Source organism: Dromiciops gliroides, chromosome 2 (assembly GCF_019393635.1).
Source record: "Dromiciops gliroides isolate mDroGli1 chromosome 2, mDroGli1.pri, whole genome shotgun sequence".
Lineage (NCBI taxonomy): Eukaryota > Metazoa > Chordata > Mammalia > Microbiotheria > Microbiotheriidae > Dromiciops > Dromiciops gliroides.
This window is the reverse complement of record NC_057862.1, coordinates 48,987,949-49,058,102: the sequence shown is the minus strand read 5'-3', so window position 1 is coordinate 49,058,102 and position 70,154 is coordinate 48,987,949. Positions and strand designations below refer to the sequence as shown.

At 44.9% G+C, this 70,154-nt stretch overlaps 3 protein-coding genes across 5 annotated transcripts; 2 read left to right on the top strand and 1 right to left on the bottom strand.

Moving 5' to 3' along the window:
* The first annotated feature begins 13,539 nt into the window (after window positions 1–13,539).
* Window positions 13,540–28,997, top strand: LOC122739894 (cytochrome c oxidase subunit 5A, mitochondrial). Its single transcript, XM_043981613.1, has 5 exons — window positions 13,540–13,769; window positions 23,859–23,975; window positions 25,664–25,785; window positions 26,596–26,719; window positions 28,838–28,997. The coding sequence occupies exons 1-4, from the start codon at window positions 13,661–13,663 to the stop codon at window positions 26,707–26,709; spliced, it is 462 nt and encodes a 153-aa protein (XP_043837548.1). The 5' UTR covers window positions 13,540–13,660; the 3' UTR covers window positions 26,710–26,719; window positions 28,838–28,997.
* Window positions 28,998–38,609: 9,612 nt separating this feature from the next.
* FAM219B (family with sequence similarity 219 member B) lies at window positions 38,610–51,582 on the top strand. 2 transcript variants are annotated; one of them, XR_006354688.1, is made up of 7 exons: window positions 38,610–38,786; window positions 39,341–39,440; window positions 40,134–40,221; window positions 44,071–44,148; window positions 44,552–44,600; window positions 47,034–47,321; window positions 51,451–51,582. XR_006354688.1 is itself a non-coding variant. In XM_043981609.1 (6 exons), exons 1-6 carry the CDS (start codon window positions 38,688–38,690, stop codon window positions 47,199–47,201), a joined length of 582 nt encoding a protein of 193 aa, XP_043837544.1. In that variant the 5' UTR covers window positions 38,610–38,687; the 3' UTR covers window positions 47,202–49,829. The 2 variants fall into 2 exon arrangements, 1 of the variants encoding a protein (XP_043837544.1); XM_043981609.1 differs by lacking the exon at window positions 51,451–51,582 and having other exon boundaries at window positions 47,034–49,829.
* MPI (mannose phosphate isomerase) lies at window positions 50,835–68,592 on the bottom strand. 2 transcript variants are annotated; one of them, XM_043981601.1, is made up of 9 exons: window positions 68,469–68,592; window positions 61,688–61,831; window positions 57,120–57,247; window positions 55,738–55,935; window positions 54,836–54,977; window positions 54,302–54,484; window positions 53,177–53,350; window positions 52,038–52,246; window positions 50,835–51,749 (listed from the first exon to the last, which is right to left on the bottom strand). In XM_043981601.1, the coding sequence occupies exons 2-9, from the start codon at window positions 61,785–61,787 to the stop codon at window positions 51,531–51,533; spliced, it is 1,353 nt and encodes a 450-aa protein (XP_043837536.1). In that variant the 5' UTR covers window positions 61,788–61,831; window positions 68,469–68,592; the 3' UTR covers window positions 50,835–51,530. The 2 variants fall into 2 exon arrangements, with proteins under 2 accessions (XP_043837536.1, XP_043837538.1); XM_043981603.1 differs by lacking the exons at window positions 57,120–57,247; window positions 68,469–68,592 and having other exon boundaries at window positions 61,688–61,753.
* Between the last annotated feature and the right edge of the window lie 1,562 nt (window positions 68,593–70,154).

Genomic DNA, 70,154 nt, shown 5'->3' with positions numbered 1-70,154 from the left:
GGGCATTCCCTCAATTCTTAATTCTTTGCCACCACAAAGAGAGCTGCTATAAATGTTTTTGTACATGTGGGTCCTTTCCCCTTTTTATTATCTCCTTGGGATGTAGACCTAGTAGTGGTATTACTGGATCAAAGGGCATACACAGTTTGATTGCCCATTGGACATAGTTCCAATTGCTTTCCAGAATAGTTAGATCAGTTCACAACTCTGCCAACAATATATTATTGTCCCAATTTCCCCATATCTTGTCCAACATTTATCAAAACTTTTTTTAAAAGCTAGTTTAGTAAGTGGAAGAAAATTCTATATTCTGTGTTTTAGGCTCAAGCCTGCCAGAAATAATTTTTATTAAGCTATTTTATACTAATCTAAGTAGTCAGTCAAGCAGCACTTAATAAGTGCCAATTACATACCAGGCAATTTGCTAAAGACTAGAATTATTAAAAAGGCAAAAAAAAAAAAAAAACCCAAACCAACCCATAGTCCTTTCCCTCAATGAGCTTACATTTCAGTGTGGAGGCAACATGTATCTAGTTACACACAAGATATATGCAGAGTATCTGAAAGTAATCCAAAAGAGGAAGGCATTAGTCATTGGGAAGATCAGGAAAGGTCTCCTGCAGAAGGTAGGGTTTGGGCTGAGTCTTGAAGGATATCAGGAAATCCAAGAAGTGAAGGTAAGAAGGAAAAGCATTCCAGGGAAGGGGGAGAGCCAGGATAAAGGCAGAGAGATGGGAGATGGAGTATTGTCTTTAAGAAATTGTAAGTAAGCCAGTAAAGCTAGAAGACAGAGGAGGGATAAGAGGGCTAAAAAGGTAGACAAGGGCCAGGTTGTGAAGAGTTTTAATTGCCCAATAGAAGAGTTTATATTTCATTCTAGAGGGAATAGGAAACCACTAGAACTTTCTGAACAGGGGAATGCCATGACTGGTTATACACTTTATAAAGTTTATTTATTCATTCATTCACTCATTTATTTATTTTGGTGAGGCAATTGGGGTTAAGTGACTTTCCCAGGGTCACACAGCTAGTAAGTGTCAAGCATCTGAGGCCGGATTTGAACTCACGTACTCCTGAATCAAAGGCTGGTGCTCTATCCACAGCGCCACCTAGCTGCCCCTGGTCATACACCTTAGAAGAATCTCTTTGGCAGCTGAGTGTAGGATGGATTGGAGTGGGAAGAGACTTGAGGGAGGGAGACCAGTCAGAATGGTTGCATTAGTCCATGTGAGAAGTAATGAGGGTCTGAACTAGGGTTGCAGTTATATGGGGAGAGAGGGGGATGCATAAAAGAGATATTGTGAAAATGGAAAAGATAAGATTTGTCAATGAATTCAATAAGAGAGGTGAGTGAGAGTAAGGAGTTGAGGATGGCACTGAGGTGAAAGGGAGGATGGCGGCAACCTCAGTGGTAATAGCGAAGTTCAGCAGTGGGGAGGACTTTGTGGAAAGGATAAAGAGTTCTGTTTTGTTGTTAGGTTTTTTTGTTTGTTTGTTTTTGCAGGGCAGTGAAGGTTAAGTGACTTGCCCAGGGTCACACAGCTAGTAAGTGTCAAGTGTCTGAGGTCAGATTTGAACTCAGGTCCTCCTGAATCCAGGGCTGGTGCTTTATCCACTGCACCACCTAGCTGCCCCCAAGAGTTCTGTTTTGGACACGTTGAATTTGAGATAGCTACGGGACATATAGATCTGGGAATTACTGGCATGAAAATGATTATTGAATTTATGGCAGCTAATAGGATCATCTATTGAGATAGTAGAGAATGAAGTGAGAGGGGGACTTAGGACAGAGTCTTGGGGATCATAGGTAGAAAGTATGATATGGATGAAGAACCAACCAGCAGGGGCAGCTAGGTGGTGCAGTGGATAAAGCACTGGCCCTGGATTCAGGAGGACCTAAGTTCAAATCTAGACTCAGACACTTGACACTTCTAGCTGTGTGACCCTGGGCAAGTCACTTAACCCTCATTGTCCTGGAAAAAAAAAGGGGGGGGGGGATAAGAAATGGTTGGAAATACTTTGAAAAAATAGGAAAACGAATGCAATGTTGGTAGAACTATGAATTGGTCCAGCCATTCTAGAAAGCAATTTGAAATTATACTCAAAAAACTACTAAATTGGTGGAACTATGCCCAAAGGGCAATAGAACCCTGCATATCCTTTGATCCTGTAATGCCGCTACTATGTTTATATGCCAAAGACATTCCCAAAAAGAGAAAAAGACCTCTTTATATGAAAATATTTATAGCAGCTCTTTTTGTGGTGTCTAAGAATTAGAAATCAAAGGAATGCCCATTGATTGGGGAATGACTAAATAAACTGTGGTATATGATGGTGATATAATATTATTGTGCTATAAGAAATGACAAGTAGGATGACTTCAGAAAGGCCTGGAAAGACATGTGTGAAATGATGTATTGTGAAGTGAGCAGAACCAAGAGAACATTGTACACAGAGACAGCAATATTATTTGATGAAGAACTGTGAATGACTTGATTATTCTCAATAAGACAATGATCTAAAACAATCCCAAAGGATTATTGATGAAACATACTATCCACCTCCAAAGAAAGAATTGATATTGATGGCATAAACTGAAGCATGCTATTTTTCACTTTCTTTCATTTCTTTTCTTTTTTCTTTCTTTAATTTTTATTATTTTTTTTTGTGGGGCAATGGGGGTTAAATGACTTGTCTAGGGTCACACAGCTAGTAAGTGTCAAGTGTCTGAGGCCAGATTTGAAGTCAGGTCCTCCTGAATCCAGAGGCAGTGCTTTATCTACTACACCACATAGTCCCCCCCCCCCATTTCTTTTCTTTTAATCAAGTTTTCTTGTACAAAATGACAAATATGGTAATGTTTTACATAATCATACATGTATAATCCATATCTGATTATTTTCTACCTCAGGGAGGGGGGAAGGGAGGGAAGGAAAGAGGGATAAAAATTGGAACCCAAAACTACAAATACAAATGTTTATTATATTTTTTAAAAACTACTAAATTGGGCATACCCTTTATTTCAGTGATACCTCTACTAGGTCTATTCCCCAAAGAAATCAAAGAAAGAAGAAAAGGACCTATGTGTATAAAAATATTTATAGCAGCTCTTTTTGTGGTGGCAAAAAACTAGAAACTAAGGAGTGCCCATCAGTCTGGGAACATCTACATAAAGTATGGCATATAAATGGAATGGAATACTGTCTTGGTATAAGAAATGATGAAACAGATGCTTTTATAGAAACTTGTACTTGTTTGAACTATATGCAGATGGAAATTAGAAGAACCAAGAAAAGAATTTATATAATAATAACATTGTACAAGAAAACAATTTTGAAAGACTTAAAAATTCTGATCAATATATTGACCAGCCATGATTCCAGAAGAATCCTATCTCACTTCTAACAGAGATGTAATAGAATGAAACACAGATTTTTAATGTGATTTTTTTGTGTGTGAGAGGCAATTGGGGTTAAGTCACTTGCCTAGGGTCACACAGCTAGTAAGTATTAAGTGTCTGAATCTGGATTTGAACTCAGGTCCTCCTGAATCCAGGGCCAGTGCTCTATCCACTGCGCCACCTAGATGCCCTGAAACACAGATTTTTAATATAGACAATGCATGTTTGCTCTGCTTAACTATGCAAATTTGTTACTAGGGTTTTGTTTTTCAGTGTTGTCGTGGAGATGTGGGAGGGAGATCAAATAAATGTTGTTTGATTTTTTAAAAATTAATATACTTGGAGCAGCTAGGTGGTGCATTGGATAGAGCACCAGCCCTGAAATCAGGAGTACCTGAGTTCAAATCCAGCCTCAGACACTTAACACTAACTAGCTGTGTGATCCTGGGCAAGTCACTTAACCCCAATTGCCTCACTAAAAAACAAAAAAAAATTAATACACTCAAAAAAATTAATTCTTCTTTGATCACTCTGACTACTTGGAGCATATGGGGTATTCAGGGAAGACTAGCACCTCTGGTGTTAGGGCTTGCTAAGCCTTTTTCAGGGCTATTCATCCACCTTTGGTGTCTACCTCTTAGCCAGCTCTCACCTGTGGCTCCAAGAAGCTGTACCATATACATTGGTCACACCCCAATAAAACCATCTTGGCAGACAGGCTGAACCAGGTTGGGGGTAACCAATAGGGTTCAAACCTGTTGGTGAATTAGGGGAATGTGTGCCTCAAGCATGTAAAGACTGTTTCAGTGGTATGGGCAGATGAGAACAATTTATTCTAATGGCCATGAAGGAGTCTGAAGCAGGTGGTGTGGGGTGCCTAGAGCTTTGTCATACAGCAAAAATGCCAAGGTTATTCCCTGCATCTCAGGCCATCACCAGTCATCTTGACTTTTGTCTTGCCACTGGACTTCAATGACGATGGAAGAGAGTTAGGCTGATGACTTTGTACAATTCTGCCTCACTTAAATCCAGTTTATATGCAAGTGAAGGCATCACTCACGGTGTCATTGGTCCCCTTTGAAAATTAAAGGCAATGAAAAAATGCTCTAAATCACTATTGATTGGAGAAATGCAAATTAAAACAACTCTGAGGTACCACCTCACACCTATCAGATTGGCTAATATGACAAAAAAGAAAAATAATAAATGTTGGAGAAGCTGTGAAAAAATTGGAACACTAATGCATTGTTGGTGGATCTGTGAACTGATCCAACCATTCTGGAGAACAATTTGGAACTATGCCTGAAGGGCTATAAAACTGCATACCCTTTGACTTAGAAGTATCACTATTAAGACTTTATTCCAAAGAGATCATAAAAAAGGGAAAAGGATCCAAATGTACAAACATATTTATAGCTACTCTTTTTGTGGTAGCAAGGAATTGGAAATTGAGGGGATGCCCATCAGTTGGGTAACAGCTGAACAAGTTGTGGTATATGAATGTAATGGAATACTATTGTGCTGTAAGAAATGAGGAGCAGGAGGATTTCAGAGAAACCTGAAAGGACTTAAATGAACTGATGCTGAGTGAAATGAGCAGAACCAGGAGAACATTGTATACAGTATCAGCATTGTGTGTTAATCAACTGTGATAGACTTAACTCTTCTCAGCAATACAATGGTCCAAGATAATTCCAAAGGATTCAAGATGGAAAATGGTCTCCAAATCCAGAAAAAAGAACTGTGGAATCTATATGTATATTGAACCATACTGTTTCTATTTTTTTTTGTTTTGTTTTGTTTTTTGAGGTTTTTCCCTTTTGTTCTGATTCTTCTTTCACAACATGACTAATGCAGAAATATTCTTAATGTGATTATACATATGTGACCCATATCAGATTGCTTGCTGTCTTGGGGAGGGAAGAAGAAAAATTTGGAACTAGAAATCTTATAAAAACAAATGTTGGGGCAGCTAGGTGGTGCAGTGGATGGAGCACCAGCCCTGGATTCAGGAGGACCTGAGTTCAAATCTGGTCTCAGACACTTGACACTTATTAGCTGTGTGACCCTGGGCAAGTCACTTAACCCCAATTGCCTCACCAAAAAAAAAAAAAGTTGAAAACTATCTCTACATGTAACTAGAAAATAATAAAATAGTTTTCTGATTAAAAAGAAAGAAAGAAAGAAAAGAAAATGAAGGACAAAGAATAAGCAACATCCGATTACTTAGTCCTGCATACAAATATCCCAGGATCCTGAAGTTGGAGGCCAGACTCCCTTATATGGGCATGGAAGGAGCATGATGAGTGAATGTACTCCCAACATGAGAACATCCAAACCTAGATCCACAATCACAGGTAGAAGGAATTCTGAATTCTTTCCCTATATTATCAGGCCAGTCTTGCTGAGTAAGAGCAACATTTATGGCCCACACTAGGTCATTCAAGAAATTCAGATCCTCATTAAATGCTCTGGCCCATCAAAGGATCTCACTTCATCCCTTCTCAGAATAAGTTTTAAAATGTATAAAATAAAATGCATAAGTTACAAAGGAAACAAATTATACTGAAATGTACTTATCAAAATATTCAAAAAGCAAATCCACTGGGCCCAGGTTAAGAATCCTTGTCAATGAGGTTACTGGGAAGCAACAAGAAAGGATTGTTTTAAAAATTCCTAACCTAAGGGGCAGCTAGATGGCGCAGTGGATAAAGCACCGGCCCTGGATTCAGGAGGACCTGAGTTCAAATCTGGCTTCAGACACTTAACATTTACTAGCTGTGTGACTCTGGGCAAGTCACTTAACCCCAATTGCCTCACCAAAAAAAAAAAAAAATCCTAACCTAGCAATTCCATTCATCTATCTTTTGGGGGGGGGGTGGAGGACAGGGCAATGAGGGGTTAAGTGATTTGCTCAGGGTCACATAGCTAGTAAGTGTCAAGTGTCTGAGGCCATACTTGAACTCAGGTCTTCCTAAATCCAGGGCCAGGGCTTTATCCACTGTACCACCTAGCTGCCCCCTTCTATATTCTTTTTTCCCCCAATTTTAAATTTTGTAATAAGCCAGAAATATGGTCCCATTCTCACTCAGATCACCAGCACCAAAACAGTATGGTAATGAATGGACATTTGTACATCAATCACTACAAATGTTTCACATATCAGTACACACACTTAACAAATACCTTATTTATTATTATTTTTTTTTTTATGGGGCAATGAGGGTTAAGTGATTTGCCCAGGGTCACACAGCTAGTAAGTGTCAAGTGTCTGAGGCCGGATCTGAACTCAGGTCCTCCTGAACCCAGGGCCGGTGCTTTATCCACTATGCCACCTAGCTGTCCGTAAATACCTTCTTACAGAGAACATTTGCTACCACTGAAGTACAGAATAGTGAGTGCTGTTTACAAAGTCTAGGTCATAACAGACCTTGCATCCTCAGCTAAGCTTTTCACAGTTTCTTCTAGAAAGGCACTCATTAAGAATTAATGTAGGGGCAGCTAGGTGGCGCAGTGGATAGAGCACCGGCCCTGGAATCAAGAGTACCTGAGTTCAAATCCGGCCTCAGACACTTAACACTTACTAGCTGTGTGACCTTGGGCAAGTCACTTAACCCCAATTGCCTCACAAAAAAAAAAAAGAATTAATGTAGGGGCAGCTAGAAGGTCCAGTGGATAAAGCACCGGCCCTGGGTTCAGGAGGACCTGAGTTCAAATCTGACCTCAGACACTTGACACTTACTAGCTGTGTGACCCTGGGCAAGTCACTTAACCTTCATTGCCCTGCAAAAAAAAAAAAAAAAACAAAATTAAAAAAAAAAAGAATTAATGTAGTCTTTTATCCTGGAGATTGCAGACATTATCATCTGGACATTTGGAAAGAAATCTTCAGAGTAAGACTAGTACAAAGTTTCAAAAAAGGATGTTGCCAACTGAGATCGATCAGTTCCCCTAAATACAGTCCTCCGAAAGGAACAATATTCCCACCTAGAGCATTTTAGTAAGTCATCTTTATTATATATCACATAATGGAGTAAGTTACATTATATTATGTTATACAGCATCATATTTAAGGGCCTACTGGAGCCAGCTTGAACAGGCTCTCTGAGAGCTGATTGCTACATTTCCAATGTGAGTATTTACATGTCTGAATTTGGCCAAAGCTACAAACGAGGACATGATTTATTGTTTTGTTGATTATCAAGACTTAAGGAAATGGTGGAGAAATAATACAGATTAATTAATTCGTTTATTTTTGTTTGTTTGTTTTTGCCTTTTTTGGGGCAGGGAAATGAGGGTTAAGTGACTTGCCCAGGATCACACAGCTAATAAGTGTCAAGTGTCTGAGGCTGGATTTGAACTCAGGTCCTCCTGAATCCAGGGCTGGTGTTTTATCCACTTCACCACCTAGCTGCCCCTCATTCATTTATTAATTCAATTAATCATGGAGATTAAATCAGAGTCTGTCCCTTGCATACATTTCCCACCCTTTCAGAAAGTTCATTGGTAAACATTTACCAGCCCACTTCTGCTTATCTTACATGTAAATAAATTCATTTCCAAAATTATATACTATACAGCTTTGGAATATTTTACCTAGGGTATTTTGTTTATAAGTTTTAGGTTTAGAAACACAGCTTGAATTCTAAGTTGCCGGTAAAAAAAAGATATTCAAATTGCTGTAATGCTTTTTTTTTTTTAAATAGACATTTCAATTACAGCAGACTAGAAACATTTCATGGAACAACTAATTCCTCTCTCTTCATGGAAACTGCAAAAAACAAATGTTATAGAAAGGTTTCTCTAAGTCTGTAGGAATATTTAAATAGAGCCTGTCAAATGTTTTATTTTTTTAAAGTCCATTTGCTACCAGTGATTGCAGCAAAACAGGGTCAATTGGGGTCAAATTTTTAAAATGTCTTCTAAGAAGCATGCTCTCTTTCCTCTGGAGTGGTGCAACCTCATCTTTGGCAATACAGAAAGAGGTCATAGACACAATGACCAAGTGCTTTGGCTCAGATTCCAGAGAACTAAAATACAGTAGGGTACAGGGACTTGGTATTGAAGAATAGGACTTTCAGTAGGAGTCTGGGGTATTAACATTAATCTTCTTACAAAGGGCTTTTAGCCCTTGCCTTGATGAGTGCTTTGGAGACTATTTTAGTAGGAAACTTGAACTAATCTTAAATCCCTATATACTATAACAAAAACATACCAACCATTATTTAGTTATTTGAATAAAATCATCTTCTATGGCAATAAAAGCAAAGACCCATCATTTGTGCTGCTTTCTTTTTTTTAATTTTTACCTTACATTACATTCCCATGCCATGAGGCAGATACAATATTATTGTTGAGCTATTAAAGAAAAATTTAGCCAATTTTGGAGGGGGATGGCAACAATAACAATGCTCCCCTTTGCACATGTGCATTTTGCTAAGCATGGGAGCTAAATAAGAAAGGATTATATTAGGCACAGATGGGCTGGGCTTATCAACTATCGAGCTCTTTTAGGCTGGCTAATAGAACCTGAAAAATAAATAAGGTAAAGTAATAACTGTTCTGCCTGAGGGGTAAAAAAAAAAAAGAGAGAGAGAAAAGCCTACAGCTCTTGGTTATGGAATTAGCTTAGGACATCTTCTCTTCCAATTATGGGAGGATGGCTTCTGTTGTACTCAAAATAAGATGTTCATGCATGGACTTTCTGCAGTCTACATAGGTGCCAAATTTGCTCATGTTCTGAACTTCTTATTTATTTTTTTTTCTCTCTCCAAAACCAGTTTTCTGTAAACAAGGTCACAGTCAGGGCTTTCTCAGTACTTCATATAAGGAATCAATTCATCTGTTGAGAGAAATTATTATTGATAACTGTTATGGGGTCGGGAATTTGGGACTATTAAAGTTTAAACTGGCCAGCTAAACTCAAGGGCAGACACACCTTGAAAAGTAAGGGAGATAAGCCTATTAGGCATGGCTACTGCCTGATTGGTGCCAAGGGTACAGAGATAGCTCCAGAAATCAGAACAATTACCCTTCTGCCAACTTCTCCCGACCCACCCCCAATAAGGGACATTCCACCCTCAGGTGATTAACTCCATCTACCATGTATAAAAGCTTTTGCCTTTCTCCTGTTCAGGGAGAAAGTTATCTCAGAGAATCACTGTCTCTGTGCTATCTCTCCTTGAGAGAAGTTTGATTTCTCTCTTGGTTCCTTTCTCTAGCAACCAAATAAAAGATTATTTTATTCTAATTGGATTTGTGTGCATGAAGGTGTAATTCTTTTTTTGCAGGGCAATGGGGGTTAAGTGACTTGCCCAGGGTCACATAGCTAGTAAGTGTCAAGTGTCTGAGGCCACATTTGAATTCAGGTCCTCCTGAATCCAGGGCCAGTGTTTTATCCACTGCCACCTAGTTGCCCCCCAAGGATGTGATTCTTTTTTTTTTTTTTTTTTGGTTTTGGTGAGGCAATTGGGGTTAAGTGACTTGCCCAGGGTCACACAGCTATTAAGTGTTAAGGGTCTAAGGCCAGATTTGAACTCAGGTCCTCCTGAATCCAGGGCCAGTGCTCTATTCACTGTGCCACCTAGCTGGAGGGTGTGATTCTTTAAAGAGGAATACCTAAGGGCCTCCACACCACCAATTTCCCCCATGACATAGTCAATTATTAATATTGGGATCCAAAGTTTTTTCTCTTTTTGCTTCCTCATTCAAAGCCCAGACCTGGTAGGTCAAGTCAATCTCTGAAGGACAAGGCTGGTGATGAGACTGGCCTAACCCTCTGGGAATATTCTCCTTAATCTTGGGTGAGACCCCACTCAACTGGGAGAATTTATTTCTGATAAAAGTATAAAGAGAATCTAATCTAGGTGAATTCTAGGCCTAAAGCATTAGGCTCATGCCCTTGAAACCCTCATTGTGTAAGTTAAAGTAGTCTGGGTGGAGATGGATTCTTCTGTGGGAGTTGGCTGGCTGGCTGGCTGGCTGGCTGAGTTAATCAAGTCAAGTGCTCAGCCCGAGGAGCTGAAGACTTTTGGCCCACCTCTTCATTAACTTGTCCATTGCCTCAATGATTATTCCCCAATCAGGGTTAATCTCCTCCAGTCTGGGGCACCCATTTTTCCAAAGGTATTTAAGCATCCCATGGTCTCCATGATCTTTTGTCTGTGGTTACCTAGAGAGAGACCACTGACCATTAATTTATTATTTGCTAGCCTAATTAATAAATTGATTATTAATTACCCCAAAACTCTGTCTCTTGGGCTTTTCATTCATCTCATCATCAATTAAACATAATAAACATTTATGTTTATTGATGTACTATGCACAGGCACTGTGCTAAGCTCTAGGGATACAAAAAGAGGCACAATCTAATGGGGGAGAGACTATGCAAACAAATATATAAAAAGGAAGCTAGATATAGGGTAAATAGGAGATAATTAATGGAGGAAAGGCACCAGAATTAAGAGGGATAAAAGCTTCCTGTAAGCAAACAGGATTTTAGTTGGGACTTAAGGGAAGTCAGTAGGTCCAGTTGAGGAAGAAGAGCATTTCAAGCTTAGAGGAATAACTTGAGCTGAGAGATGGAGTGTATTGCTCATGGAGGCCAGTATCCCTGGATTGAAAAGGAGAATAAGATGTAAGAAGAAAGGGAAGGTAGGAGGGGTTAGGTTATGAATGGCTTTGAATGCCAGAGTATTTTGTATTTGATACTGGAGACAATAGGAAGTCATTGGAGTTATTGAATTGGGGGTGGAGGGGAGAGTCATGTTGGGCAAATGCGAGAGGAGCTTCCACAGGAAGCTAAAAACCCCACAAAACAGAACTAGAACTTGATGTAGACATTGGTCTGGGAGCTGGAGATTTGCTAGTCAGTGGCATAGATAATAATGGCCAACATTTTTATAACAGCTCTCTAACGGCTGCAAAATCCTTTACCTACCATCTCATTTAATTCTCACAATAATTCTGTGAGGTAGGTATTCCTGGAGGCTGTTATTCCTGGAAAACTGAGGGTCAAAGAGGTAACACATATAGAAGAGTCAATATTTGAACCTAAGTTCTCTTATTTCTGATCCAGTCCCCTATGGCTACTTCACACGTCAGCTGAAACCATAGAAGTAGAAAAATTGACAAAGGAAGGGTAAGGAGAGAAGAGTAGAGAAGGGTTCAGGATAGAACCCAAGGATACTCACATGTACATTTATGAGTCAGAAAGAAGTGAGGCTGGGGCGGCTAGGTGGCGAAGTGGATTAAGCACCGGCCCTGGATTCAGGAGTACCTGAGTTCAAATCCGGCCTCAGACACTTGACACTTACTAGCTGTGTGACCCCGGGCAAGTCACTTAACCCCCATTGCCCCGCAAAAAAAAAAAAAAAAGAAAGAAAGAAGTGAGGCCAGACAGAGGAGAGCAGGAGACTGTGGTATATTGAAAAAAAAAAAAGGCACGAGGGACTCTCTCATTGCTGGCAGAAGAAGGTGGTTAGTAGAGTCAAATAATGCAGAGAGGTCAAGGAGTATGACTAACAAAGCCCCTGGATTTGGTGATTAAGAAGTCACTTGTAGGGGGCAGCTAGATGGCCCAGTGGATAGAGCACGGGCCCTGGATTCAGGAGTACCTGAGTTCAAATCCGGCTTCAGACACTTAACACTTACTAGCTGTGTGACCCTGGGCAAGTCACTTAACCCCCATTGCCTCACTAAAAAAAAAAGAAGTCACTGTAGACGCTGGGGGTGCAATTCCCCTGGAATTCAGAGGACAGAAGCCAAGATACCTGGGTTAAGGAGAGTGTTGAGGAGGAGGAGATCATGCCATTGATTAAATAATGAAGAAAGTGCTTTCAGAGGTATATAAATCCAATTTAAATGTCTTAAGCACTTACTCTGTGAAAGCCACCAGGTAGGGCTGAGGTTACAAAGACAAAACAAAGAAACGGCAACAACAACAATAATAACAACACCCCTGACCTCAAAGACTTTACATTCTACCACAATTTATTAAATATTACTATTGCAATTCTTCAGAGGATCTGAAATGTCCTCTCTGTAGGGGAGGCCTCCACGGACATTGTCTTCCTGAATGGCTGTGGCCAACCTGGTCTTTCACAGGGATGTCCTCAGAGCCTTTTCAGCTTAGCAGAACCTGCCTCTGAGAACCCCAGAGTCAGATCAGAATCGCAGGAGGCCAGGACAAGCACCCGAATCTTGGTGGTCTTCACTTAGAGGCTCGAGCTACCTGCAAAGTGCAGGTCAAAGCCCTCTCCCGGTGACCCCTCCCTCCACCCCCGTGACATTGCACTTTGTGCACTTTGTACTTGGATCTGTGTGCCAGTTTCACCTTCCTCATAGATCAGCTCCCCGAGGGCAGGGAGTTTTGTGTTGACTTTTTATCCCCAGCCCCCAAAATGATGCTCTGCACACAGTAGTCTTTTATTTGGTCCTTGGCCTTCCTTATTTTACAGATGAGAAAACTGAAATTCAGAAAAAGGAGGTGAGTCGATCCAGGTCACACAACGGTCTCTAGTGGAGGATCTCGATGGAGCCTCAATGGCTTCAGGGAATAACTGGCGTTGCAGGGTGTAACACACTCAACCACGTGAGGGCGCTGCTAGGCTGGTTGGACGCAGTCGGGGGCGGGGCCTCATACCCCACACTCGGCTGCTGGGAGGCTCTAAACACAGACGGAACGAGTCAAGGAACTGCCATAGAGTATGCGATGCTAGAGAGAACCTGGAGAGAGCTCCAGGTGGCCTGGATACAGGCCTTCGCTCCTGCGGTCGGAGCGAGGGCGCCTCCTGGTGGCCTCGCGGCCTCTTTTCCTCTCCCTTTGTGGGAAAGGCCTTTCTCCTCCTGTTTCCGCCCCCTCCTCCCTCTCGCCCTCTGGCCGCCCTCGTTCCAAGATGGCCGCGGCCAGTCACGAGGCCGAGCTAAGCGGGATGCGTTTTGTCCTCCCGGTGCCGCCGTAGCCCCACCCCTTTCCTTTCGCTCTTCCCTCCCTTCCTACTCCCTCCCCACCTCACCCCACCCCCGCGGCCTCGTGGCGTCCGCAGCCACCTGCTTCCAGAGCGCGCGCGCGCACGCGCGCGCGACGCTGGCGCTAACTCGCGCCCGCATCCGCCCGTCCCGTCGGTTCCCCCTGGGCGCGCTCGGTGCCAGCCTCCTCTGTGCGCATGCGCCGCGCGCCCTCTCGTTCTCCTCAGCCTCTGTTCTGAACAGTCGGCAGTCCGTGGCTCGGGCCGTCAGTCGCTTTTGTCCGCTGTCACCATGCTGGCCGCCGCTCTCCGCCGCTGCTCTGCCTCGGTGCGCGTCCTGCTGCCGAAGCCGGGGGCTACCGTCCCCTCCTCCCTGTCGTCCTCCTCTCCTGCCGCCGCCGGTAAGGACCCGGCCCGCGCGACCCCGCGTCCTTGCGGTGACCGGAGCCGCGGCCTAGCGGCCGCCCCGGCATAACCAACATCGGCCAGGCCCGCCCGGGAGCGGCTCCGGGCCATGCTCCCTGCGCCCGCCCGCCTGCCCTTCTCCGAAGCGGGAGCTCCCGGAGGAGGGTCGCGGGTCTGGCAGCCCGGCCCGGCCCCGAGGCGCTCCCGGGAGAAGAAGGTGACATTGAGCGTCCCGGCGCGGGCGGGGCGGAGCGGAGCGCGAGGGCCGGGAGCCCCCCGCCCGAGGGGGCGTGAGAGCCGCCCGACCTTAGGGGACACCTTGAGCTGACTCGGGGACCGGCCCCCAGTGGGGGTGGGGGTGGGGTCCGCGGAGTGGCGGCTCGGAGCCGGGCTGGCCCCAAGGCGGAACCCCGCGGCGCTCAAGCCTCAGGCTGGGCCAAAACTTGGGGGGCCCCTTGGCTATCGCGGAGGTTTCCGAGCTCGCCCTCAGCCGAAACAGGAAGTTCCTGACCTGGGGTCCGAGAACTGGGGGGAAGAGGTCTTTATTTTTATCAACCTTTAGCCGAGAAGGGTGGCATCTCTTTGAGTTGTGGGGTTTTGTTTTTAAAACATTTGAGGAGGGGGCGTAGGATTTCCCAGAAAGGCCAAGAGGTGCGGGTCTAACCTAGGGAACGACCCCGGTGCCGATATTGGCGAGAGCGATTGTGCAGGAGACTGACGGAGGTGTTGGGAAAGTGACCAAAGAGGGAGACCTTGGTGCTTTCGGGCTTCGCAGACGCCCCTAAGGTTTTAAAAAGACCTCGAGCATCCACGGTTCTTTTGCTCATAAAAACTGAGGGAGGAGGCAGCAATGAAGAAGTGGCGGAACTCCAAGTGGACTTGGGTCCGCAGAACCTGGATTCTGGTCCCTGAGACTCACCCTGCTGGGTGACCTCGGACGAGGAAGCTGCTTCGTCTCCTTTGGGCATCTCCTTGTTGACATGTAAGGTCTCTTCTAGCTCCAAGGCGTTGATTAATCATTCCGTATTTATTAAGCCCCCCCCCCCCATTCTGTGATGGGGACTGGGTTTACAAATGCCGTATGTACCACAATCTTGCGAGGAGCTGACCTAACGGAGAGAGACAGCTACACAGAATACACACACGCAATAGAGAATAACGTGTCCATTAAGTACATGTTTGTTGAGTCACTTCTGACTTCTTGAACCCGTGGATCATATTGTCCATCGTGTTTTCTTGGCAAAGATACTGGAGGGGTTTGCCCATTCTTTTTTCAGTAGATGAAGGCAAACGGATTAAGTGGTTTGCCCTGGTCACGGAACTAGTAAGGGTCTGAGGTGCCTTGAACTCCAGGCCTGGTGCTCTGTTCCCTCAGCCACATAGCTGCCTACAGCTATGCAACCTACAGAATATGCAGAGCAAATACAATAGGAAGTGGTTAAATTTAAGGTCTCCTCACTGGGAATGCCCTAGCTTTGGGATCCCGAAAGAATTCATGCAGATGATGCTTGAGCTGCATCTAAAAGAAAGAGAGGCACTCTGAGATAAATAAGGAATGAGTGCATACCTAGCCTGTGGGGGACAGCAGGTGCACAAGCCCTGGAAAAGGAGATGGATTGTCTGAGGAACCTCGAAAATGTCACTTGATGTGAAATTTATCAGTTTAGAGAACTGTGCTCTGCAATGACTGGGACGTTTTCAGTTTGTGTTAAGAAACCTGACTAGGGTGTAATATGCTTTGCTAATTCCAATTTATTATCTTCAATAATGTTACTCTTGTAACTTATCTGGGAAGGTTTTATGGTAATGGCACTTTAATCCTGGAATCCCTGATGGTAATCTGTTACATTATGAAATTAGGCACTTAAGGCTGTGCATTTAAACACTGAAATCTGTAACAACTTTCTTTGAGACATCTAAGATTTGGATTGTCCGTCTCTAGAAACTTTAATTCCTCCTGTGTTTCCTGTTGTGTGTAAATTGGTATATATCAGTGATTCTCAGTCATTTTAGATAGTTTTGTATCATATTTGTCCAACTTTGTGATCATCTACCCAAAGTGTCACGTTGATATATCTAGAGAGCACTTCTATTTTGAGAAGAAATTTAAATTTTGAGGAAAGATACCCATTGGAAAGGATTTTCCTAGACTAATGTCAGGAAAGAAGGTTTGGAAATCCTTGTAGTTATCTTAATTTTTATTATGGAAATTAATTCTGTTTTTATACAATTACATCATTCATCAGGCCAGAAGCATTAAGTAAGTGCTTATTGTGTTCTGGGCTTTAGGGAATCTCCTTCCTTCTGCCCCCCACTATGAAAGCATTTACATTGCTTACTCATTAGTGAAAAGAGAACACTACAAAAAGAGGACTTTCCTATCCGGAATTTACCTCTAAAATAGGAAGGGGCAATTTAAATAATTCAAAATCCTAAACCAGGGGAGAGGGCACTGAAAATTAAGAATATTAAAATAATTTCTAAATTTTGCAAGAGACTTGAGCCAGCTAAATTTTAAGACCCTTTTTATCTTAATGTTCTCTGATTCTGTCTTCTTTCGGAAGATCTGGTTTATAAGTTTTAAAAGCATTTTATAACATTAACGATCCTAATAAGAATTTATTTACAACTTTGTGTAATTAAGGGTTTTGCAGATCTTCATTTTGACATATTGTTACTTTTCACAGTTTATGCTATCTACCTAAATAGATAAGCTTATCTAAAAAAGATTCCAGGCAAAAATGTGGCCTGAAAATCACAAGATAGTTCAGCAAGGATGCCAGAAACATAGGGGGAGGGAAGTCTCAAAGTCGATTACTTAATTTACTTTGAAGATATGAAGATGGAGGAAATGATAACTTTGACCGTAGAATCTAAAGCTGGAATGGTAGGGTAAAATTTTCATATATCCATAGTAGAACTCAGGAAAGAATTTAAGGGACCTGTGTGGTGTGTTCTACTTTTTGTTGGGGATGAGGGGAAGGATTGGCATCAAAGTTTTTCGTGGATGTTAGGAGGGATTTAGAATAACAATTTTTGTTTATATCTTAAGAGAAATGATTCTGGTCAAAGGTATTAACAAACTACATAGCCTATCCTATGAGATTTGAAGGTGCTTTACTAATGAATGTTCTTTATATCTAACAGAGCTGTGAGTGCTCCTTGCCAAGATTGGGGACAAGGAAGGGTCACACCTGGGTGTGCCATGTCTACTTATAAAATCTGTTAATCTTGAACTTTATCCCTTTTGTAAGATGGAGACTTCCTAGAAGTCTTATTAAAATGGAGGTGTTGGCTGAGGTGGGGAGGACCCTGAATTTTGGTCCTGGTTTGTGACCTGGAATAGGTCACTTTACTTCTAAACCTGTAACATGGGAATAATAATGCTTAACACTGCCTACCCCATAGGCTTCATGACACTGCCAGGAGGAAAGAGTTTTGTAAACTCTAAAGCATTATGTGAATTTTGGGCGATTTTTCATAGTTAGCATTGAGCTAGAGGGAAATAAGTTGTGTACATTTATTTTTCTAGTTAGAATCATACAGTAAAAGAAAGGAAGTCAGTGTGGTGACCTGATGGTATTATGACATTGAAAATCCTGGACGGGCTTCTGAGAATGGATTAAAGTGCTGAACAGCACTGTCTCTGCCACTTAGTGACTATAACCGTGGACAGTTCACTTTATACCCTGGGTTGAGCCCAAGTTTTCTCATTTGTGAAATGGGTCCTCCTCCCCCTTAATGATTTCTCTAATTTGAAGAACTATAAAAGAAGTTCAAGGAAGGGCAGTTAAAATATCTGCAAGCCACCTGTCAGAATATTATAGAGGAAATTTAAGAACTTGAAGTAACTTCCAGCTCAGAAATTCTGTGTAGTTGACTTTTAGATTCTCTGAGACATATTCCGGGCAATATATTAAAATGAACTTCATAGAGCTTCCTTAGGAAAGGTGAAGTGTGAGTAGTTGGATCAGAGTATCCAGGGATGGTCTTAAACACTTTAAAAATTGTGATTATAAAGAAGACTCTTGAATGTTTGTTGGATTCATTGTCAGTTCACCCCAAAGTCAAGTGGAATAAATAGAGTACGGAGAGGAAGTTGTAAAGTTGAAATTCAAACCCGGGTCCTTTGATTCCAAATACAAAGCTCACTCCATGGTGGGCCGTAGTGATAGGAACCAGACCTGTGACTGCTTGGTCTAGGAAAGTTCCTGGGAGAAAAGCGAGTATCTACTTGTATTGCTTCCATTTCCTTAGAAAAGAGTGTGGGAAGCCTCATGTGGACCTGCTACGTGTGTTATTTACTTAGCTGTGTGCTACTTCTCCTCTGTGTGGTGTTTTTGTAGCTCCTTGCTTCTGCATTTTCCTTTTCTTCTCCCTGAGCCACCTTTGGTTCCTTTAGCAGAATGACTCCTCTCACATCTGGGGCCTGGGGTAGTGGCTTTAATTTGAGCAAAGTGGGAAGTTTTCTTCCAGGGAGTTCCCTAGACCATAGTGTATCATGGAAAGAGATTTGGATCCTAAGGCATCTAGGATTGAATTTCAACTTTGCATCTTAACAACTGTATGAACTTAGGCAAAAAACTTTCTTTCTCTGGACCTCAGTTTGCATGAGGCATTGGAATTCGCTAACTAAAGCATCTTCCAGACCTAAATCCTATGTATTCCTAAAACAAATCAATAAATATTAAGTACCTACTGTGCGCCAGGCACCATGTTTACAAAAAGAGGCAAAAGACAGTCCCTGCCCTTGAGGAGCAGCTCACAATCAAATGTAGGAAGCCAGAAAGATTGTGGTATTCTGAGTTTTTTAAAATATGTAATGATATAAAGAGAAGCTTCAAGATGAAATAGATAAAACTTCAAAGTCAGGAAAGTCTAGGTTCAAATCTTAACTCTGTGACATAGTGACTGTGTGAAATTGGACAAGTCACAAGCCTCCCAGGGCCCCCAAACTTCTCTTTAAGGTTGCTCTACAACATTTGTCCACCTGCATTGGTAGGAGGAATTTCCTTATTGGAAATTCCCTATGTCAATTAAATTAAAGGCCATAAAAGGTCCTTTACAATACATACATTCCCTCTTCTGAGCTTCACCCAAACCCTCTGTGGTAGGTAGGACTAATAGTAATGCATCTATTTATAGATGAGGAAAGCGAGACTCAAGGAGATTTGTTTGCCCAATATCACAGAACTAATACGTGACAGAGCTGAGACTCAAACTCAAGTCTTGTATGATCAGTGCTTTTTCTAATACATCACGCTGCCTAGATTTTCACTTGATGAATTTAGATTAGTAAAAGAAAAAGATTTTGGTTCCTGTTTTGGTCAGACAGATTTTCTGGAATTACCAGTTATAGACCTTAATTGGGAATATTTATTTATTTATTTATTTTTTTTAGTGAGGCAGTTGGGGTTAAGTGACTTGCCCAGGGTCACACAGCTAGTAATTAATTGGGAATTTTTAAGGTAATATGCCTTTATAGGATATAGTGTAGAACTGTTTTGTGAACAAAAGTGTATTTCTGTCAGGATTTATCTCAGGCAGGTTGACTTATTTGCCCTGATTTAACTGTCTAGTTGAAACAATGAAGTTTTTTTTAATGCTTTTAGTAAGATAGAGCCACAAAGGAAATGCAACAGAACTATCTTACCAATGATGGTGGACATGCCAGTTAACACCTTCATAAACTACAACTTTAAAAGCATTTTAGAATCCAGTTTTACACCATTTCAAAGAAAGGGGGTTACCAAATAATTAGGAAAAAACCACATACAATGTCACCAACAAAAAAGGCTGTTGAAGAGACTAACCACACATAGGCCTATTTTCTTATCTCTAAAATCTTTTAGAAAGATGTATACACATATTGAGAATCTTTGAAAATACAAGAAGACTGTAGTTGGGTTTTTATACTATTTTCTGTTGTAGAACACTTCTTTATAATCACACAGTTGACTGAACAGTATAGAGATGATCATTCTATGTTTTTTCACTTTAAGAAAGTGTTTAGTCATAGCAAATTCATCTTTGGAAGCTCTCCAACAACTTATTTCCAATATAGCTGTAGCAGCAAGGCACCTTGAAGATGACACAGGAGATGGAATGTGCCAAGCAAGTCAAACCACAGCTACCATTTCCCCGAAGATTCTGATGGGAGTAGCCCAAGACCTTGAACCCAAGGTCCTTGGGAATATCAGTTCCTCCTTCCAATTCTCCACACCCGTCAGTAAGGGGAACAGTCATTCTGGAGAAAGGGGCCAACTTTCCTTGCCAACACCAACTGCCGACCAGCTGTCACTCTCAGGAAAGTAAGCCCAAGAAACCCAGTCCTGCTTTCAAAGCAATCATCATCTCTGTGGATGAAACCCTAGAGATAACTTTTGTTTGTTGAGCTTCTGTTTATCAGTCTCAAGCAAGTCTTAAAGCAGGCAGGAGTAGGTTTGCAAAAGATGTTCATCATGTGTCAAGGATGTTCTGCATAGACTCCAGGTAGAAGACATGAAGTCTTCCTGATGTTTCTGTTTGCAGGTGACATGCTGGTTGCATCAAGACCCAGAATACTGTAGGGACTTCCCAATGAGGCCTACAGATATTCAAAAAAAGATTGGCCTGATAACCCACTTTTTAAAAAATAATTAATTAATTTTTAAGTGAGGCAATTGGGGCTAAGTGACTTGCCCAGGGTCACACAGCTAGTAAATGTTAAGTGTCTGAGGCCAGATTTGAACTCAGGTACTCCTGACTCCAGGGCTGGTGCTCTATCCACTGTGCCACCTAGCTGCCCCTAAATGAATTTTTAAAATGCTTATTGCCAGGATTGGGACATGCAATTGATTGGACAGCCCCCTGATTTAGTTCATCAGTACATAGTTCTTAGCTATGTACTGTGGATGGACAATGAACTGGACCTAAGATTGAATCAGAAAAAAGGCTGCAATTACGTTTGGGAAATGAGGCAGCATGTTCAATGAGTCCAGATTGCTCTCTAATAGAAAAAAATGTTTTAATTATGGACATTCTCCCAGTGATGTTTATATGACTGAGTCTTTGAACTCCATAGTATCTGGAGAAATAAAATGGCAGGTAACACAAAGGACAATGGAGAAGATGGTTAGGAGGAGGGAGTGGTCTAAAAGTACATCTTCAATGATACCTCCTGAACAAGCAGTAGTCTGGGGAATATTGTCAAGGAAATAGGAGAAAAGGAGGGTGAACCATTAGTGTCACAAAAGCCAAGTAATAAACACGTATTCAGAAAGGGTGTGCTGGTGGCCACGAAATGTTAAGAAGGCCTCTGACAGATCTTCTGGGAAGTACTTTGGAAAGCACATGAACAAGAATTTCAGGGGATGACAAGGTGAAGGCTGAGTACAAACTGTACCAGAAGAAAGACCCATATAGTTGACATAGTTTAAAGTGTTGAAGCCAGTTTTTATAATAGATTATTTATAAATAATATTGTCTTGAGATTAGATTTCATTATATTATTTGAAGTCATGTTTTATGCCACCTATCTCACTGCTCCTTTATCTCCATTGCTAGATCCTGCTCCTGAGCACGTCCTCCAACCTTTGTCCTGACTTTCTTCTCACTTTATACGATTTCATTCGGCGATCTCATCAGCTCCCAAGGATGTAATTACCATTAATATGCTGATGATTCTCAAATCTATCTTTCCTGACCTCCAATCTTTCATCTCCAGCTAGATGTCCAGTAGACATCTTTTGGGGGGGGGGCAGGGCAATGAGGGTTAAGTGACTTGCCCAAGGTCACACAGCTAGTAAGTGTCAAGTGTCTGAGGCCATATTTGAACTCGGGTCCTCCTGAATCCAGGGCTGGTGCTTTATCCACTGCACCACCTAGCTGCCCCCCCCCCAGTAGACATCTTAAACTTAATATATCCCAAACAGAATACATTCACTTACAGTAAACCCTCCTCTATTACTGTAGAGGGTAACAGTTCCCCAGGCTCACAATCTTGAAGACATCCTGGGCTGCTCACTATCTCTCACCCCCCACCCCCACCCCTATCCAGTCTGTTGCCAAGGCCTGTCAATTTCACCTTTGTAAGATCTCAAATAAATATCCTTTCCTCTGACACTGCTATGATTCTAGTACAGACCTGCATCCCCTCATGCCTGAACTATTGCAGTAGCCTGCTGGTGGGTTGGCCTGCCTCAAGTCTCCATTCCAGTCCATTCTCCATTCAGACACTGAAATGATTTTCTTAAGTGCAGGCCCAATCATGTCACTCCTCCACTCAATAAACTCCAGTGATTCCCTCTTGCCTCCAAGTTCAAATACAAAATACACTGTTTGCCATTCAGAGCCCTTCATAACCATATCTCCCTCCTATCTTTCCAGTCTTCTTACCTGTATTTCCTTTCATATACTCTTTGGTCCAGTGACACTGGCCTCCTGGTTGTTCTATAAACAAAACATTCTATCTCTTTAAATTCTAACTAAAATACTACCTTCTAAAGGAAGCCTTCCCCAGTCTCTCTTAATTCTGGTGTCTTTTATAAATACATTTTTTTCCTACATATAGCTTGCTTTGTATTTGTTTGTTGTCTCCCCTGTTAGATTGTAAGCTCCTTGAGGGTAGAAACTGTCTTTTTGTATCCCCAGACTTTAGCACTGTGCCTGTCACACAGTAGGCACTTAATAAATGTTTATTGATTGATTGATCTCCCTCATTTTACAGATAATGAAACTTAGGTCCAGAAATACTGTGATTTATCTTCCCAGAGTCACAACTACTGGGCCTCTTATATGTTTCTCAAAACTTCAACTGCATTGCAAGTGCTTAGTTTTTAAGTAACAGAATTCTTTGCAGTTGGTGTAGTGGAATGATCACTTAGTTGGGAAACTTATGTTTAAAACTCTGATCCTCAAAGAATGGGATGATACTTAAAAGTATTTCCCTCTAGAAATGCAACAAAAGTACATTTCCATTATTAGGTCAAATGAAACTCATTGCAGATAGCACTGAATGGTATGGTCAGTTATCAAGTAGAGATCTTGTTCAATAATCGAATTGCTTACCTAAAAGCAGTGTTCTTAAAAATAAAATTAAAATAAAAGCAATGTTCTTTTATCTAGCCACATAAACAGGCATTTTGTTTTTTATGTCACAAATCATTTCTGGGAATATCCCTATTCCTCCAAACCTCCTTGATGGAATTATTTTGTGTTGTGTAACTAAGAAAAAAACCAGCTAATCAAAAACGCCTGGTACAGTAATTGCATCTCACAATGTGGAACATATTGTACATCGATACAGTTCCCCACCTTACTTTTGAGAGGGGAAGGTGTGTTTCATTATTTATTCTCCCAAGCTTATTACTGGTTTTTCAGTTGCTCAATTTGGCTTGCTTTCTTAGTAGCTCATTAACTCCTATTTTGTGAAATATTTTCAGAACTAGATTTGAAGGGGCAGCTAGGTGGTGCAGTGGATAGAGCACCTGGAGTCAGGAGCCCTGGAGTCAGGAGTACCTGAGTTCAAATTCGGCCTCAGACACTTAATACTTACTAGCTGTGTGACCCTGGGCAAGTCACTTAACCCCAATTGCCTCACCAAAAAAAAAAAACTAGATTTGAATAATTTTATGACTATTGGGTCTGTTTCAAAATACTTAAAATACTCATATAGCACATCAGGCTGTACTTCGTAAGTCAAAGGAACGAAAATTTACCGTTGAATCTGGGCTTCTTAAAAATAGGAAATGCAATTTATTGGAGACTTCCTGGCCTTCAGCTTAGCCTTCTTTCCATTAAATCATATTTCCTCTCCATGTCTATTTAGTTCATTGGTTTCATATTCAGGTGCTATTGAGTAATCGAAAGGGGAAAATTATTTTTTTTATTTGAATTGTTAGGGGATTGTTTATTAGGACCAAATGTTAAAGAATGGGGGGGAAATGATGATGTGTTCTTGTTTTCCTAACTGATGTGTTTACTGTTTAAATCCTAGTCCTTAGAAACTTTATAATATTGAAATACATTTTGAAATTTTCTTTTTTTCAGATGATATGGATATTTTAGGTGTTTTAGCATTTTAAAAATATCCTTTCTCTTTGCAGCTATCCAGTCAGCTCGCTGCTATTCCCATGGGTCTCATGAGACAGATGAGGAATTTGATGCTCGCTGGGTGACATACTTCAGCAAACCAGATCTTGATGCCTGGGAATTACGAAAAGGTATGAATTATGATGTGACCATAAGCTGATTTTGGTGAGAGAGATTAAACTACTTCATATTTGTAGGCTGCTAGGATAGAATACATCTAGTCTTTGTGACATCAACACTGGTAAAAAGTAAGTGATTAGGAGCCAAGCAAAACTTTTATACTTTTATATCTTACAAAACAGAGATGGCAACCATGACCAGATTAAAATGCATTTGGGAAACATTTAACAAAATAAATAAAAATTGAATACAACATATTGTTAATATTTGGTTTTCTAAGTCGTCATGCATCTGCAGGTATTCATAAATGGTTTAGTGTCTCCCATTCCTTTTTGAGTTTGCTATTCTATAAAATATCACACAAGGCTACTCCCTTTGGAGAGATTTGTACCTTGAAACAACTCAGAAAAGCTCTTGGAAGTTTTTTTTATTGCCTTCTAGAAGATTTTTTTGGGGGGGGGTCACATGTTTTGAGTTGCCCATGCAATATAAATATTAAAAGTTGGTCAGTACTTATATTTTCTTAATTTAAAGAAATTCAACACTAGTTAAATGGAAGTAGTAGTTTACTGCTTCATGTGTAATCAGTGGGTATGATTTCCTTCAAAAGCTATTTTTTTTAAGTGCCTAATGTTTTAGTGTGTTTTTTCCCCTCTTAATGGTATTTTTTTTTTCAATTACATGTAAAGACAATTTTCAACATGCATTTTTGTAAGATCTCTCCCTCCTCCCTTCCGAAGCCAGCAAGCAATCTGATATAGGTTATACAGGACAATCATGTTAAGCATATTTTCACATTAGTCATGTTATGAGAGAAGAATCAGAACAAAAGGAAAAAACCACAAGAAAGAAGAAACAAACAAAAAACAACAAAAGTGAAAACAGCATGCTTTAATCTGCATTCAGCTCCACAGTTCTTTTTCTGAATGTGGAGAGCATTTTCCATCATGAATCTTTTGCCATTGTCTTGGATTATTGTATTGCTGTTGTTACTATGTGCAATATTCTCCTGGTTCTGTTCATTTCTAAAATCCCTAGTGTTTTATCTTTTTTTTTCTTTTTTTTCTTTTTTTGCGAGGCAGTGGGGCTTATGTGACTTGCCCAGGATCACATAGCTAGTAAATGTCAAGTGTCTGAGGCCAGACCTGAACAAAGGTCCTCCTGAATCCAGGGTGGGCACTCTATCTACTGAGCCACCTAGCTGCCCCAGTCACTAATGTTTTAAGAAAGAAGTATAATGACTTAATCCTTTTTCTTTCAGGAATATTAACCATTGAGTGATCTTAGAATAGGTATGATGAAAAGGGAAAAAAAAGTTTTCCATTGAAAGACTATTAAGTTATCTTTGTGATGTATGTTGTATAAAGTGAAAATAGTATAACTGTACATTTTTAGGGTTTGTTACCTGTGAAATGGCACTTGGGCTTTACATTTACATTATGTTCCAGCTGTAAATCATATCCCATAAACCAAACTAACAATAATCCATTAATGTAGTTCAAAGAACACTAAAACAGTAATTTGGAAACTGGAATCTTAGTCCTAACTCTGACCTTGGCTAAGTCTGTTCCAGGGCTCCAGTTTTCATCAGTATAAGACAGGTGAACTGGGTAGTCTCTGAGGTTCCTTTTAGTTCCATGATTTTTATCAGATGGACATGTTTAATGTTATTGTCCCCCCTTTATGTTTAATCTAATAGGAATGAATACATTGGTTGGCTACGACCTGGTTCCAGAACCCAAAATCATTGATGCTGCTTTGAGGGCATGCAGGCGACTAGATGATTTTGCTAGTGCAGTTCGCATTCTAGAAGTTGTAAAGGTCAGTGAAATAGTAGTTGGCCTGAGAATTCTTTTGTTGGGTTATGGGTTTGTACTGTGTTTCAGTGTTGTGTTTGTATTGTGTTGTGTTTAAGTATTTGTTAAAATAACTGCGTAAAGCTATCTCAGAATTTGTAAATGAGAAAAGAATAGCCAAGTTAAATTTTTCTATGTTTATTTAACTTGAGAAAGGGTTGCTATATGAGGAAAATAGGTTTCTTTACAAAGTAGAACTTTGCCAAAACTCTAATCCCAGAAATGAATGGCCTCAGGACACAATTTTCCAAGAAAAGACGCCATTGTGTTATTATAACAACAACCCAAAAAAAAAACCCAGAGTCTACACAAGGAAAGAATGAAATTGCTTTATCTTAAATGAAAGGGATAATTATGGGTTCTGGTGGCTATCAGTCCATTCAACACTAGAGCTAATTGAATTATGGACTCAAATTAGAGGGAAATTAAAATATTTTTTCTCTGTTGATTCAATTATAAATGTTGCCTGCTGGGTACATTTGACTGCCTTCACAAAGTTTTCTGTCATCACTACCTTCCTGGCATGTGTTCTTAAACATCTAATTAGCATATTCCAATTGGTAAAATTATTCCTAGGATATCATAAATTTTACCTTGCACGTTTAAATTCTGCAGTAGTTTGTCTTTAGTGAAACTAACTACTCACTGACCAAACTGATCCTAAGTGGGATTGGAAGCTCTACTCTAGATGTATTAGTTGTATGTAATATCAGGCTACTTTTGTTACCTGTACTGTGCCCATTAAATTAAACAGATTTTTTATTCTTGTTATTAGGACAAAGCAGGACCTCATAAGGAAATCTACCCCTATATTATCCAGGAACTTAGACCAACTTTAGATGAATTGGGAATCTCTACTCCAGAAGAATTGGGCCTGGACAAAGCATAAACTCTCATCGGTAAGGAACAGCAGTAAAAATAAGTAGTTTTCTACCACCTTTATGTATTCTAAAAATGACCTGGTCAATTCTATACCCCATGAAGCAAGAGGAGATGAACATTGAGTAGGAGGACCCCTGGAGGGCAGAATGTTCAGTATGCTTTGACAACTGAGTAAAGAGGTTCCTTCAACTCCTCATCCCACCCCCCAAAGAAACCCAACACTATACTACCTTTAAAAAAGGTTCAAGAAAAAAAAATTTTTTTAAAAAAAGGTTCAAGAGACAATTTCTGGGTTTTAATCATTTTATTAATAATGCCAGCATTATAATAAAAGAAGGGTCATTTAGACCAAAGACTATCATGGTAGGATGAGGCATACATGTCCTTTTGGAAGAGGTGTGTTACAATCAACTCTGACTGACTACCAGTTAGTGAGAGAATGAATATTATAATGAGGGGCTGGACCTGAATTTAGATTACATCATTTACTTGGATTCAGCCTGGGCTACCTATTCAAAAAATTTATCCCCACCCAAAGCTGAGTATAACACAAAAGTCGCCCCACCTGGGTGGGGTTTGGATAGAGGAGGTTATCAACCTTCAGAAACAGGTCTTGAAAGTAAAGAAGAAAGGGGGGATCTGAATCTCCCCAAATCATTGGTTATTAATAATACTTTATTTTATTGGCTAAAAGACAATTGAAGAGTGCACTGTACAGGTTCGTGGAGTAAATTGTTATCACAAATGCCCTTTCACTAATGTTTCTGTAAAGAACTAACTTTAAGTTTGATACTGCCCAAGTTAGAATTGAACAGCTGCATATTTGAGGGAATTTAGACTTGGGGGTCTTCTGTAGAAAGAGAAATAAAAAGAAAGATCTATAACCAATAGACATTGAGATGTCAAGGCATTCACCCAGACAACTCCTATTTCCAAGATTAAAATAGCAAGACTTTAAGTGTTTAGTTTTTCTTAAGTGTTTATTTTCTAATAGTAACAGCAGGAATTGGAGGAGGGGAGGGGAACAAGCACTTATTATGCATCTACCTACTATGCATTATGCCAAGAATTCTTAATATTTCATTTGATCCTCACAACAACCCTGGGAGGTACTATTATTATCCCCATTTTGCAGTTGAGAAAATTGAGGCAAACAAAGGTTAAGTAACTTGCCAGAGTCATAACAGCTAGTTGTCTTAAGGCCAGATTTGAACTCCAGTCTTACTTATTCCAGGCCCAGCACCATACACTGGGCTTAGGGATAGAAACTACACCGGTGTACAGGTATTTTTGTTTTTGTTTTTGTTTTTCGCTTTGGGGCAGTGAGGGTTAAGTGACTTGCCCAGGGTCACACAACTAGTAATTGTCAAGTGTCTGAGGTTGGATTTGAACTCAGGTCCTCCTGAATCCAGGGCTGGTGCTTTATCCACTTTGCCACCCAGCTGCCCCACCCTGCCCTGCTGTACAGGTTTTAATAAAAATGGAATCAGTTAAAATTACTTAGTAGATATGCACTATTCAAGCAGGTAAGTGAGCAATAACCAGTGAATCTCATTATGTTGTCATTAATTATTAATAATTCATATTTATATGGTGATTTGCAGCTTATAAACACAAGCAAGTGAAATGCAGGTATGAATGAACTACAACTAGCTTCGTTCCAAGTCATACATGTACATTGAGTTGCCTTAATGTTTGAGCATTTAAGAAAGCTAGTTTAGTTCAGCAGACATTAAGCACCTATAGTATGCAAAGCATAATTCTTCTGGAATCACTTTGCCCTATAAATGCTTTGCATATAGTCTCCTTACCAATATTGTCAGACGTGTATTTGTAGATAGTTCTATATTGCCCATAGGGAGCTCAAGAAACTGTCAAAAGTAATTTGTTTTGGGGCAGCTAGGTAGCACAGTGGATAAAGCACTGGCCCTGGATTCAGGAGGACCTGAGTTCAAATCCGACCTCAGACACTTGACACTTGCTAGCTGTGTGACCCTGGGCAAGTCACTTAACCCTCATTGCCCCACAAAAACAAAAAAACAAAATGAGAATAAATGATTAAGGCAGATAAGCCAGGAGCTCAAGAAGAGGCATACATGCTACTTGTTAATTCTTTTCCTTTTTTTCTCTTTCAGATGGGCTTCCTAAGGATTTATTGGTAATGCTACTTGATTATACACATTTACCTGGAGATGCTGATGATAAAATATTATTTGAACATGTTTTTCTTTATTGAGTCCCAGTCTGTATAATATTTACTTGGACCTTAATGAAAGAGAAACAGTTTGAACTTAAGCAGTTGTTACCTGTGTTTACATTTTTTTTAAATTGTCATTAGTCGGGGCAGCTAGGTGGCACAGTGGATAGAGCACTGGCCCTGGAGTCAGGAGTACCTGAGTTCAAATCCGGACTCAGACACTTAACACTTACTAGCTGTGTGACCCTGGGCAAGTCACTTTACCCCAGTTGCCTCACTAAAAAAAAAAATTGTCATTAGTCAGTCATGTTCAACTCTTCATGACCCCATGGGTGTTTTCTTAGCAAAGATACTAGAGTGATTTGCCTCTTCCTTCTCTGGCTCCTTTTACAAATGAGGTAACAAAGAGGATTAAATGACTTGCCCAGGGTCACAGAACTAGGAAGTTTCTGAGGCTGGATGTGAATTCATGAAGATGAGTCTTCCTGAGTCCAAGCTCAGTTCTCCATGCACTGTGCCACCTAGAAGTCCCCATTAAAAAATTGGAGGATTGGGCAGCTAGGTGGCACAGTAGATAAAGCACCGGCCCTGGTGGACCTAAATTCAAATCCGGCCTCAGACACTTGACACTTACTAGCTGTATGACCCTGGGCAAGTCACTTAACCCTCATTGCCCCACCCAAAAAAAAAAAACCTGGAGGATCAAATAATTGGCCTAAGCCTGTCGGGGTAGAGGTCCAATGCCCTAACGACAGGGGTTAGGATTGGAGACAATTAATCATTGACACATCAGCACCACATTATGTGTGATAAACTATGTGTGCTTTATTATCCAGGATAGCTCAGTATTTATAGCAGAAAGCCATAAAGAAATCAAATAAGGTCTCTGCTAGAATAATTCTAAGAGAATAAGAGTAATTTTTCAACTTTTCAGCCTTGACCTGGCAGAACCTGTTCTAGGCTTAGGCAGAGCAAGGTTTGTACAGCTGAGTCTTCAGACCGCTGGCGGGCCAGCCAAGCATTGTCTCAGGAATTCAGGCCTTGACCACAAAGTTTCCTAGGAGACTTGCTGCTTCAGTGACCACGGCCCAAGCCTGAGGAGGGGGAACTCAATCAGAGGGACGACAGAGAGCTTTCTGGGTTTGCCACATAGGCCTAATAGGTTAAAAGTTGTGCAAAATCTTGACATTTCCTTGTACACTGGGCTGCTGGGGATGATTTCAGGAAAGAGGACTGTGTAGTTCTCATGTAGAATTGGTTGAGATTGTATGGAGCAAACTGCCTCAGTTTACCCAAATAACTCGAGGAGACCACCAAATCAAGCAGAGACAGATTTATTACATCCTCATGAGGACAGGCAAAACCCAATTACACATTGAAGTCTTGCAAAGATATGCCCAATCCTCTAGGTTTTTATAGTAATCTTGAAAAGGACTGTCCCCACATACACCTAGGGTGGATGAGCTCACAATCTAACAACCAATCCTGTCTCACCCAGGGTGCGTGTTCAGCTCGTGATCAATGTATGGAGACAGGCATACGTGTTCCAGGAACAAGGGGGAAAAGGGGAGGGGGAACAAGGTCAAACCAAAGGAAGAGGAAACAGGGGAGTGACAGTCAGATGTTTCAGATCTCACAGTTCCCACTGACTCCCCTCTCCAGGCCCCTGTCTCTAAAGATATTCAACCTGAATAACAGGAAGAGTCACTCAGGTGCTTCAGCATTGTTAAGGATGACAGGGTTAAAATTTATCTTCGGTTATGTTGGGAAGTCAAAGAAATAGAATAAAGAATAAAAGAATAACACATTGTTGGGACCCTAGGGTCAAGGGGATTCTGCTCTGAGAAAAAGAGACAATGTCACTTAACATCTGGTCTCCTTCTTGAGTCCCGAGTATTGAATTGGTGGACTAACTCCCTGACCCACTGACTGGGGTTCTGACACATGATGGATTGCAGACAAAACTAATATGTAGCTGACAAGTGGGGAGACTGAGCAGAAGTAAAAATACTGTTAATTGGCAATAAAACTTAAAGGAGACAGTGAGAATTTGACAAGCAATAAACTTCTAAACTAACTATACTGGGGCAGGGCTGGGTACCTTCCAGACCCCATCCTCAGAGTTTAATCTGACTCAAATCCATAATCACATCATACAAGATGGTGAGGCCTCCTGTAGTCACAAAGAAAACCTCCAAATTGGAGCTATAGTAGGCCAGTGTCGTTAGAAAAACCTTGGTGGAGTGATTGGTTAGGAGGAAGGAGATTGGGTTAATGAGTGGTGCCCAAAGATTGACCACCTGCATTGAGGACTTGTTCGGACATTGATGTCTCATTAAAAAAGTGACAGCATGGAGCTACTTGATTATACACATTTTGTCCCAGCATTGAAGATGTCTCCCTATGCAGAGTGGAAACATTAGGTATTTTAGCATCCTCCACAAACCATTCCTATCCCAGGGTTATGCTAGCATGTAAATAAATTATAAAAGACATTCTAAACTTAACATGATTTTAAAAGCTGATTTGGAAAGATCATTGGACTGGCAATCAAGAGATAGGCTGCAACTAGTTCTATTACCTTGGGTGAAATATACCTTCTTTGCTCTTCAGTTTCCTTGTCTGTACTAGGTTTTTGACCAAGTGGTCTATAAGGTCCCTTCTCAGATTTTAGGATGCTCTGCTTTCCTATGGTCCAGAGGAATAATTCTTTAAATTGATAGAATTTGACTTCACAACTCTAGGGACAAAATGTAAAAGTTAGCAGTTTAATGGAAGAAAAAGAAGCTCCTATTACCCCCACCCTGCTGAGACGGTCTGACCTCATTCAGTTCCCTGGCATCAAGGGCTGTTGACTACTACTGATGCCTAGGAGAGGGAGAATGGCAGATAATGCATTTTACCCCAGGCATGATCTTGACCCACCCAGTGTAATTTGCCCTTTTTCAGGGGAATTAGCTTAAATGTTTACCATGCACCACTCATTCTACTAAGTTTGGGGGACTCAAAGAAAGGCAAAAACATGGTCCCTGCCCTTCAGAAGCTCACCTTCTAAAGGAGGAGATGTAAATAATCAGCTACATTGGAGATAACTGAGAAACTGATGGAAGGTGACTTTAGAGGGGAAGTCCCTTGTAACATTTTCATTGAGTCTTGACTAAGTTTTCCCCTCCAGTGGCAAAAAGATGGCGCAGCATGCCAGAAGGATAGCTGTTTGTGGTTATTGCCAAACTATTTTGTACGAACACTAACACCCAGGGTGTGCAGTTCACTAAGGTGCTGAGGATATAGTAGTCCCTGCCCTTAATGAATTTGTAATGTAGTAAAGGTATGAGATAAGTACCCATAAATTATATTTCTATATAGGAAAAATTCAGAGTGTACCTATATATTGGGGGAACAGAAGGCTTTGGATGAGAGGAGAGGTGGGCGGCGGTGCTTGAGCTGGAGCAAAGAGTGAAAGGGGATAGGATAGAGTGATGGAAGTGAAGGGGTTTTGTGCTGTAACAGAAGATATGCCCAAATGATAAGACCATCTTTCAAAGTATTGAGTGGGTAAATCTGGTACTATCTCCCAAGTATCATGATATAGCATAGTGCAGTAGGAATAATATTAGAGGATTTGGTATTATCAGCCCTTGGTCTCCAAAACTTATTAACCATGTGACAATCAATAACCAGCAGGTGTTGGGGATACAAAGAGAGGAGAACAGTCTCTGCCCTCAAGGGGCTCACATGCTAAGGAGAGAGAAAGTGCAAACAACTTTGTACATACAAGCTATATACAGTAATTTGGGAGGTCATCTCCAAGGGAACGGGGGAAGGGCAATCAGGAAAGGCATCTTGCAGAACCTAGGATTTGTTCTGAGTCTAGAAGCCAGGACGTGACACTATACAGTGTGCCCTAACAGTCTTAGTGCCATTTTAAACTTTAATAACTTTAAACAGCACTAAGACTTTGGGAACACCCTGGATGATGTGTTACTATCTTGGCTTTATTAAGTCACCTTGTCAGTCTATGTTATAGTACCCATGCTGGTTCTTTCAGAAAGTTAGAATACAATCAGTGCTCACTTCTTTAATCCCTTCAGCTTTGGAAGGAAGTACTGCCAAGGAAAGTTTTGTTATTTAAATTCTGTGTGAGCTTGATGACCCTGATGACTTCTACAGAATGAAAGTGTTGAGGCAGTGTGGTGCAATAGAAAATGGAGTGGTTCTGAAGTCAGAGGGCCCAGGTTCAAATTCTGCCTTGGGTACTTCCATACCTGTGTGGTTTTCACCAAGTCATTTAACCTCCTGGGTTTGTTTCTTCAGTAAGATGAGGAGTTTGAGCTAGATGGCTTCTGTGGTACCTCCCAGATCTATGAGCCTGTGAACCTACTGGTTTCTAAACCTATCATCCATCAGTTTTGTTCTTGCATGTAGCAGGTGTGCAGTTGTGTTGCTTAAGTTGGAAATACTGAGCTGGATTTGCAATCAAAATATTGTGACAAAAATAGAGTATTATTAGAAAAAAAAAGAAAATATAGTGACACATGGTACTGTGTTTACAGCAGAAGAGGGAGAAAAATCATAACTTGAAAAAACAATATTAGAGGAAAATAGAAACCTAACTCATAAATGTAAAAGTGTGACTGGATTAAACAATCCAGTAAAATTGGGGGGGGGTGCTGTGGGGAAGTGACAGATTGAATAAGAAAAACACCTACAATTTATTGCTTATAAGGAACACATTTGAAAAACAAATACATGAAATGAAACTGAGGGGAAGGAAAAAGTTTACTATGCAAGTGAATCTAAGAACAAAGTGAAAACATTAAAAAATAAAAAGGGATAAACAAGGATACTATTTTATGCTAAAAGGAACCATATATGACAAACCAATACTAGTAGTAAACCAAAATGCTCCAAAAACCTTAGCATCCAAATTCATAAAGGAAACATCTGAGCCACAAAAAGACATAGTAACACAATAGCAACAGGAGACTTCAATATCCCTTTCTTGTTTTTAGATAAGTCTAACAGAAAGATAAAAGGGAAAATATGGAACTGAACAAATTGCTGGAAAAACTAGAGTTAACAAACCGGGGGCAGCTAGGTGGCACAGTGGATAAAGCACCAGCCCTAGATTCAGGAGGACCTGAGTTCAAATCCAGCCTCAGCCACTTGACACTTACTAGCTGTGTGACCCTGGGCAAGTCACTTAACCCTCATTGCCCCACCAAAAAACAAAAAAAAACAAAACAAATTGAGCCTCAGACACTTGACACTTACTAGCTGTGTGACCCTGGGCAAGTCACTTGACCCTCATTGCCCCACCAAAAAAAAAAAAAAAGACTTTTAAGAGGGACAGCAAAACAATATAGATATTTCTCAGCACCACATGGAACTTTTATAAAAATCACCCATATCCTAGGGCATAGAGATGTTACAATGTTTTAAAAAAAGCAGACTTGGTTAATAAATCCTTTACAGACCACAAAGCAATAAAAATAGTCATTATTTCAGGGACCACAAACAAAAGATATAGACCTAAATGCAAACTTAACAATAAAATCCTAAATAATGAGAGAGTCAAGGAACAAATCATAGAAACTATAACTATGTAAAAGGAAATGCTAATGATGAAATAACATACAAAACAATACAAAATAGAAACAAAAAAGAAAATAATGACCTGAATATGCATTTTTAAAAATATGAACGCAGCAAACCAAAAATAAGCACAAAAGAGTAGATATTAAAAACTGGAGCAGAAATGGATAAATTAGAAACAAAAAAACCCACAGAAATTATAAATAAGACCAAAAGCTGGTAGTTTGAAAAGACCAATAAAAGTAATAAAAAACCTTAGCTAATCTGATTGAAAAATAAAAGAGAAGAAAATCAAATCCACAAAATAAATGAGGAAAGTGAAATCACAGCAAATCCAGGAGAAATAAAAAAAATCAGAACATATTATGTACAGTCATATGCTAACAAACCTAAGAACACAAAAGATATTGATACCCAAACTTTCTGACATCCAATTAGTGCTCTTAACCTAATCTCAGAAAAAGAAATACTATAAATCTAGCTGTAAAGGAACTACTAAACAGAGTGAGGAAGGGGGGGTGGGGAGAGATTTCTAATCTCTATGGATTCACAGGAGAATTTTATCAATTTTTTTGTGTGTGGGGGGGCAATGGGGGTTAAGTGACTTGCTCAGGGTCACACAGCTAATAAGTGTCAAGTGTTTGAGGCCAGATTTGAACTCGGGTCCTCCTGAATCCAGGGCCCGTGCTTTATCCACTGTACCACCTAGCTGCCCCTATCAAACTTTTAAAGGACAGTTAGTAACCCGTACTTCACAAATTAATCTCAAAAATTGAGAAAGCACCTTCTTAGAATCCATTTAATGAGACAAATATAGTCCTGATACCTAAACCAGGGAAAGATAAAACACAAGAAAAACTATGGGCCAATACCATCAGCGAATAAATATTAAATAAATCCTGACGAACCACAGTAATTTATCCAAGAAATCATTCATTACGACCAAGTAGGATTTATACCAGAGATACAAAAATGGTTCAACACTAGGAAAACATAATAATCATATCAAAACCCAAAACATCCAAAACCATATGATCATCTCAAGAGATGAAGAAAGTCTTCGACAAAGTACAACACTCTTTTAGACTAAAAATACCATGAAGTATAGGCATAAAAAGACCTTTAGTATCATAAAAAGCATCCATCTAGAACCAAAAGCAATGTAAACAGACTAGAAATTTTTACAATAAGTACTGAAGTGAATGCCTACCCTCCCCACTATTATTTGATGTAGTTCTGGAACTATTAGCAACAGCAGTAAGATGACAAAGAAATTAAAAGCATAAAGATAGGTAAAGAGGAGGTAAAACTATCCTTATTTGCTGATGATATATTGGTTTACTTGAAAAATCCTAGGGATCCATCAAAGATGCTAATTGAGATGATAGCTTTAGCAAAATTTCGAGCTACAACATAAATCCTCAAAAATAATCATTTCTACAAAATAATAACAAAACAAGATGCAATAAAAGGAAAATCCCACTCCAAAGTACTACAAAATTAATAAAATATCTGGGGATCAACCTACCAAAGCACACAAAAGACATAGATTCAGTTACAAAAGAAATCGAGCAACTTAAGTAGCTGTTAGAATATTTAGTGCTCATGATTAGGTCTTGCCAATATAATAAAAATGATAATACTACCAAATTTAATTTACACTTTTAATGATATACCAATCAAATTACCAAGAAGATACCTTATAGAATTTCATAAAATAATAACAAAATTCATTTGGAAAAACAAAAGATCTAGAATATTAAGGAAAATGAATAAGTAAGGACTAAGAGGAAACAGTACTTCCAGACCTCAAACTATATTATAAAGCAGTGGTCACCAAAGGCATCTGGTATTGGTTAAAAAATAAGAGAGATCAATGGAAAAGACTCGAAAAGGGAGAAGCAGAGACAATAGAACTCAATAACCTAGTGGTTGATAAGTGTAAAACAAATTGCCAAGGAAAACGCTCCTTATTTGATCAAAACTGCTGGGAAAACTGGAAATCATTCTGGCAGAAATTAGGCTTAGACCAACATCTGACACCATTTTCCACAATAAATTCTAAATGGATGCTTAACCTTACTATTAACAAACATACTATTAAATTAAATTAGAAGAGAAGAGAAACAGATTATGGACATCTACAACTACGGGGGAGAAATGTATTCTTTTTTCTTTTTAGTTTCCCAAGTTTTATTGAGAGACTGATGACCACCGGGAAAGCACCAGGGAGGTGTTTTGATTTGGGAGACTGAAGTAGCTTATCTCCTCATTATCTTAATCTTATCCTGAAGGTGGTACGTGGGAGGTCTTATCCTCCTGGAATGTATTCTTAAGAAAACGAGAGAGGAAGGCAATCACAAAAGATAAAAAAGGTAAACTGAAAAGCTTCCACACAAACAAAAGTAATGTACCTGGGGCAACTAGGTGGCTAAGTGGATAAAGTACCCACCCAGGATTCAGGAGAACCTGAGTTCAAACATGACTTCAGACACTTGACACTTACTAGCTGTGTGACCCTGGACAAGTCACTTAACCCTCACTGTCCTGAAAAAAAAAAAGAGTAATGCACCTAAGATAAAAGGAAATGGCTGATTGGGAAAATAATATTTGTATCAAATTTCTCTGATAAGGGTTTGCTATTCAGGATATATAAACAATTAATAAACATATATAATATTAATAGTCATTCCCCAATAAATAAGTCGGGCAGCTAGGTGGCACTAGAATAGAGTGCCAGGCCTAGAGTCAGAATGACTCCTCTTCCTGAGTTCAAATCTGGCCTCTGGCACTTACTAGCTCTATGACCTTGGGGAAATCACTTAACCCTGTTTGCCTCGGTTTCCTTATCTGCAAAGTCAACTGAAAAATGAAATGGCAAGTAAGCAGAGCCAAGAAATCAACATACCCAATAGGCAACAATGTAAATAAAAGGAACTCCTCACCAAAAAGTCGAAACAGCGCTCAAACGACTAGATAGAATACATCTCCAACTCGACCCTTCGTGGAGGTAGGAGGTCCACACATGTCACATATGAGTTGTGAAATTTTTTCCCTCTAAAAAAGTAGTTTGTTATATAGGATGGCTCTCTGGGAGGGGGAAGGGAGGAAATACTTGGGATACCTATGATGATGTAAGAAATAAGATATCCAAAAACCGCTTATTTTAAAAAATTTATTTAAACCACATATTTTTTTTAATTGGGGGGGGGGGCGGGCAATGGGGGTTAAGTGACCTGCCCAGGGTCACACAGCCAGTACGTGTCAAGTGGCTGAGGCTGGATTTGAACTCAGGTCCTCCTGAATCCAGGGTTGGTGCTTTATCCACTGTGCCACCTAGCTGCCCCTAAACCACATATTTTTAAGAAAAAAAATTATAGTGGCTTCTTGTCTCATTTTTTTTTGTCTTGACTACACTAATACTCTAGTATATAATGCATAATTCCATCACGCCATCCATCCCCCACACCCACCCCTCCACACACTGTGGGGACTTCTAGTACCGGCCCTGAACGTAGTAGGTCCTTTACAAGTGTTGAACAAGGTCGAGCATCACCTCTGGTACGTTTGTCACAAGTCACTCCCCTTTCTCGGGCTTCGAGTTGGACCAGATAATCTGCCGGCTCTAACCTTCCATGGCTATAAACTCTTAAGTCTTATCACCATTTGACAGATGTGGAAACTGAGGGACAGGGAGGTCAATTTAAAGTCATTTCTGACAGAGCCGGACTAGCCCAGGGCCTTATCTAAGGAGACCGACGCTGACTTCTTGGTCGATTTATATCCTTCAATAGGATTTTCATCTCCGAGAGAGAAAATTGGTCCTCCAACCATAGAGAGAAGGCTGGTGATCATAAGGGCCTGCTTTCAGCCATCTTGCTAAAGGACAGCCCCGGGGCAGCGAGGTGGCACAGTGGATAGAGCACTGGCCCTGGAGTCAGGAGTACCTGAGTTCAAATCCGGCCTCAGACACTTAATACGTACTAGCTGTGTGACCCTGGGCAAGTCACTTAGCCCCAATTGCCTCACTAAAAAAAAAAAAAAAAGTAAAGGACAGCCCCGGCCAGCGGGGGGCGGGGCGCCTTGACATCGGCGCAGGCGCGGTCACGTGGGAGGGGGCGGCCCCGCTGCGGCTGCGGCGGCCTCGTTGGTCGCTCGACGAGCGGCTGTCCCGTGGGGAGCCCGTCCAAGCCATGGCGACCCACGGGCCGCGCGAGACCCGCGACGCGCCAACGGCCGGGACCCCCGCCCCACCCTCACGACCCCGGCCAGGCCGGGCCCCCGGCGGCGTGGTGAGGAAGCTCGGGCCCGGCCCGACCGCGCCCGGGGCTGCGGGGAGGGAGAGGGGCTGAGGGGGAAACCGAGGCCCGAGACACCGCGGGACCCGGCGGGGGCTGCGGCCGGTGAGGGAGGCAGCAGGGCAGGTGCTGTCCCGGGCCGGGTCCAGGCCCGCGTAACGCGATCTTTGAGCCCCGCCCTCTAGTGTGCCCCCCCCCCCCCCGGGCCTTGCCCTGCCCAGGCCACCCACCCCTCATCTGCCCACCCGCCTCCCTCCCATTATATTCCTCCCCATCATCGCCCCTCCCCCCTTTTCCATACGCCTACTCCCTCCTCTCCGCTCCGCCTTCTCAGCCCCCCCACTGCACCTTCCTCTCCCTCCTCCCCGCCTTCCACTCCTCCTCTCCCCGCCCTCACCCCTTGAGTCTCCACCTGCCCTCCAGGTGCCCCAAGCGCTCCCGGGGGTGTCGTCGCTTTAGGGACACCCCAGATGAGCCTGTCGTGGGAAGCTCCCCGCAGCAGGAGGCCGCTTTCGGCCGGTCAACAACAAACTGCGCTCGCCCCGCAGGTGGCCGGTGCCTACAAGAGGGTGGACTGGGCGCCGGAGGCAGTGGAGAAGAGAGGACCGTACATCATGACGAGGATGCCTTCCATCCAGGCCAAGCTGCGTGAGTGCTCTAGGCTTCATTCTCATTGGCTCCCATGTAAGCATCAATGTGGGCTCCTAGATTTAGGGCCGTGAGGGACCTGGGGGGTCTCCTAGGGCAGCCCCCTCATTTGACAGATGACGCCGGGTGGCGCTGGTAGTCAGAGGCACAGCTGAGACAGGAACCAGAGGTCCGGGTCTCCATGGACTTTGCCAGGAAGAGAGAAGCTAGTGCAGCCTCAGCATCCCTCATCGCAGGCAGTCCAGCCCCGTTGCCAAATGAGTGTAAGGCCAAATTGGGGGTTTTTACCTTTTTGACCTCTGTGTAAACAAGGGCAACTTTGAAAAGGAAAAGAAAGGAAGCCACAAGAGACCGAAATGAATAGCAAGAGTCCTCTGGAAGGGAAGAAAGATGGGGGCATTCTCACCAAGTCTTGAATGAGCCTGGCTGTTGGTTGGGGAGAAGATGGCAAAGTAGTAAGGGCGGGTACTTGGCCCCTCAGAGTGACATCTCCTCACTGCTGTGATATCAGTACTTTCTCCTTCCCCAGTACTTGAATTGCACTATCTTGGTTCTGTTTTATTCAATTCCGAGATTGCCTTAGTGTTTCAAAATTAGATAACATTCAGTTTACCTTGGAGTCACTCCCTTGGCTTTAGGAGTAGGAACCTCATGAAAAGTGAGCCTATTGACTTAGGCTCCTTAATTTTCCAGAGAAACACCGGGATCTGGCAAAGGCTGTCCTTCGGAGGAAAGGCGTGATGGGAGCCTCTTCACACCATCCCAACTCTTCAGGGAAAAGGTTCCTTCCGACTTCCTGTTTGTTCTACTTTTTCTGGGCCAGGGTATTTTCACGGATGGCCATTAGGACTCCCTAGGCAGTAGAGCCTCGGGGTACTGGGATGGGAGTTGAGGATACTTAGGTGCAAGTAATGGCCACCTTTCTGCATTGGGGGATTGATATAATATAGGTTACCAAAAAATAAAAAAGCTTTAGAGTCAAGAAGTTATAGAAATCCAGGGTGATATTGTAAGAGAGAAGCCAGCAAGGGGAGAAGGAATTGTATTCTGGGGCCTCCCCTTCTTCTTAGTTACTGGGGAGGTGTTGTTGGGGAGGAATCTAGGAAGAGCAGAAAGCATTTCCAGTAAGAGGCACTTAATAAGTGTTTGCTGTTTTGTGAATCCTTGAAAAGAGGCCCTGAGTTATGTGCTAGTGCAGATTGGAAGGTAAAGAGCAATATATGCTGTTAAAGAATCTAAATAAGATGTGCACAATAAAAGACTGTATTGTTGTGGTGAGGGTTAAATGAGCTGCTTCACTAAATCAGTGTCAGTAATACTTACAAAATAAGTGTAATTAGGACTTCAGAGAAGTATGAACAAGGTGTCATAATTCATAGCAGGGACAGACCTTGAACCTGGGACATGAGTGGGCAGTTAGAGTGGTTGCACTCTCAGCTTCTTTTTAGATCTAAAATATGATTCCATGTCTTCTTCCTGGGAGGATAAGGGAAGACTCCATAGAAAAGATGGTTGTAAACTGACAGGAAGAGGAAGAGGAAGAGGAAGAAAGTGTTCTGAACATAGGAAATAGTGTCTGCAGGGGCCCATAGTGAGGCATAGAGAATGTTCCAAAGACTTGACTAGTCCTGGGCTGAAGTGTAGATGGAGTATATGAGGGGAGTAGAATATCTCATCCCTTGGCATCCAGGCTACCAGGGGAGAGTGGAACCAGGATTCAGGGGAGAGGTAAGGGTTTTTTTCCCCCAATTTTAAAAGATTTTTATTTAAAGTTTTGAGTTCCTCATTCTCTCTCTCTCTCTCTCTCTCTCTCTCTCTCTCTCTCTCTCTCTCTCTCTCTCTCTCTTCCCTCCTCTGCCCTCCCCCCTCCTTCTTTCTCTCCCTCTCTCTCTCCCTCTTCCCTACCCCTCCCAGATGGTAAGCAGTCAGATACAGGTTATATATGTGCAATTATGTAAATCATTTCCATATTGGTCCTTTTGTATAAGAACTCTCAAATAAAAGAAAAAAAAGAAAAGATAAAATAGCTTGCTTCAGTCTCTGTTCAATCAATATCAGTTCTTTATCTGGAGGTGGATAGTATGCATCATCATTAGTCCTTTGGGATTGTCTTGGATCATTGTATTGCTGAGAATAGTTAAGTTACTTACAGTTCTTCATGGAACAATATTGCTGTCACTGTGCATAGTGTTCTTCTGGTTCTGCTCACTTCGCTATACACCAGTTCATACAAGTCTTTCCAGGCTTTTCGGAAATTATCTTGCTTGTCATTTCTTATGGCACAATAATATTCCATTAGGAGTGTAGTGATCAGAGTTCTGCATTAGTAAAGTTGATGTACACTGTTGATCTGGTCAGGTTGGGGGATGATGGAGGGGAGAATGGCATGGGGAGAGGCTGCTTGAAAGGCTGTTTTAGGAGCTCTCCCTGGTAAAAGAAATGAGGACAGCCATCGAAGAAATCCCGCTAAAATAGCGTGGATGACAGTGACAGGATGCAGGAAGCAGGGAAAGAGAATGGTCAGAGTGGAGACTGGCACTATCACCAACCAAACCGGGGGAACAGCAAGAAGAGAGCGAGTGGCTTGTTGGGAATAGAACGGATGCATCGAGCTTTACACCTAGTAGCTCCCTGACATTCCCAGATCCTTGGAGCGAAGCACACATCACCCAGGCCAACCCCGTCAGTGTGTACGTGAGCAGACTGTGGCCTAGAGAGAAGATCAATGACTTGCCTAGTGCCGCACAGGTTGTATTTAAAGCATGGACTCAATCTCAAGGTTTCTGACAGCAAAGAATGAGCTTGAGGTGTCATTGCAGATGTGGAGCCTAGGAGAGAGGTCAGCACTAAATTATAGATTTGGAATTGGGAGGCAGAGTGACAGAGAACACTTGAAACTAGGAGAGATTATTCGGGAGAGAGCCTAGAAGGAGAGGACCAAAGGGATAGCCTTGGGGAATAGAAGATGAACAGAAATGGAAGAGGTACCTCAGAGGAGGAATTCAAGAGGCCAGAGGAGACCCAGGAGAGGATTGTCCACAGTGTCAGATTCTGAAAGAGGGGCCAAAAGGATGAAGATTGAGAACAGGCCATTGGATTTGGCTCTTGGGAGGTCATTGTCGATTTTCAAGAGAGTTGATTTAGTGGAGTGGTGGTGATAGAAGGAGGTTGGTTTGCAAAAGGTTGAGGAGGAGTCATGAGTAGTGGAGAAATGGAGTCAGTGAGGGTTGACGTCCCTTCATTTTACAAAGAAGGAAACCAAGACTTAGAAAAGTGAATCAGCTTGCCCAGAGTAATCCAGTGAGACTCATGGCCGGGACTCTAGTCTTCATTGCTCTTTATGTTGTCACATACTATGTCACTGCTCTGTTCACTGGCTAAATAAATGGTTAATCTTTGACGTTTTAGCCATTAGAGCTGTCCCAACGTCGGGTGGACTGCACCAGGGGTTAGTAAGTTTCGTGTCACTAGAGGTCTTTAAGCAGAGGTTGGACGGCCACTTTGTTGGCATTCACACCAGATGAGGTCCCTTTGACTTGAAGGTTCTCTGAATCGGGGAGCTTATGCTTTGAAAATGAGGGTACGCAAAGGGCAATAAAGCTGTACATGCCCTTTGACCCAGCAGTACCACTGTTAGGGCTTTTGCCCAAAGAAATCATGGAAGAGGGAAAGGGACCCACATGTACAAAAATATTGATAGCTACTCTTTACGTGGTAGCAAGGAATTGGAAGTTGAGGGGGTGCCCATCAATTGGGGAATGGCTGGACAAGTTGTGGTATATAAATACAATGGAATACTATTGTGCTGTAAGAAATGATGAGCAGGAAGAGTTCAGAGAAACCTGGAGGGTCTTACGTGAGCTGATGATGAGTGAGATGAGCAGAACCAGAAGAACATTGTACACAGTATCATCAACATTGAGTGTTGATCTACTGTGATGGACTATATTCTTCTCACCAATGCAATGGTACAGAAGAGTTCCAGGGAACTCATGATAGAAGAGGATCTCCAAATCCAAGGAAAAAAAAAAAAAGAACTGTGGAGTATAGATGCTGATTGAACCATACTATTTCTTTTGTTTTGGGTGCTGTTGGTTTTTTTTTCTATTTTGAGGTTTTGCATCACTGCCCTGAGTTTTTCTCTTATAACAGGATTAATGCAGAAATAGGATTAATGTTATTATGGATATATATATATATATGTGTGTGTGTGTGTATAGATATAGAGATATAACCTATATCAGATTACCTGCTGTCTAGGGGAGGGGGGAGGGAGGGGAGGGAGGGAGAAAAATCTGAAATTGTAAAGGTTGTATAAACAAAAGTTGAGAACTATCTTTACATGTAACGGAAAAAATAAAATACCTTATATGTAAAAAAAAAAAAAAGAAAGAAAAAAGAAAATGAGGGTAAATCCAGCAGCCAGAGCAATGAGGCAGTTAGGACTCTGCTCTTTTGGATAGTTCACAGTATATCCATGCGCAGGACGTCCATGTACTATACATTTGCTACGAGAGGGAGATCAGGGGTGTTGGGTGAATTCTGTACTTTCACAGTTACATAAGATGATATTACTTCATTCCATGCTGTTATCTTTGTCCTTTATCCCCGTGTCCCTGTGTCCCCTCAGGTCAGTGAAGTTTAATAAGGGTTATGCTGCCCTGAACCAAAGTGCAGATGAAAACCTGGTGTCTCTCGATTCAGACAGGTGAGTCTTTCCTTTTTCTAAGGGCAGGAGGGACTTGGGGAGAGAGACAATGGAGACTTAGTCTAGATTCCTCCCAGTTGTTTTCTGGGAATAGGAACTCCCAAGGAGGGCTTGACTTCTGAATTAATAGGTCCTGCCATTCTGTGGAGTTCAGCCATCCTTCTGTTTAAACGATGGGGCTTGTCCCAGAATGTGACACAGCTGTTCTTTAGTTAACGTGGTGTGGAAGGATGATGCCATCAGGAGCACCTCTTACCTGGCCTGGGAGTGCCTTCAGTGCCAACCAGAAGCCATTGGATGCTGAGTTGGCCTGTGTCCAGGGCCCTCTTTCTCCTTCCTCTCCATCTAGTTGACTGGGCTCCAGATTTCTCCCTTGTATTTTATTCTCTTTCTCTTTTCTTAGTGATGGAGAACTGGAATCCAGATACTCTTCAGGGTACTCCTCTTCAGAGGCAAGTCCACAACCCCTGTCTGTGTGGAATCCCCTCGCCCCCACCCCACGCTCTAGAGAGAGCATGTCTTTTCAGAACATGGCCTGGGGTCCCTTTTTGGTGTGTCGCCTGAGTGTCTGGGGTGCCTTTGGAGGTCAGTAAAAGAGGGGTGCCCACTTGGACCTGAGTCATTCCCTCGTAGTTGTTGGTCATTAGCATGTGGCTTCTAGAAAGGCAGTCTTTCTGAATGTCTTCTGAAGTTATATTGGAAGATCGTGTACCCAGGTCTCTGCCTTTTGACAGCTGCCAAGAGATTCTCAGGGAGGGGTCCAGATGTTCTCTGGTATGCTTTTCTGTCCCTGTGGAGTGCTGCTCCCAACTTCTGGGGAAACCCTGGGGCCCCTTGGTATTCTGCTGCAGTGAACAGGCCAAGTAAGAGGGGATTCAAGGAGAAGGAAGAGGCCTTCCACTCTTGGGTGGTTTGTTGGCAGGCCTCGGTGAGTCCGAGCGGGAAGAACACTGATTTTGGACCCAGGAGATCTGTGCAGATCCCAGCTCCACCTCTCACTTGCTCTATGACCTTGGGTCACTTAGCCTCACCAAGCTCCTAGTTTTCTCCCCTCTAAAATGGGGATCATAATCTCTCTCTATAATACTCCCCCAGCAGAGCTGCTGGGAGAAATAACCGAGGTCATTATACTCAGCAGGCATTTACTAAGGACCTCCTCTGGGTTGCACGCCAGGATCCCAGAGATGCAGCACACTCAGCACATGCCCTAGGGGAGCTGTGACTGGTAGAGAGCTCTGGCTGCCCTGGTGCAGGCAGCCAGGCTGCTGGTTGTCTTTTGCCACTCCTTGGGTAGTGAGGAACGTGGCCTGGCTCATTGCCAGACCCGGAGCAGCAAGGTTTCCATCAGGAACTCAAGTCCCCAGAGTTTCTCCTTCCACTGCTTCACTTCTAACACCCATTCCAGGGTTGGAAGGTGACCTAGTTTTGAAGTAGAGCATGTTGCTCCTAGAATGAAGAGGAGCTGACTTCTTGTAACATAAAGAGTATTCCATTTGCTCCTCCCAGCAACCCCTCCTCCCCCAGGTGCTTGTTATCCCTGAGGCCAATTGAGGTTCATGCAGCTACAAAGTGTCTGAAGCTGGATTTGAATGCAGGTCTTTCTAACTGTAACTGCAAGTTCAGCACTCGGCACTATGCCACTTGGCTGGTTACTAATAGAATTACTGTGGATGACACTGATTTGTTAAGGCAGCCCCACCTAGGTTAACATCCTCCAGTCTTTCGATTTTCCCACCAGATCCAGTTAGTTGCCAAGTCTTGTCTCTTTAGCTTCTCCAGATACCTGTGTCTGTCATTCTTTTCTCTCTAGTCACACCAAAGGGCCCTTGTTGGGGCCTATGTTAACTTGGACTTAGATTGGGGTTTGACTGGTTTAATTTCATTGGTAGGACTCACTCTCACTCTGCCGACTGGCATCTTTTCCATAGCCGGTGGTCTCTGAAGGTAGTATTGACATGCCTGGGCTTGGGATATTTCAGAAGCAAGCCTTGACTGTGGGTCTTCCTGACTGCAAGGGGGCAGCTCTCCAGCCTCCTTCCCGCTGTCCCTCTTGCGGTCGTTCTCTCCTTGATCTCCCTGCCTCCAGCCTCTACACACCCTCGAAAATGGCTTTCATGAAGCCCAAGGCCAGCCAAGTCCCTCACCCACTCATGAAGTTTCTGTGGGACACAACATGAGCCCCTCCCACTTTGGCCCAGGCCCATATTTCCAGGCCGAGGCCCTAACACTTCCCCTGCCAAAGTCTACATTCTAGTCACACTGGCCTTCTTCCTGTTCCCCCTGGGGAGCATTACCCCCTTCTCCCCTCCTTTGCACAATCTGTGTCTCTTCTGTCTGGAAGGCTCCCTATTCTCACCTGTCTTGGAACCTCCCAGCTTCCTACTCATTAGGAAAGTGGGCCTCTCCCTCCATTGTTTTACACTATTCTCTATGTACTTATTTGCACATTCAGTAGACAGCTCCAGTAGTGGATAAAAACCTGGTCTGGGAGGCAGGAAGACTTGGATTCAAGTGCTGACATCTACTGGCAGTGTGACTCTGGCTAAGTCACCAGCCATACCAGTGAAATCACAGGAACAGGCTTTGGCCCCCTACTTCTTGGTATCCGTGTGACCATTCTGGTTTGTCTCTTCAGTTTCTAGGACAGTGCCTGACACATGGAATAGAATGGACTCTGGGTAGAGAAGCCATAAGGGGGGGGTGACCCGGTACTTCCTAATATGAGTTGACATTGAATCGATGTCCCTAAGTGAGTGCTCTGGGTCTTGTCATTTCCCTTTTACTGCACCCCAGGGATCATTGAGTGCATAGGACATATTTACTTTTGCACAACAAAATTACTCCTTTCCAGCCTGGCGTCTAACCCTCCTGACCTCTTCCCTCAGCAGGTGAATCAGGATCTGAACCGGCAGCTGCTGCAAGATGGGTATCACCTGGATGAAATGCCAGATGACGAAGCTCTGGACCTCATTCCTCCCAAGCCCACGGCCTCCTCCTCCTGCACCTGCTGCTGCTGCTGCCTCGGGGAAGCATTCTCCTGTACCGTGCAGTAGGCAGTGCCCGCACAAGGGGAAGCCACTTCCCTGCGGCCTTTAAAGCATTGACTTCTACTTGTCTGGTGAGCAGAGCTGCCAGCACCAGACTCGTCATGAGCCGAACATCCACTTAGGAAGGTCAGTGACTTGCAGGACGCTCGGCCACCAGGCCGAAGGCTTCTAGACAGCAGAGTCTGTAGGGGATGCGGCGGCCGTGTGGGGAGAGGACTCCTCTGTACAGGGAGGGAAGTTCAGGACTTTTGTCTTCTTCAGGAGGAGGGTGACCAAAAACGTGTCTTGTTTTAGAGAAGGTCATTGGCTCTTGAAATTAGCCCACTTATCATGGGAGTGAAATGGGGGTTGGGTGGGCGTTCTCCGAGGAGCAAGCTGCTCCCTTGCACAGTGTGTTCAGAAGGAAATTATTATATGGCAGGGTGGGAAAAGCAGTCAGAGGCAGCTGTCCTTTAAGGAGGATTCTGACAGAAGGAAGTGTCACAGGCCTTGGCAAGGACCCAGGTCTCCCCTGCAGGCTTGCCCTTCCAGGGTGAAACGAGCCCTTTCTCTGTAGGTGCTGCTGACTGGGCCTTCCCCTGAGCCCGCCCCTGGTGTGGGTGCCTCACTGCTTTGGGAATGTTGGCTGTGGTGCACCCGAATGACCAATTTCCAATTCAAGGGAGTTGTGAAGTTGCTGCGACCAGCCAAGACCCTGCAGTCTGGCACTGTGGCTGCTCTGCACAGCTGGCTCCTCTCCCTGCTCCCCCCCAAACCCGCACTTATTTATTTATTCAGCCATGCATTTGGAGTTTCTGGTCTTTTTTTTTTTGGCCTTGGTCATGCCGGGCTCCCCCAGTTCACTTCCTGGGTTGATGGCATTCAGCTACTGTGGGAGGGGGCAGGCCTCCAGCTTTGATTTCACTGGTAGGACTTCTCTGAAGGCTGACTGGTCTCTTCTCTGTATTTTCTCTGAGGCAATAGTGGCTTGCCCAAGATTGGGATGTTTCAGAAACTGAACCTATCAGTAGTTTTCATCATCTTTGTTAAGAACTCTTGAAGGGACTGAAGTGTGGCTTAGCCCAAGGAATAGAAAGTTGGAATCAGACAAACCAGGGAAGCACATGACCAAAGGGGCCAACACCCTCCCCCCCCCCCCAATCCTCTCATCTCTTGGTGGACCTCGACAAGCCCCCTTCCCCCCACAGACATATTTGGTTTCCTTATTTCCTCTTAGTTCCTTTTATTTAGATTCGGGGACTTTTTGCAGATGGGCTCAGCTTCCCCCGGGATTTTCAAATGTTCATTTAGTTAGTTTGTCTTACCTAAGGCACAGAGAACCCTGTATTGGGGGACTGTGGGCCATGGAGGGAGCGTGGCACGACATCCCCTTGGCTCTAGCACCCTGAGGCCACCTTCCCCTTCCTTGACTGCAGGCTGTTCTCTAGACCTTCTGACCCCTCCTCCCACGTGTATTTAGTATTTAGGGGCATGTACCAAGTCAGTGCCTGGTCTCATGGCTCTGCGTGAAGAGGAATGTTGTTAAGGGAGCTGGGCCACCCCAAAGGTGCTTCTGAGTCTGTTGTCCCACTGGCCTCCTCAGCGCACAGGAGGGTCTGTGGGGCCTGCTGGAGCCAGACCAGACCAGAGAAGGCCAGAGGATTTCAGAGACAACCCAAACGCTAGCAGGAACTTTGTCCTCATTTTCCCCCTCCTTCTGGCCTCAACCCCGGCCTCCTTTGGGGCAGCTGTTCCGCTGCAGCTGCCTGGCTACTTTTAGGACCTGTGTGCACCCGTACTCCCAGTTTGTGTTGCAGCTTGTTTTGTAAAGAATGACAAGTGAAAAAAGACAAATGAGTGGGGATGTAGGACAGGCTTGGCAGGGAGTCCGTGAAAAGCATAGGGACTTTCTCACCTCTGTGGATCTTCTGGTGAGGTACAAAGGAAGGGCTTGAGGGAGGTTCAGACATTGCCCCAGCAGGATGAAAGAAGACCCCACACTCTGAACCTGTCTATGGGTCCAGAATCGGGGTTCTTCCTTAGACTTAAGGGGCTATTCTTTTTTTGGGGGGGAGGGTGAGGTAATTAGGGTTAAGTGACTTGCCCAGGATCACACAGCTAGTAAGTCAGTGTCTGAGGTCAGATTTGAACTCAGGTCCTCCTGACTCCAGGGCCAGTGCTCTATCCACTGCGCCACCTAGCTGCCCCTTAAGGGGCTGTTCTGAGCCCCTGCTCTAGCCCTTGGCTTTCCACCCCACTTGTTTCTTTGGCTGTCTCATTGCCATGAAATGGGCCACTGGAGTTGCTGGTGCTGATGTCCATCCTGCCCCACAGGTCAGCAGGGATTCCATTGGAACAGGAAGCTGTCAGAGCTCTGGTCAATGAGACAGATCTGTCTGCAGTCGGCCCGGGCTGCTTGTTTAAGCACTGTGGGCGGCCCGCCTGCCGCCAGGGCTGCTTCGGGTCACTCGCCTTCTGGTGCTCTGCAAGTGACAATCAGCACACTTGGGGAAAGGGACCGTTTGTTGTGGCTGCCCAATCTAGGGCAGCTTTGTTTATGTAGTGTACATAGTATGTCTATCTAGAGATGTCTTCGGCTAAGAGTTTTCTATCAGGATCAGAGTTTATAATATCAATAAATTTCTTCATGCTACAGGACATGTGTGTGTCAGTGTTGTGGGAGCAACTAGCATGCCCCCCCCCCCAGGTGAGATGAACTATCTGGCCCTTGGCCTCCTAGGAGGATCTAGGATGGGCACCGGCATGCTGTGGCTATGTTGTCAGCAGGTGCTGGCCCAGGGCAATGCCACCTCACTTGTAGCCCTGAGCCTTCTGTAAGCTGGCATAGGGACCAAACCTCTGCTCGCACTGGTACAAGAAATCTTGTCATGGTCTAGAGCACTGAGAGGGTTGGGGTCTTGCCTGGGGTCATCCAGAAAGGCAGAGGAGAAAACAGGTCTCGTGGGCTCTGAGGCCAGCCGTCTCCTATGCCACCAGGCCACGACATCACAAAGGCCACAGAGCTAGCGATCCCTTTGCGCTTCTTTTTTGTACACACTCCCAATTCCCCTGTCATCACCAGCTAGCAAGGGCCCAGCTCCCATGTCGGGCCTTGGGCATTGTCACCTCGGATGTCTGGGTTCAGCTCAGGCCTTGTGAATGACACACAGCAGCTGCTGGGTCACCCACAAACCACTTCTCCTGACACTCCCCTGAGCTGCCTGGGGCCAGAGAACATGGGTCCAGTGCTCCTGATTACCCGTTCTTGAATGTCACTAAGCTGGGCAATGAGAGCTTCTATGGCAGAAAAGAAGCAGTTCCCCAGTGTCCAGCAAGCGCTGGATCTCACAAGGGTCACATCAGTTTTGGTGTCTTGGAAAGTAACACCCCCATTCTTCTGTCCCCGGCTCAGATTTTTTTTTTTATCAGCACGGGGCTCCACACCTCCCTGTCCCTGAGAGAGTTCAGATGACCTTCTGGGAAGCCCACTACAGGAGACCCAGGCTCAAGCTCTCCCACCAGATGCTGACTGGCCTTGCTTGGCTCCTCAGTGCTAGGCTGCTCTGTGAGGTGCTGACCTGCACTGCCAGTTTCCTCCTGTGCACACTTAAGGTCAAACTCGAGAGAACACAATCAGGAACACCAAAGGGAACTAGTGTGTCAACTCAACAGATGCTTGTTGGAAGCCGGCTAGAAGCAGAGCACTGGAGTGTTGGAGGGAGGAAGACAAGTGTTAGAGCATGCCAGTCTCAGCTGCCTTGGACCACCACCCTTCCCTGTGCCATCATGTCCAGTGCTGGAGACACCGCTTCTGTGGAAACTACATCCCCACCTCACTGGGCTGCTTGAGAGAGGCTCATGCCCCCAGCTCACCGCTCACCTCACTACAGAATAAGGAACTGAGGCAGGTGTGGGGAGGAAAGGCCTTGCTCAAGTTTCCCTGAACATTAGGCCGGTGTCTCCAATAGGGGTGCCTGTGCCACATTATGTCACGGACTCCTGGTAGGGATGTTAACAGGAAGGCTGGTGTTAGGTCCTAGAACCTTAGAGTGGGGAAGGGCCTTAAGTCCAAAGTGCCACCCAGTCCAGCATCTTTGAGGGACAGTCACCATTTAAGCATGTGCTTAAATACCTTCAGAAAGAGCATAGGGCTCCCTCTTCTGCTGTTGGACAGACTGCTGCCCCACCCCATAGACACAGGTTCCTTCCCTAGCTCTTGCAGATGAGCCGGGGAAGGAACAGCGCCGGCAGGATACATGGGCCTACTTTCTTGCAGCTTCTCAGAGACAACACAGGGGCTGACGGGAGACCACAGGGCTACATGTGGCGAGGCCGAGGCGGGCTCGGAAAGGACAACTAGAGCGCACAGCAGGCTCGGAACATGAGCAGGTCCTCCGCCGGACTGAGCTCCAGTGACAGAGACTCGTTGGCCGAGATGAAGACCACGCTGCCACGATGCAAGAAGATGTCAGACTTGGAGGCTAGTGAGTTACCCTGGGCTTTCCCCTTCACCACCAGTAGGATGCTGGCTGAGTCTATGTTGGTAACCATGTAGAAATGGACAGTGGAAGGAATCTATGGGAAGAGAAGCATATGGAACCAGATGGGAAGTGGGTCCTGTTGCTGCACCAACTTACTGTTCTAGTGCAGACCCAGAGGAAAGTAGAAACGGGACAGGCTGGTTGTGGAGGAAACGTGCTGCACACAGTCAGGGTGCTGAGTAACAAGCTTTAAGAAGGCGGTTCATAAACCCCCATGCAGCAAAGGAGCCGCCCTCTGGCCCCTCTGTCTCACACCTAGTGTCTGACCCAGGGCTGCCACAGGGCCTGGGGGCGGGGGGGGGGGCAATGTCCCCCAGCTCACCTTGATCTGTAAAACCTTGAATTCAGGTACAGGTGGATTGTAGATGGAGACATAAGGGTCCTCTTCATCAGCCATGGGAGGAAAGAGTTTTGAACTGCTTGGGGCCGGAGTGTAGTTGAGCATGTCACAGAGGGTGGTCACGTCGATGAACTTGGGCGTCAGGCCAGCCCGCACTGTGTTGTCTGAGCATGCCATACACTCCACACAGTCTGGAAGGGGTGGACACACTGCTCAGTGTACATGCTCTCTCCATCTCCTAGCATCCCCTCTACAAGAGCAGGAAGACCCAAGACTCCCTGACCACTGTGCCAACCCACTCTCCCCCTAAGCCATCCAAGCCCCTTCCCCTATTTCCCATCAAGAATGACTCAGGGGAAGGATTCACTACCATAGGCCCTTTACCATCTACTCAGGCCCATGCTTATCCCTCCCATTACCCAGCCGGATTTAGGGCAGAACACCACACTTGGGGCCCACAGGCCACTGGCCAGAACCCAATTGAAATGTAATCAGGAAAAACTTAACAAAATGAAATACAACAGGGGCAGCTAGGTGGCACAGTGGATAGAGCACTGGCCCTGGATTCAGGAGGACCTGAGTTAAAATCTGGCTTCAGACACTTAACACTTATTAGCTGTGTGACCCTGGGCAAGTCACTTAACCCCCATTGCCTCACCAAAAAAAAAAAAAAAAGTGAAATACAACAGCCCAGAGTTAATGTTAACTTGTAGTTTTTAAAGCGGTCTGTGGCACAGAGGGATCCATATCTTTGTCCAAATTTTTTTTTTTTCCCTCGGGGTAATGGGGGTTAAGTGACTTGCCCAGGGTCACACAGTTAGTAAGTGTCAAGCGTCTGAGGCCAGATTTGAGCTCAGGTCCTCCCGACTCCAGGGCCGGTGCTTTACCACTGTGCCCCCTCACTGCCCCTGGGATCCATATCTTTGCGAGGCTGAGACCACTATTTTAGGGGATCTCAGTCCAAGTGTTAGTGAGGAGGGCCTGTGAGAAGCAAGGCCCAGGCAGTGGATGGAGATCCTGCGCGTGCCTCTGTGGCCCTCTCGCCGAGACCCCAAGCCTGTGGACCAGGAAGCTGGCCTGTGGGCCCATCCACATAGGCCTTGTTGCCTTCTCCCACTCACCTCCATTCAGGTAAGCATGGGGTTCATTGGCCCCCAGGAAGATGGCGTCTCCTGGCTCTAGCCTCACCATGTTCAGGAAGTAGATGACGAAGCAGCCAATGTCACCAGGGTACTGTCCATGAAGCTTCAGGAGGAGCTCCCCGTTACTCTCTGTCACGTCTTTCCCTTCTGCCACTAGATGGGAAGAGGTGCGAGAGTAAGCCAGATGCCATCGACCCTCCTGTTCTGGGCAGGGGAGCCCCAAGCAACGGGGCACAGGCCTGATGCAGACACAAGATAAGGCGTTAGACAGTGAGCACAAGGGAAGAGAGGACGGGGCTTCCTGGGCTCTCTTGGTTTAGAATCATGAAGGGCCTGGGTTCTGGGTCAGGCAGTACCACTTTTACAGACTTGTTAAAGGTCTTGGACAAGTCATTTAACCTGAGCCCTGATTTCCTCATCTGTCAAATGGAAGCACTGGCAGCATTCCAACTTCACAGAGTTGTGAGGGTCAAATGAGGTACTACGTTCCATGAACTATCAAACGCGAACGAAAGATCGGCCATTCCTGTGGGTGCGGGGAGAGACTTGGCCTGAGGCCTTGAAGCACAGGTAGGATTGCCCTAGGCCCTCGACAGCAAAGATGCATCCTGCCTGTGAAGGACGCCAGCTTGGCTGCCACGAGACGTCTACTGCACCACCCCAGCTAAGCATCAGATTGTTCTCTCCTGTCTTGTTCAGTGTGCCTGAGCTCCCTGCAGAAAGGACTGTCACATCGGTCCTCTGAGGGACGGTCGAGCACCAGAGGCTTCCCCTGGAGTGCCAGACTCTTCTCTCCCTTCCTCTACAGAGATGCCAGGAAGGACCACAGTCATGACTGAATCAGTGAGTACCTTAGGAGGCCCCTGGTCCATGCAGAAAGCTCCAGTTAAACATTACCTTGGGAGTTCTGTCCTGTTCAGTGAAGCTGCGGCTCTTGTGGAGAATGAAAAGCCAAAGAGCTGGGGTGCTGCCCAAAGCTGGTTTCACTCAGTGCCCCCCACGGGAGAAGGGAGGAAGAGCCCATTGGAGCAGGACGGTGGAGATGTGGGGCTGACTGGCCTGAGATGCCCACTGAGCCCACCACAGCACCCAAGCCATGCCAACCTTCCTGAGAGATGCGCTTCACCAAAACACGGAGCTGTTCTTCAAAGGCAGCCTTTTCACTCTTCATCATCTTGGTGAAGCCAACTCGAAGGGCAGAAGAGACGGCCTGGGGGTCCTGGCCTACACTCTGCTCCAGCTGTGCTGCTGCCTCGTTGCCAATCAGAGACCGGAGCTCTGGTACCTCTGCAGGAAGACAAGTCTGTGGGCCTGGCACCAGAACCAGGCCCCTCCAACCCACCCTGGGAGTGGCAAGGACACTGATCTTAACTTCCCAGACCTCCCTGCTCCCCAGGACCACCCATCCTAGCCCTCACAGCCTCCCCAGCCATTCCCATGAAGAGCTTAGCCGAGAGTCACTTCTCTGCACTGCAGAAATCCTAAGTATATCCCAGGACCGATGTTGAGTAACATCTTATCTGGAAAGGTCTTCGAAGTATTTGAGGCCCTTAGGATGCTGGCCTCAGGATCCCAGTGGTTACCCTTTGTTCCATAGCCCCAGGCCCAGCCTACTGTCCATGGCCCAGCTCGCCTTACTCTGAAGAAAGCCCACGATTTCCTCGACAGGCCGGAAGCCACATAAGGCCTGGAAAGGGGTGAGGGCGATGGCCATCTCGGGCTTATGGTTTTTATCTGGGTAGTGCTCCGGAGCCTGGGCATGAAGCTTTGCTGCCAGTTCCTATGAGGGAGTCGGAGACAAAGAGAGCAATAAACACGAGGCCCTCTGGCCACCTCCCTGTCCAGAGGAATCTCAGCTGTCGCTTGGAAGTGTTTCTGAACCTCTGCTCCACTTGGGCAGGCAGGGGTTGCTGAACAGGAGGGGCGGCACGATTCGCCCCCATCTGTTTTCCCTGCAGAGTTCTGGGGCCTGAGGTCTTGGATAAGTTCAGTCTGAGCTGCAGGTCTGGCCTTGCTCCAACCCCCCCACTGGGATCTAGGCCTCTGTGACTCCCACAAGCTATCGCCCTGTATGTGCTCACTAGGAGACTTGGGCATGATATGGGGACAAAGGGCTTGACTGTCAGAGGATCCCCTGCTAATCATTTCATGTCTCTCAACCTCAGCTGCATATATAAAATAAGGTTCCTCTCACCATAAAGGGGACCTCACAGGTCTCTTCCAGCTCTATGTTACAGTGAAAAGATGATCTTTCAGGTCCTTTGGAACAGGTGTAGGCTAGGGAGGGAGAGTGGCAGAGCAGCTACACAGCTCTCAGCATGAGGGGGATGCTCAGGCATGGGCTGCTAGCCAAAGCCTACCCCAGAGAGCTCAGTTGGGAGCCTTCATGTGAATCTGGATTGAGCTTGGGTTGGACAAGGAAGGGTGAGGTCATCAGTACCAAGTGGAGAATGTTCAGATTGCTGCGGCGGGGTTGGGGGGGGACCCCCCATCATCAATGGCCCCTGTGCAGGTACTACTTGCACACACATGGCCCCTACCTTATTGGGATGTGCCTGGATGGAAAGGGCCGTATTGACAGACAGCACTTTGAAGAGGAAAGGCAGATCTTGGTAGGTTTCCTTGACCCGGCTCCCCAAGGAAGTCAAGTTGCTGGTGATCCACTGCCCCAGGGTCTTCACAGAGATACAAGTGTTAGTGATCACAGCGTCGCCACGGGGGTGGGTGCCCATCCACATCTGAACAGGAGAGAATGGTTAGTCAGACGAGGAAGGTGATGCTGACCCCGGAGAAAATCTGATAGTGATTTTCTATTTGATTCTATTCTGTAACTGCCTGAGCCACGTTTCTTTGAGTAAGTTTGAAGTTCAGGAGTCCAGATGTTTTGGTTTTCCCTCTCTGAGTCAGTTTAGAATTCAGTTGTCCTATAAATCACCTTAATTCCGAGAAGTGTATTATATTGACCCATCTTCCTGTCCATGTAGAATTAGGGAGATCTGTGATCTTGCTAACAAGCACGGCAAGATGCAGGTGAGTGTCAGGCTGGCCGGCCTGCAAGAAAGTCTGGACTGTTCTCCCTGGGACTCTAACTAGCCGTGCAGGTGGGTAACACCAGTGAGCTTTCCCTAGTAACATGACAAAATGGAAGGGGGCCTTGTTGCTAGCCCTTTGTCCCATCATCTACAATACTAAAGCCTTTGTAACCAGTCATGTTGTTTTACATTTCCTCCTCTTCCCCAAACTATATGTAGGCTAGTAAGCCCCACCTTGGGATCTTTAGACTGCCTGAGAGACTCCTTTCGTTGGGAATTACTAGCCTTGGAACTTTGGGCCTCAGTTTACCTTAACTACTATCACAACAGCCCCCTAAAGACGCCCACCTCAGACCAAGATCCCCATCAGCTCCCACACATCTGAAGTGAGTCTGAGGCCTGATTCTGCTCTCAGGCAGGCAGCAGTGTGGACCAAAGAAGTTGGAGACCTCGGCTCTCACTACCTGGAGGCATCCCCTGAGCACATCACTTAACTTCTGTGGGACTCAGCTGACCTTGAAGGTAGCAAGGTCGATAGGGTCAAATGTTAGCCACTGCACAGATACAAGGGATTCCCATTAATCTGATGGGCTCTTCAATGGTCCTGGCCCATGGTACAGCTACCGTGCCCCTCCTTCCCCCAGTTAAAGCTGGAAATTGAGGAGGGAATCAATGACTGCTATGTGTGTTGAGAAAAAAGAATTCTTATCCTCAGATTGTTTTCTGAACCTCCTGTTTTCTTTCTGCGGGCAGAAAACCACATCTGTTTGTATCAGTCCTGTCTTTGAATACATAAGCACTGGGTGGGCCAGACTTCCTTCTTTCTGCCACCTGCCAGTGCTGGGGCTCCTTGGGCATGACTCGTGTATGAGAGATGGGGCCTTCCTCACCTCTGCATATGGCTTGTCCTCTTGAATCTGGACCAAGGGATCACTGCTTGCCAGCAACTGGGCTACTTCACTGGAGGAGCCCATCTTCCCCCAGGCATAATGCTGAACAGGGCAGGACAGCAGGAACACTGCCAGGAAGAGCAGGTGGTCAGCTTAGCCTTTCTGAACACCTGGCCATCCACAGGGTGGGCCCAGCACAACCATAGAGCTGCTCTCACTGACTCTTGTTTTGGGGAGTTTTTTTGGTTTCTTTTTGTGGGACAGTGGGGATTAAGTGACTTGCCCAGGGTCACACAGCTAGTAAGTGTCAAGTGTCTGAGGCTGGATTTGAACTCAGGTACTCCTGAATCCAGGGCCGGTGCTTTATCCACTGCACTACCTAGCTGCCCCCTACTCTCACTGACTCTTAGCAGACTGAGGAGAAGGGGCTGGCATTTAGACCCCAGGGGCCTTTATCCTTTTTGGGTCTCGGACCCCTTTGGCAATCCAGTGAAGACCACAGACCCCTCCTTAGGAAGGTTTTAATGGCATAAAATACATGGGATTAAAGAGGAATCACACTGAAATGGTTAGCAAAATAATTGTTTTCAATAAAGTTCACAGCCCAGGCCAGGGACCCACAATTTATAAGAAACTCAGACCCTGCCCTGCAGCCCCAATCCCAGTGAAGCAGTGATGCTCTTGGGGCAGGAGAGCCCCTCAGAACAGGAGGAGATTCCCTCTCTGTCCTCCCCTGCTCTAGGGAAGCTCAGCAGACTCCCCAGTGGCCCAAGATGTGGCGACAGATATGGGCAATTTGTAATTGCAGAAGGGCAACTCCCCCAGACCTCCATTTCCTCCCTGTCATTTTAGCCACAGTGAGCAGTGGAAGGAGCCTACATGTGAGGGCCAGCTCTGGCAAGAATTCCCCCCAGGTCCCTGAGGCCTCTCTAGCCCTAGCATTGCATGATTATGATCTGGTTTGCCATTCTCTATGGCACTGTGGTCCCTTAAAGGCAGACCCCGCCACCCCTCTGGGGGGCAGAGACCCTGGGCTTCTGGAATCATGTGTGAGTGAAAGGATCCATGACTCTGTGTTGTGAATGGTGTTAGGTGTGACAGGGGGCACTGCTTGGTTCCAGGACCTTTTTTTTAATGGATATCTTTTGTTCTTGAAGAATGTAGGGGCTAAAGAGCTGGGCTCAGAGTCAGGAAGACCTGGATTCAAGTCCTGCTTCTAGCAACTACTGTCTTTGGGATCCTGGGTGACTCACAGCCTCTCAGGGCCTCAGGCAGCTCTGAATAGATGGTACCTCCTGTATTGGTCGAAGAATTTCCTCATCCTGGAGTGCCCTGAACCAATGACATCACAGGTCCAGCCTCCAGACTTTTGTTTTTTGCACGCTCTCCATTTCCTAAACTCCTTCCCTCCCTCCCAACTGTTGTTCAGTTGTTTACAACTCTTCATGACCCCATTTTGGGGTTTTCTTGGCAGAGATGCTGGAGTGGTTTGCCATTTCCTTCTCCAGCTCATTTTACAGAATCTGAAGCAAACAGGGTTGAGTGACTTGCCCAGGGTCACACAGCTAGTGTTTGATGCTGGATTGGAACTCGGGTCTTAGGCCAAGTCCTCTATCTACTGCACCACCTCACTGCCCTGCCCCCTTCCTAATGAGACTTTAAAGACCTCATCACAAAGAACTTTCTAGTCATTACAGCTGTCCCATATTGGTCAGTCTGGTGAGGTAGTGTGAGCTCTCCTTTTCCTGGAAGTATTTAAGCAGAAGCTGGATAATTAGCTGCCAGGGACACTGGATGCCCCATACCTGATCATTTTCTTCATAGTCTGCTCTCATGATCTAACTTCCTCCCACAGCTCACTTGTCTGTTCAGACTCCTCAGCCTGGCAGTCAAGGCTCCAGACACCCAGGCCTCAATTTACTGTTCCAGCCTATCTCCCATTGCTCCTTTTCACAGACTCAGTACTTCGGCCAAAGGCTTTGTTCATGCTCTTCCCAAACTTGGGGTGTTGCCCAGCCTTTCTCCACTGAGGCGTGAAGGAACCTGTCCCGCCCATGTGGCACCATCTCCTCCTCTTGGGCCTCCCTCAGTGTGTAGTCCCTCCCTCTCCCAGTGGAATTCCTATCTGTCTTTTTTTTTTTTTGCAGGGCAATGAGGGTTAAGTGACTTGCCCAGGGTCATACAGCTAGTAAGTATCAAGTGTCTAAAGCCGGATTTGAACTTGGGTCCTTTTGAATCCAGGGCCAGTGCTTATCCACTGAGTCACCTAGTTGCCCCCCATCTGTTCTTTTAATCTCCATTCAAATAGTTTCTTCCCAGAAATCTACCTCAATTGCCTCCAATACATAAGTAACATCCCACCCCAGAATCTCACATAGCAGTTGACCTGTACCTGTCTAAGGAGCTTAGTGTGTATTAGTATAGATATCTCTGGATGTGCCACCTGCCCTTACTAGACTTTAATTTCTCTGTGTGTAAGGACCATGTCTGTCTACAGCAGGCACTTAATAATTGTTAGCAGAACACCGATGACTAAACAGATGCCCCGTAAGGGCCGTTCCAGCTCTTGAGAGTTTATGGTTTTTATTTCTCCTTCAGAGCAACATCCTTCCCATAATTAACTACTTTACCAAATATTTTCTGAACAAAAATAGTGAGGACTTGAGAGGCGCACCCATATTGTAGTCTAGTAATAGGGAAACAAGCCTCCTAGCAGTAGGAGTGCTCTCTAAGATTGCAAGCTGCCGAAGCCGATGCATTGCACTGAGAGAGAGGGAGATCCCCCTTAAATACCCAAATGCCTCTGGGATTCTCTGATGCCTCCATGGAAGAAGTCTGAGGTCCTTCCAGTGTGACTGTGGTCCATATTCTCTCTGAGTTCAAGAAGTGGGCCACAGGTCTGCCCCGCAGTCTCCCAGCCATGCACCTCTCTAGAGCTAGACCGGTCTTCCGGAAGCAGCAGAGCCACACTCAGTACGGCCTCTTGGGTTTGGCGGAATCTGCCCCAGCCTGCAGATGGCTGGTGGGCCTCCAATATGAGTCACCTCAATGGGGTATCAGGGGCCAACTAGGCGGAAGGGGAGCTCCCCCCACCAAGGACAGGTGACAGTCTGCTAAGGGCTCCTCGTCATGATTCACGTTTCCATGGCCTGCCAGGGCTTGTCTGAAGGAGTGGAGTCAGGGAGGACCACGTCCACTTGGCAGCCATGAGGAGCCGCAGCTTCCTCCTTTGAAAAGGGCAAGTATTCCTTAAGGACCAATCTCAGGGCAGGGCAGAGAATCCCAGGAGAATTCTCCCAGATTAGATAGTGAGCTCCTGGAGGGCAGGCACTGCCCTTGGCCTCCTTTGGTATCTAAAGTGCTTAGGGCAGTGCTCTGGCACATAGTAGGTGCATAAGAAATGTTTGCTCTGCCAGATTTCAGCTCCAGAGAAAACAAACCTCACCGCACTTGGAACCCCTTGGTCTCCCCCATTACCACCTTTCTTGCCTCTTTTTTGTGTGTCTCCCTCCTTTAAGAGTGTAAGTTCCTTGAGGGCAGGGATAGGCTTTTTATACTAGGTGAGGCAGTGGATAGAGTGCTGGCCTGGGAGTCATGATGACCCATCTGGCTTCAGGCATTGTGTGACAGTTTGCCAGAGTTTCCTTATCTGTAAAATGGGCTGGAGAAGGAAATGGCCAGCCAGTGCAGTATCTTTGCTAAGAGAAGCCCAAATGGAGTCATGGAGCGAAGGACATGGCTGCACAACAAGAAAGCAGCATCCCTAGCAGTTTAGCACATTGCCTGGCACACAATAGGTGTTTAATAAATGTTGATCAGATCGGTTCTAGTCTACAGTGCTTTACAATCTCATTTGATCCTCACAACCACCTTGGGAGGGAGGTGCTGGTAGGATCCCCGTTTTACTGATGAGGAAACTGAGACAGGTAGAAGTGAGGTGATTTGGCAGTGAGCATCTACGGCAGGATTTGAACTTGGGTCTTGCTGACTCCCCAAACCTTAAAGCCTGTATTATGAGATTACCTCCAAGACTCCACACTCTGGGTCTCCTACGGGCAGACAGGTGGCCCATCGGACCTGTTCCAATGCAGCCCCAGCCCAGCTTCCCCGATGCCTGACTCAGTTTCCCCATCTGTTAAGACGGGGATGAAAACAGTGGCTCCTGCCTCCCAGGACGAGCTCATGCCTCTAAAGTGCTACCTAAATGCTCGCTGTTTTCACTCTTGCGGAGTCGGGAGCCGTTCACGCCCCCCACCCCCCCCCCTCCCCGTGCGCCTCAGTTTCCCCATATGTGTAGTGGAGACGGCTGGATGCTCTCCAAGTTCTATCCCAGCTGTAAACCTCAAACTCCCCCCGGACCCGGGGACCGAGACCCCGCCCCCCCACCTGTTACCCCGGGAGACCGGCTCCGGTCCTGCCCCCTCCCGCCGCCACCGCCCCCCCCCTTCCCTCCGGCATGGTCTGAGCCTGGCGAGGGGCTTCCCCCACCGTGTGCTTCCAACCCCTCCCCAGCTCCCCTCCTCCTTTAAATTCCCCTCCCCTTCCCGCTCAGCGCGCCCTTGGGTCACCTCGCTGCTGCTGGTCGGCCATCCTCGCCCCGGGCTCCCGACACGTCTGGATTTCCCGAGAGCCAAGTGTTGCGTCACCAGCCTGAGCGCAGGGCCCCATGGGAAATGTAGTCCCGGCCAAACAAGGCTCAGCCCCAGAGACTCCTTCAGAAGCGAGAGGGAGGAGTAAAAGAGGTGGGGGGTGGAAAGTTGTTTATCTTTCGCTTTCGAAGAGGACCATGACATCAGGAGGTGATGTCGTGACTTGCAGTTAATTCGATTTAAGTGAGGGAGGGCTGTGAAGGGTCACTCTCTCCTCCAGAGACATCTGGGTCAAAGTCTACCCCCAAACTCCCAAATGTCCTATAAGCAACCAAATATTACATTCCTCTGGACAGAGCACCCACATGTAAACATGGTGCTGCAATTGGCTTCCTATGTTCAAAGCACTGTGCTAAGCTTTGGGGGTGTAAATAGAAAAGAGAATATTGCTTGCCTTTTTTTTTTTTTTTGGCAAGGCAATGAGGGTTAAGTGACTTGTCCAGGGTCACACAGCTAGTAAGTGTTAAGTGTCTGAGGCCATACTTGAACTCAGGTCCTCCTGACTCCAGGGCCGGTGCTTTATCCACCTAGCTGCCCCTGCCTGCCTTCTTTTTTTTTTTTTAATGTATGAGGTATTTTATTTTTTCCGTTACATGTAAAGATAGTTCTCAACTTTTGTTTATACATGCTTTACAATTTCAGATTTTTCTCCCTCCCTCCCCTCCCTCCCCCCTCCCCTAGACAGCAGGTAATCTGATATAGGTTATATCTATATATCTCTATACATATACATATAGATATATATATACACATAATAACATTAATCCTATTTCTGCATTAATCCTGTTACAAGAGAAAAAATCAGAGCAGTGATGCAAAACCTCAAAATAGAAAAAAAAAAACAACAGCACCCAAAACAAAAGAAATAATATGGTTCAATCAGCATCTATACTCCACAGTTCTTTCTTTCTTTTTTTTTCTTGGATTTGGAGATCCTTTTCTATCATGAGTTCCCTGGAACTCTTCTGTACCATTGCATTGGTGAGAAGAATATAGTCCATCACAGTAGGTCAACACTCAATGTTGATGATACTGTGTACAATGTTCTTCTGGTTCTGCTCATCTCACTCATCATCAGCTCACGTAAGACCCTCCAGGTTTCTCTGAACTCTTCCTGCTCATCATTTCTTACAGCACAATAGTATTCCATTGTATTCATATACCACAACTTGTCCAGCCATTCCCCAATTGATGGGCACCCCCTCAACTTCCAATTCCTTGCTACCACGTAAAGAGCAGCTATAAATATTTTTGTACATGTGGGTCCCTTTCCCCCTTCCATGATTTCTTTGGGCAACCCTGCCTGCCTTCTTAAGGAGCAGGGTAGGAGAAGGGGGTTAGAGAATTTGGGCCTCACAGTTTTAAAAAATGAATGTTGAAAAAGTTTTACATGTAATTGGGAAATACTTAAAGAAATAAAACTATATGAGTCCCTCTTCTTAGGAAGCTCATGGGGCCTAGAGTCAAGAAGACCTAGGTTCAAATTCTGCCTCAGAGAATTAGTTGTATAATCCTGAGCAACTCACTTAACTGCCTCAGTCTCCTCCTCTGTAAAATGGAGCTGATGATATCTCCCAGGGTTGTCACGAAGACCAAATGAAATCACAATTGTAAAGCATTTTGCAAACCTCAAATTGCTATGTAAGTGCTATTGTTAATATCATTTTAATGGTAAATCAGCACATATTGAAGGTTTACTCTTCGAGCCAGATGGAAAAGTCCTGTGGCCTTTAGGACACATTGCCTCATCTTTTGTGTTATTTCCACCGATCCAATCCTATATGCTTCTAATGTTGACATGAAGGTGCTAAGGAACTTCCTTTTATGGGTCTTCAGTGCCTGTGGCCATAGCTGGAAGAGAAGCCAGGCCACATCTCTGGTTTTTTTTTGGGGGGGTGAGGCAATTGGGGTTAAGTGACTTACCCAGGGTCACACAGCTAGTAAGTGTATAAAGTGTCTGAGGCCAGATTTGAACTCAGGTCCTCCTGAATCCAGGGCCGGTGCTCTATCCACTGCACCACCTAGCTGCCCCCAGGCCACATCTCCAGGGGGCTTGGTCCCCAGGCTGATGATCGAAGCAGGGCTGCCAGGCCAGGGGGTGCCCGCCCCACTCCCACAGCTCTGATGCTCACCTGCCGTGGGCAGCACCTGGCAGTTGGTCTCAGTTGGTGGTGGTGCTTGGGAAAGTAGACTCCTTCTCCAAAGTGATTTCTCTCCTTAATGATGGACGGGAGCCCAGTGGTCTGGAAGCAGTGCTGGTCCCATGGTTCTTGGCTGCAGAGTCACGAGGCCTCTCCCCTGGGAGAGATGGCAGTGCTCCTGTCTCCTCCATGGGGTGCCTTGCTGCTGCTTCAGCTCAACCGGCTCGATGACCCTGTGGCCTTTCCCAGCTCCTTAAGTCTTGTACCTTGCCTCTATTGCTTATCTCCAATTTCTCCCATCTGTATCTTGCTCCTACGTAGTGGTTTGTGTGTTGTCATTCCCCACTCCCACCCTTAGACAGGGAGGTCCTGGAGAGCGACAACTGTCTTCTGCCTTTCTTTGTATTCCCCGTGCCCAGCACAGAAACTGGCACGAAGTAAACGCCATGTAAGTGTTAGCTACCCTCCTCCTCCCTCTCTCCCTCCCAGCCACCTGATTGTGGCTAGCAGTGGATGGAGTTAACTGGCCCCCTTCACACCAGGTGATGGCTTCAGGGGCCAGTCTGGGAGGAACGTTCTTCCCGAAGAGCTTGGGTCCAGGGTGCCAGGCTGTCTTCATCAAGGTCTCTGGGGAGGTGGTCCTCAAGGGGGTTGTGCCTTGTCTTGCCCAAACTGCCTCCTGTTTCTCCCTGCAGTTTTGCTGTTGTAAAAAGGGACTGAACTATCTCATTCAATCAATATTCTCAGCATTTATGTGCTAAACATTAAAAAAACAACAAGCATTTATTCATTTATTTATATATTTTTTTGTGGGGCAGTGGAGGTTAAGTGACTTGCCCAGGGTCACACAGCTAGTAAGTGTCAAGTGTCTGAGGCCAGATTTGAACTCAGGTACTCCTGAATCCAGGGCCAGTGCTTTATCCACTGCGCCACCTAGCTGCTTCCACAACAAGCATTTATTAAGTGCCTGCTATGTGCTAGGCCTTGTGTTAGGTGTAGGGGGTACACAGATACAAAAAATATTTTATACCTGCTTTCAAGGAGGTGTCAAGTCCAGAAATAAATCAAAACCATGAGTAGAGGAATAAAGTATCTTTAATTGAGATAACAGGGCAGCAAACCTGCCACCGTGAGGGATGGTCACTGGATTTCCGAACCAAAGAGACCCATGAAAAAGTTTCTATGGTTTTAGAAGAGGAGGATGAGGAGATAGATCAGACATGAGACCCCAATGGCCCATGGTAATCCAGGCGTGGAAAGCTAGTTCATTCTGGTTGGTTTGCCCTTCAATGCCATGAATCCCAATGGAAAGGGTAAGGACAATAGAAGCTGAGATCCTGCTTGAGCTGGGCTCCCCACGAGGCAACATTCCTGGGTGGGGGGGACCTAGGGTGTGGTTCAGCCCCACCACATTGAGTGACTATCTTAAGAGTAGGAATATAAGGACATCCCTGAAATTACAAGGATCATTTAAGGGAGTGGCGAGTGATATTACATTTGGTATTAACAGTTTCTGTTCTTACAATAACCATTTTGTCAGAGGTTACAATTTATCTGGTGATCTCCCACTATTTCCTTAGACTAACCTATTTTAAATCAACTAGTCTACCTCTTCCCCTACATCTGTCATTCTTCCCTGCCTCTCAATTCCCTGGAATGTCCTCACAGGCTCCTCTCTACCTTCTCAATCCAAACAACATCTCCAGCTTGTACAGGATCAATTCCTCCCAGAAGCCTTCCTTTTTCACATCCCCTGCCCATGCCCACCCCTAGGTCAAGTTAGATGTAGGATGGATTGCTGGATTGGTTCATTCCATTGACTCTCTACGGCCACTAGGTGGCACCAAAGTGCACAGAGCATTGGGCTTGGAGTCAGGACGACTGGTCTTCCTGAGTTCAAATATGAGTATGGAAATTTAGCAGTTGGGTGACCGTGGACAAGTCACTTCACCCCTTTTGCCTCAGTTTCTTCATCTGTAAAATGAGCTGGGGAAAGAAATGGCAAACTGCTCATATCTCTGCCAAGAAAACCCTAAATGGGGTCATGAGGAGTTGGACACAACTCAACAAACTAGAATCAACTCTCACTTATCTCCAGCTCGGTGTAGTGAGAGCCCGTTCCTTATCTGGAGTTAGAGGGCTTGAATGCCCACTCTGACTCATCACCCTATGACTGGTGACCACGTACAGAGCTATCAGGATCAGTGTTCTCATTTACAAACTGAAGAGTGGTCATGGGGGGAGGGGGTGTTGGGAAATCAGCCATGTGGTCATTTCTCCCTCCTTTTAATTCATACAGCACTTGATGGTCATGCCCAGTATAATATTGCTGAGTGATCTTGTCTTGTGTACATGCTCCTTTTAAAAATTTTACTTATTTAGCTCACCCACTCAGTTTTAGATTCCTTAAGAGCAGTAAGAGCAGCACAACTCCAGGTGGTAAATGGCAATAGTAAGTGATAGAAGAGAGACTCAGAGTCAGAAGGGTTGAAGGGACTGCGTAGATCATCTAGTTGCACCTGGGAATGGGCATCCCCTGCACATCACAGACCAGTGACAACGCACCAGACGTGCAGAGATTCCAACATTATCAAATGAGATAACGTGCAAAGTGCTTAGAGCAGTGCCTGGTACATTCTCGGCACTTGATCAATACTTGTTTCTTCCTCTTTTCCCCCTTCTTCCCCTTCCCCTTTTGATTCTGGAGTCAAAGGACCTGGGTTCAAATTCTACTTCGGTCTTTAATACATGTGTGACTTTGGGCAGCTAGGTGGCGCCATAGTGCACGGAGTTCTGGCTCTGGAGTCAGGAAAACCTGAGTTCAAATGTGACCTCAAACACTTAGCTGTGTGATCCTAAGCAAGTCACTTAACCCAGTTTGCCTCAGTTTCCTCATCTGTAAATGAGCTGGAGAAGAAAATGGCAAACCCCTCCAGTATCTTTGCCAAGAAGACCCTAAATGGGGTCACAGAGAATCAGACACGACTGAAACGACTCAACAAGACTTCGGAAAAATGTCCCTGGACCTCAGTTTCCTCAACATTTTCCTTTCAAATAAGGGAGTTGGACTAGAGGGCCCCTGGTGTCCCTTCCAGTTCTAGATGTAAGGCCCAAGTCCAGTGTTCGAATCCCGAGTTTTCTCTCCTTTCTGTGACGTCTCACTAGCCCCACCTGAATGCGGTCAGCTAAACATAACACCGGCCCCTCTCCCTCTCACACCCCAGTACCTGTGTACAGAAACCTGCCCAGCTACAACCCATCCGTGTTCACCGAGAAGGGGGAACCTTTGGAGGCGATTGCCGAGCATCTCTGCAGTCTCTCTGTTCACACCAGAAGACTTATCATCTTATCTCCGGGTTGGAATAAACTGTTCTTCCTCTCCTTTGCCTTGTATAATCCTTTGCTTCCTTCTAAGCACAGGTCAGATACCTCCTCCTTCGGGAAGACTCTCTTATCTCCCCAATTATCAGTGTTCCTCTCACCTCCCAAATTATACTTAGTCTGAATTGGTCTCGTGGTTGTGTTTACATATTGTTTCTCTCCAGAAAAAGCCAGCTTCATTTTGCCCCTCACTGCCTAGCAGAGCACTTGACACATGTTGAAATTGAGTCTGATCTGACTAGGGGCTTCCAGATGTCAGGGACACTGTCTCCTCCTTCAATCCAGGGGGGATTCCCCAAGCAGGGATTCTTTTTTTTTTTTTTTTAGTGAGGCAATTGGGGTTAAGTGACTTGCCCAAGGTCACACAGCTAGTAAGTGTTAAGTGTCTGAGGCTGGATTTGAACCCAGGTACTCCTGACTCCAGGGCTGGTGCTCTATCCACTGTGCCACCTAGCTGCCCCCCAAGCAGGGATTCTTAACCTGGGATCTGTGAACTTTTGTGTTTAAAAAAACCAAACAAACAAATCACAAACCCACAAACCTTTGATAACTGTATCTCTATATAACTGGTTTCCTTTTTAATTGTATACATTTTATTTTAGGCATTTAAAAAACATGATTCTCTTATAAAAAACAAAGGTTATAAAATATCTTTAGGGGCAGCTAGGTGGCACAGTGGAGTTCAAATCCAGCCTCAGACACTTGACACTTACTAGCTATGTGACCTTGGGCAAGTCACTTAGCCCTCATTGCCCCATAAAAATAAAATTTTTTAAAAAGAGTATCTTTACATGTAACTGGAAAAAATAAAATATTAAGATTGAAAAAAACAAACTCACACCATGATCTGAGAAGGGGTCCATGGCTTCACCAGACTACCCAAGAGGTCCATGGCACAAAAAAAGTTTAAGGACCTGTGCTCTAAGGGTAGGGAAATGTGACCCCCCTCCTTCCTCTGCTCCCTCTCACACAGGGAGCCTGGACGAATCAGTCCTCTGTGTTGGTCAAGCTTACCACTTGTAGAATTCTGAGCCTCTCCACCTTCCCACCCCATAGTGCTCTCCTCCTTGCCCTCTGCCCAACGAAGGTCTAGACCCTACCTCCCCCCACTCCAAAATCTTCATCCTGCTCACTCCTCCATGTGCTTCTAACCTGTCTGCCCTGGATTCCCTGCTCACCTTCTGGATGGGTACTCTAGGTCTGTCTCCATAGGGGGCCCCTGAAGGAGCTGGGGTAGAAACCCTTTAGACCCCCGTTCTGCTCTTCCACCCCACGTTTCAAGTAGCTCCATCCCCAGCCGGGCCAGTTGGTACTGAACGAATATTTAGGGCTGGCTTGTTGATAATCAACAAGCTGTAAATCAGTCCATGAGAAGGGATAAGCGAGGACTGGATGACTCTCCAGGCTGTCCCACACTCCCACTAGCAAGGCCCTGAATCGGCTGGCTCAGCAGTTAGGGAATTCAGCCTCGCATGCAAACTAGCTCGGATATCTGATCCTTCGGTGCTTGCATAAGAAGTCAGCTGCATGGGCGCTGGACTTTCCATGGGCTGCCGAGTCCTGTTTGAGAAAGAAAAGGGAACTTAAAGATGCCTCAGCTTGGCTCCTCCAGCCTCAGGGCCCATTGTTTCCCTTCCCATTACTGGGAAGCAGTACGGTGGCCTATATGGAGGCAACTTTAGCTCCATGAAGACCCAGGTTCGAGATCTGCCTCTGACACAGGGGTTTAGGTCCAAATCTTCCAGAAACAACCTTATTTGGTTTATCATTAATTACATCCAAAGAGAGATGTCTACATTGGCACAGTTCCTCTGGCTGTCCCAGAGAGACGTGGCTCTCTGCTTCTTTAAGAAAAGACATTTATAGGTATGGAAGAAAAAACCCTCAAGATATGTCACAATACATTCCCAATGACTGAACAAACGTATCTCTAACCCACTTCCCCCGGACCACTCCCACCCTTGAGGAACCAATGGGATCCCTACCACAAATCTTAGTTAAGGACGCTAGGGGGCGCAGTAGATAGAGTGCCAAGCCAGGAGTAAGGCCCACCTAAGTGCCAATCTGCCTTCAGATACTAGCTGTGTGACCCTGGGCAAGTCACTTAACCCTGTTTCCCTCAGTTTCCTCATTTGTAAAATAAGCTGGAGAGGGAAATGGCAAACCACTCCAGGATCTCTCTGAAGAAAACCCCCAATGGGGTCACAAACTTTTGGACAGGACTGAAAACAACAGAACTAAACAAGTAGACTAGGGGACAGTGAGAATACCTCCTGTTGTGTCAAAGAGGGCCCCTCCCATGGGAGATAGCCCTGATGAGTTCTTTTTTTTTCCCCCTTTGGTCCTGACCTAACAACTAACTCTACTAAGGGGTTTTCCCAAGAATTTTAGAAAGGGCTTTTTAGAGAAAATTTTCATTTTTTAGTACTTGTAGAGAGATTTATAAAAGTGGGCACTCAAAATCTGCTTCCACGTATTGGATTGGCATGTAGGTGTCTGGATTCCCAAATCCACTGCTTTCCTCCTTGGCCTTTCCTTGTCCATCCCAACTGACTGGCAGTTGATCCAAGGTGGAATTTCTGCGGCCAATCCTGTAGTGTACACTTGCTATGTGCCCAGGATTGTGATGGGGACCATGGGGATATACAAGAAACATGCCATGGTCCTTGCCTCCCAAGGGCACAGTCTGGCCGAGGAAATAAGACATAGGAGACAAGAAGATTATAGTACTTCCTCTGCTCCTGCTGAGCTCTGGACCCCTCGCCTCAATCCCCTCTCCTCCTCCTCCTGCCTTCTACTTCCGCCCTTCCTCCCAATATCAGCCCCATCCCTGAGCTTCATGGACATGAGCCCTTTCTAGTAGA

What these genes read in the sequence shown, in the direction of transcription:
- LOC122739894 (XM_043981613.1), top strand. Translation starts at nt 13,661, where the DNA reads ATGCTGGCCGCCGCTCTCCGCCGCTGCTCTGCCTCGGTGCGCGTCCTG. An exon ending in CTCCTCTCCTGCCGCCGCCG is followed by an intron (nt 13,770 to 23,858) that starts GTAAGGACCCGG and finishes TTCTCTTTGCAG; the next exon opens with CTATCCAGTCAGCTCGCTGC. An exon ending in GCATTCTAGAAGTTGTAAAG is followed by an intron (nt 25,786 to 26,595) that starts GTCAGTGAAATA and finishes TCTTGTTATTAG; the next exon opens with GACAAAGCAGGACCTCATAA.
- FAM219B (XM_043981609.1), top strand. Translation starts at nt 38,688, where the DNA reads ATGGCGACCCACGGGCCGCGCGAGACCCGCGACGCGCCAACGGCCGGG. An exon ending in CCCAACTCTTCAGGGAAAAG is followed by an intron (nt 40,222 to 44,070) that starts GTTCCTTCCGAC and finishes GTGTCCCCTCAG; the next exon opens with GTCAGTGAAGTTTAATAAGG. An exon ending in CAGGGTACTCCTCTTCAGAG is followed by an intron (nt 44,601 to 47,033) that starts GCAAGTCCACAA and finishes CTCTTCCCTCAG; the next exon opens with CAGGTGAATCAGGATCTGAA.
- MPI (XM_043981601.1), bottom strand. Translation starts at nt 61,787, where the DNA reads ATGGGGCCCTGCGCTCAGGCTGGTGACGCAACACTTGGCTCTCGGGAA. An exon ending in TCCAGGCACATCCCAATAAG is followed by an intron (nt 54,978 to 55,737) that starts GTAGGGGCCATG and finishes ACTCCCTCATAG; the next exon opens with GAACTGGCAGCAAAGCTTCA. An exon ending in CCATGCTTACCTGAATGGAG is followed by an intron (nt 52,247 to 53,176) that starts GTGAGTGGGAGA and finishes CACCCCTTCCAG; the next exon opens with ACTGTGTGGAGTGTATGGCA.